Here is a 71,359-nt window from a genome sequence, read left to right as displayed (position 1 = left end):
TTTAATTAAAATGCCAACTAACTTGGACATAGTTTTAAAAAGACTGTCAATTTTCAGGGCTTCCCTGGTGGCACAGTGGTTGAGAGTCAGCCTGCCGATGCAGAGGACATGGGTTCATGCCCCGGTCCGGGAAGATCCCACATGCTGCGGAGCGGCTGGGCCCGTGAGCCATGGCTGCTGAGCCTGCACGTCCGGAGCCTGTGCTCCGCAACGGGAGAGGCCACAACAGTGAGAAGCCCGTGTGCCGCAAAAAAAAAAAAAGAAGAAAAAAACCCTTTCATTTTCAGAAAATCTTGGCAGAGTGATTTTTGTTAAACAATTACCTTTGCTATCACTGTCAATTTTTTATTATTGTGAGATTAATATTATTAGGAACACTAATTACTTATGAATAACGTGAACATTATACTTCTGGAAAACAGTAGAGTATATTAGACTCTTTGGAATTGCTAGATAAGACTTAAACTCAAAATGAGCCATTAGGAAATTATGTGTTGATTAACAAATAAAATGAAAATTCCTTAACCATTGATATAGTGAAAATTGCAGCAAAAATTTTAAATAACAACCTGTTGACTGGAATGAAATTCAGGTTTACACACAAAAATCTGATGAGCCTGTTCATCACTATTACAATCAACTTCAGATTATTTTTAAAGAAAATTCTGGTCTTCCTTCAGATGTTAATTCCACTTGGGCAGCTTTAACTCTATGTTTATTTACGGGACCTTTCTCTTCTAGTAAAAAGGACCAGGATGGAATGAGAAACTATGTCCACCCCAGATTTAGTTAATCGGGCAAACCAGCCCTCTCATACACTAGATGAGTCACCTAAGAGAAAGACCACCATAATTTTTAACCTTCAACTCTAGTAAATGAACCCAAACCCTCCTAGTTTCTGTTATTGTAAAGAGCCAGGACATTGGAAAAAATATTGTTATAAATCTAAGTACTTTCAGCTCTCTAACAAATCTTTCCAGCATCCTCCCAATTCTCCATGATGAGGCTCCAAGGAACTACAGGGGCTCTTCTCAACCCTCCCTCTTAATTGGCTTGGAGAAACAATTCTCCAGATTGGAGATGAATCTCTTCCAGTCCTAAATGACACCAGAGCCACATTCTTGGTGCTCAACTCTGCTATTATAAAACAGCCCCTGCCTTGGAGTCCTAAAACAGTTCAAATAGTGGGGATCTCTAATGAACCTCAAGAGGTTCCTGTCTCTGAACCTATCCCTTATTGTTTAAGTCCTTTGTGAGATACACACCCTCTTTTCCTTAGTTCCTCCACCCCACCCGTTTATTAGGCTGAGAGTTCTTAGAGAAGGATCATGCTTGAATTTCTTTCTCCCAAAAGGGGGAAATAATCCTAGAATTTGACAGTAGTCATCAAACTAACCAACCAGGTAAATTAAATGACACTTTGACATCTGAGGTACACAAGAAGATGACAGAAGAGTAAGATGCGGAGATCACCTTCCTCCCCACAGATACACCAGAAATACAGCTACATGTGGAACAACTCCTACAGAACACCTACTGAACGCTGGCAGAAGACCTCAGACCTCCCAAAAGGCAGGAAACTCCCCACGTACCTGGGTAGGGCAAAGCGGAGAGATTCCCGCACAGAGGATCGGTGCCAACCGGCACTCACCAGCCCGAGAGGCTTGTCTGCTCGCCCGCCAGGGTGGGCGGTGCTGAGAGCTGAGGCTCGGGCTTCAGTCGGAGCGCAGGGAGAGGACTGGGGCTGGCGGCATGAACACAGCCTGAAGGGGCTAATGCACCACAGCTAGCCGGGAGAGAGTCCAGGAAAAAGTCTGGAGCTGCCAAAGAGGCAAGGGACTTTTTCTTCCCTCTTTGTTTCCTGGTGCGCGAGGAGAGGGGATTCAGAGCGCTGCTTAAAGGGGCTCCAGAGACAGGCGCGAGCCGCAGCTGAAAGCGCGGACCCCAGACGGGCGTGGGACGCTGGGGCTGCTGCCGCCGCCACGACGCCTGTGTGCAAGTGCAGGTCACTGTCCACGCCCCGCTTCCAGGGAGTCTGTGCAGCCCGTCACTGCCAGGGTCCCGGGATCCAGGGACGGCTTCCCTGGAAGAACGCACGGTGCGCCTCGGGCTGGTGCAATGTCACGCCGGCCTCTGCCGCTGCAGGCTCGCCCCGCACTCCGTGCCCCTCCCTCCTCCCCGGCCTGAGTGAGCCAGAGTCCCCAAAGCGGCTGCTCCTTTAACCCTGTCCTGTCTGACCGAAGAACAGACGCCCTCCGGCGACCTACACGGAGAGGTGGGGCCAAATCCAAAGCTGAGACCCGGGAGCTGTGAGAACAAAGAAGAGAAAGGGAAATCTCTCCCAGCAGCCTCAGAAGCAGCGGATTAAAGCTCCACAATCAACTTGATGTACCCTGCATCTGTGGAATACATGAATAGACAACGAATCATCCCAAATTGAGGAGCCAGGAGTCAGTGCTGTGCCTCTGAGGCAGGAGAGCCAACTTCAGGACACTGGTCCATAAGAGACTTCCCAGCTCCACATAATATCAAACGGCGAAAATCTTCCAGAGATCTCCATCTCAACACCAGCACCCAGCTTCACTCAACGACCAGCACGCTACAGTGCTGGACACCCTATGCCAAACAACTAGCAAGACAGTAACACAATGCCACCCATTAGCAGAGAGGCTGCCTAAAATCATAAAAGTCCACAGACACCCCAAAACACACCACCAGACGTGGACCTGCCCACCAGAAAGACAAGATCCAGCCTCATCCACCAGAACACAGGCACTAGCCCCCTCCACCAGGAAGCCTACCCAACCCACTGAACCAACCTTAGACACTGGGGACAGACACCAAAAACAATGGGAACTATGAACCTGCAGCCTGCAAAAAGGAGACCCCAAACACAGTAAGAAGCAAAATGAGAAGATAGGAAAACACACAGCAGGAGAAGGAGCAAGATAAAAACCCACCAGACCTAACAAATAAAGAGGAAATAGGCAGTCTACCTGAAAAAGAATTCAGAATAATGATAGTAAAGATGATCCAAAATCTTGGAAATAGAATAGAGAAAATGCAAGAAACATTTAACAAGGACCTAGAAGAACTAAAGATGAATCAAGCAACGATTCAAAACACAATAAATGAAATGAAAAATACTCTAGATGGGATCAATAGCAGAATAACTGAGGCAGAAAAACGGATAAGTGACGTGGAAGATAAAATAGTGGAAATAACTACTGCAGATCAGAAGAAAGAAAAAAGAATGAAAAGAACTGAGGACAGTCTCAGAGACCTCTGGGACAACATTAAATGCACCAACATTCGAATTATAGGGGTTCCAGAAGAAGAAGAGAAAAAGAAAGGGACTGAGAAAATATTTGAAGAGATTATAGTTGAAAACTTCCCTAATATGGGAAAGGAAATAGTCAGTCAAGTCCAGGAGGCACAGGGAGTCCCATACAGGATAAATCCAAGGAGAAATACACCAAGACACATATTAATCAAACTGTCAAAAATTAAATACAAAGAAAACATATTAAAAGCAGCAAGGGAAAAGCAACAAATAACACACAAGGGAATCCCCATCAGGTTAACAGCTGATCTTTCAGCAGAAACTCTGCAAGCCAGAAGGGAGTGGCAGGACATATTTAAAGTGATGGAGAAAAACCTGCAACCAAGATTACTCTACCCAGCAAGGATCTCATTCAGATTTGATGGAGAAATTAAAACGTTTACAGACAAGCAAAAGCTGAGAGAGTTCAGCACCACCAAACCAGCTTTACAACAAATGCTAAAGGAACTTCTCTAGGCAAGAAACACAACAGAAGGAAAAGACCTACAATAACGAACCCAAAACAATTAAGAAAATGGGAATAGGAACATACATATCGATAATTACCTTAAATGTAAATGGACTAAATGCTCCCACCAAAAGACACAGATTGGCTGAATGGATACAAAAACAAGACCCATATATATGCTGTCTACAAGAGACCCACTTCAGACCTAGAGACACATACAGACTGAAAGTAAGGGGATGGAAAAAGATATTCCATGCAAATGGAAACGAAAAGAAAGCTGGAGTAGCAATTCTCATATCGGACAAAATAGACTTTAAAATAAAGACTACTAGAAGAGACAAAGAAGGACACTACATAATGATCAAGGGATCAATCCAAGAAGAAGACATAACAATTGTAAATATTTATGCACCCAACATAGGAGCACCTCAATACATAAGGCAAATACTAACAGCCATAAAAGGGGAAATCGACAGTAACACATTCATAGTAGGAGACTTTAACACCCCACTTTCACCAATGGACAGATCATCCAAAATGAAAATAAATAAGGAAACACAAGCTTTAAATGATACATTAAACAAGATGGACTTAATTGATATTTATAGGACATTCCATCCAAAAACAACAGAAGACACATTTTTCTCAAGTGCTCATGGAACATTCTCCAGGATAGATCATATCTTGGGTCACAAATCAAGCCTTGGTAAATTTAAGAAAATTGAAATTGTATCAAGTATCTTTTCTGACCACAATGCTATGAGACTAGATATCAATTACAGGAAAAGATCTGTAAAAAATACAGACACATGGAGGCTAAACAATACACTACTTAATAGTGAAGTGATCACTGAAGAAATCAAAGAGGAAATTTAAAAATACCTAGAAACAAATGACAATGGAGACACGACAACCCAAAACCTATGGGATGCAGCAAAAGCAGTTCTAAGAGGGAAGTTTATAGCAATACAATCCCACCTTAAGAAACAGGCAACATCTCGAAAAAACAACCTAACCTTGTACCTAAAGCAATTAGAGAAAGAAGAACAAAAACACCCCAAAGTTAGCAGAAGGAAAGAAATCATAAAAATCAGATCAGAAATAAATGAAAAAGAAATGAAAGAAATGATAGCAAAGATCAATAAAACTAAAAGCTGGTTCTTTGAGAAGATAAACAAAATTGATAAACCATTAGCCAGACTCATCAAGAAAAAAAGGGAGGGGCTTCCCTGGTGGCGCAGTGGTTGAGAGTCCGCCTGCCGATGCAGGGGATGCGGGTTCGTGCCCCGGTCCGGGAAGATCCCACATGCTGCGGAGCAGCTGGGCCCGTGAGCCATGGCTGCTGAGCCTGAGCGTCCGGAGCCTGTGCTCTGCAGCCGGAGAGGCCGCAACGGTGAGAGGCCCACGTACCACAAAAAAAAAAAAAAAGAAAAAAAGGGAGAAGACTCAAATCAATAGAATTAGAAATGAAAAAGGAGAAGTAACAACTGACACTGCAGAAATACAAAAGATCATGAGAGATTACTACAAGCAATTCTATGCCAATAAAATGGACAACCTGGAAGAAATGGACAAATTCTTAGAAATGCACAACCTGCCAAGACTGAATCAGGAAGAAATAGAAAATATGAACAGACCAATCACAAGCACTGAAATTGAAACTGTGATAAAAAATTTTCCAACAAACAAAAGCCCGGGACCAGATATTGGCATATAATTTGCTTTTTTTTTTTTTTTTTTTTTGCGGTACACGGGCCTCTCACTGCTGTGGCCTCTCCCATTGTGGAGCACAGGCTCCGGACGCGCAGGCTCAGCAGCCATGGCTCACGGGCCCAGCTGCTCCACGGCACATGGGATCTTCCCGGACTGGGACACGAACCCACGTCCCCTGCATCAGCAGGCGGACTCTCAACTACTGCACCACCAGGGAAGCCCTGAAGTTCACGTTCTTTATGTCTCAGCGGAGAAAGAATTCAGTGAGAGGCAAAGTGATAGGTAAGAAGTGGATTTACTTAGAGAAATATACACTCCATAGACAGAGTGTGGGCCGTCTCAGAAGGCGAGAGGACCCAAATATGTGGTCGCTAGTTTTTATGGACTGGGTAACGTTTTTTTCTTTCTTTCTTTCTTTCTTTTTTTTTTTTTTGGCCTTGGCATGCAGGATCTTAGTTCCCTGACCAGCGATCAAACCCATGCCCCCTGCAGAGGAGGCATGGAATCCTAATCACTGGACCACCAGGGAGTTCTTTGGCTGAGTAATTTCATAGGCTAATGAGTGGGAGGATTTTTCTAACTGTTTTGGGGAAGGGGCAGGGACTTCCAGGAACTGGGCCACCGCCCACTTTTTGGCCTTTCACGGTTGGCCTCAGAACTGTCAGGGTGCCTGTGGGCATGTCATTTAGATGCTAATGTATTACAATGAGCATATAATGAGGCTCAAGGTCCACTGGAAGTCAAATCTCTAAATCCATTCCCAGTATTATCTCACTAGGGATTAATTTCAGGTGGTCTACTGGCACAGCCAAAGGCACCAGGTGTCATCCCAGAGTGGAAGAGAGGTAGGACAGGAAAGCTGCACTGGGTGCATGTGAGGGAGGTAAATCCAAGTCCGGGGTGTAAAGGTAGCCCAGAGACCCAGGTACAGAAGGGTGGAACACTTCAGCAAGGTGGCAGGGGCAACACAAGGCAGATGCTATTGACAAAATTCACATTTGCTCATGTCTGATCCTGGACTCATGGATGCTTTACTAAAGTTGGAAGATCTTTTAAAAATCTACATTTGCTTCTTTGGGGTGGTTGTTACTTCCTACCTAGAATTAAAATCATTCACCACACTTTTGACTTCAGCCTTGAATTTTGTACCTAATTACCCATGTAACAAAAACATCAAAAACAATTCAAGCTTCCCTTGGAACCAAAGAACACAGAATCATATTCTGCCATAACTAGTATGTTCCTTTATCAACAGTAGCAGCTACTTTCTTCCTTGTGAATCATTTTTTATTACCAAAAAACAAAACCAAAAAACTTCCCTTCCACGTACCTTTTTTAGCATTTAGTCTTTACTTTCTAGAGGCAAATAGTGAATTGAGGATTCACAAGAGACTAGTTCCAGGAAAAAAAAAAATACACACACACATGTATACACACTTTTTACTTTGAGACTATCTCAGGATACACACACATACACACACACGCACACACACTCACACACACTTACTTTTAAGAGACAATTAATTGATTACTGGGTTCCTAAAAGACCACAGTGGTTTGGAGAGAAGCAGTATACATTAAAATCTATTTCCCATGAAAATGTGTTCCTTCTCCTTCCATGTAATGAGAACGTGTTGCTTGACAACAATCTTTTAACATATGGATTCTAACACAGGGTATTTGCGTTTTGGCTAAATCGTTCAACATCTCCCACCTTGGGAGATGTTGGGAAGCTGTATTTCTAAAGAACCTCTTACATTTAGGAGCAGTGTCTACAGAGCAAAATGTTTCATAATGTCTTCTCACCACTAGAGGGACCTATTCCTTTTCCATGATTCTCCCTTTGGCAGACGTTTAAGAATTTAACTGAGATTTTTATTTCCAAAGACGAAGCCTCAAAACCTATATGTCGAATGAAAAAAAAAAAAAGAAAAGAAAAAAACACAACCTAAAAGTGGAGAATTATGTTTTATTCAGTGGACTTACCGAGGACTTAAGCCTGAGATACAGCCTCTCAGATAGCTCAGAGGGACTGTTCTGAAGAGGTAAGAGAGAGCCATGATATATTGGAGTTTTTGCAAAAAAACAAAACAAAAACAAAAAAACATAGTCAAACATCAAAAGAGTACTGGTGATTAAAGAAATAGACATCTCAAGTTAATGAATTTAGCACCTTTCTATGTATGAGAAAATGCAAGAGTCTGGGCTTACTGAAATCATTCCTTTGATCTGCACCTTAATTGTCTGGGGCCAGTGTGTGACCCTGGGCCATTATGTAACTTCTCTGTGCTTCCTCTTAGTCGTTTGTAAAATGGGTTAGATAATAATGACTATTCAAGATTTCCGCTATTATTGTTCTACATAGTGATCCACCCCAAAACCAGTGACCAAGGAATTCCACTACGGTATCGGTCTGTAAGACTGAATACAATTTAATCGCTCATCAAAAAGCACAGACTAAAGAATTAGGATATATCCAAACACCGGAAGTGAAAAGATGAGTGAAGGCTTAAGAAGGAAATAGAAAGATTTCTAGAATATTGTTGGGGTGGAGCAGTACCTCTGGCAACGCTACCTTTGTACACTAAACATAAGTGATTTATAAAGAAAATGTACAGTTATACTGCTGATTCGGGGCCCCAGATTCAGCTGTTGGCTGGAACAAACAGTAAATGGGGCTGGGGCGTCGGCAGCATTCAGTTTTCTCAGGCTGACACTTTCACTGAAACTAGAGTCACTTGAGGGATGCAGCCTTGAGCTGCTAAAAACGCTATTAGTGTCAACTGTTTTTTTCAAGTCTTATAGGCCGCCTAGTTGAGAGGAGGGCTCAGAGGAGCCCAGCTAGAGTTTAGTCAAAGAGAAATTCTTTGCTAGAGGGAAACAGCACCGTAAAACACGTGGGGCTGCTTGAATTCTCCACCATGAGCATATAATTTTTCAAAAAGTTTTTTTAATTTAAATAAAAGTACGAGGTCAGTGGACTTGGAAGTAATCAACAAAGGAGAGAGGTGACCTTCGGGATAACCCCTGAGTGGTGGCAGCAACACTGAAAGATGGCAAAGCAGGGTTTAGAAGGAGCGGGATCCGGATTCCTACCCAGGCACCTGGAGGCGGAACTGCGGGGGGTGGGGGTGGGGTAGTCGGGAGCGCGCAGGCGCAGAGACGCGCGATGACCTGAGCAGGGCGGAGCCGCTTGCACCTCCCTAGTGGCGCCACGAGGGGGCAGCCTTGGTGGCCGATGTGCACGGGCACCTCTGGAGCCTAGCCTGCGCTTCGGGGAGCAGCGCGGAGCCCGGTTGGAACCGGCAGCGTCTCCCACTTCCTGGAGTAAAACTCAAGTTCCGGCTGGCAAAAAGAAACGTTAAAATATCCCTGAAAAAGGATAAATGTGTATCGTGGTTCCACTGGGGCTCGAACCCAGGACCTTCTGCGTGTAAAGCAGACGTGATAACCGCTACACTATGGAACCTCCCGCTGCAAATTTTTGCCAGGATACAGTAAAGACTTTTTATTCACACAAAGACTTTTTCCTCCTGATGTGTAATGAGGTTGAAAGTTGATGCCTGGCGATCGCTCGCGAGAAGAAACTTTCAAACAGATTTCAGACTTTCAAGCGCAATGCCCATCCACGCTTCTCCTTGGCGACGCGGGCTCCCCAGTTTGTCCGAGAAAGAAAGCGTGGCCCGACGTGCCGGCGACCGTCCCCCAGACAGACGCCACTCCTGCCTTGATGTAAGCAACGCGGAAGACCTTTGGTTGCCGGGCTCTGTGGCGCAATGGATAGCGCATTGGACTTCTAGATTAGATGGAGGCATTCAAAGGTTGTGGGTTCGAGTCCCACCAGAGTCGCTTTTGTTTTGATAAGGAAAGAGCTAGGAGGAAGACAAACACATTACCTACAATTTCCGATGAGACTCGACCACTTTGAAAAGGAGCCCATTCCAGTTCCCTGTGGTGTCCTCAGACGTGACTGTTAGGAATCCTGCTACTTGAGTCTTCATCGCTTTCGTGTGGCTCCAGTTTCTGGTGACTGGACATGAGGAAATCACAGGATGTGATGAAAGTTACTGAGTTTCCCATCCCCCCATCCCCGTATTCTTTTACATAAGGCATAAAATTTTTAAATTGTGCAACTTTTCGTAGCTCAGTATTCTCAGGTTATGTAAAAACAAGCTTAAAACTAGCGGATACCAGAATGGCCGAGTGGTTAAGGCGTTGGACTTAAGATCCAATGGATTTATATCCTCGTGGGTTCGAACCCCACTTCTGGTACAAGTGAGCTTGCTTTTCTGAACATAACATAAGTCATTTTTTCCGAATTCCTGAGGATTTAACGATTGTGAGCTGTTCGTTTCGCAGTCTGAGGCGTCCAGCCTGAGTGGTTAAGTGGCAGTGACCTTTTAATTTGAAAGTTTATAGCAGACGTAGAAAGTGTAGCAATAGCTTCAGAACCGATGGTTTGGAAGGTAAAAAGTAAACGTCTGTGTGAAACTATACAAAGTATACTTTGTAGGGGAGGGGGCGAGAGGTACATTGCGCAGTAAAAACGTTCACTTTTTGAAACAGCGATTATCTAAGATCATGCTATGTGCCAAATACCGTTCTAAACGCTGAGGTTGTGGGAATGCAAAGATTTAAAAGAAAAGACAGTAAACCAAACAGAAAATAACATTAAGAAAAGAAAAAAAATTAGAAGGTCCTTAACCGACAAGGTTTTTGTCCAGAAGCACTTACAGGACAGAGGGAAGAGGTGGTTCATAAACAAGCAAATAAATAGGAGGATTTCAGATGGCGATAAGCTCTTATAAAGAATTAAGTGGGGTGGCACGATAGAGTGGCATAGAACTTTTTCAGGACAAACTTCTTCCATTTGATTATGGAAATCATTCACCTTGACAGGAATGTTCTCCCCTCTCCCTACCAAACAAAAACTTCCAAGGACCAGTTCTGACCCCTCCTCCTCCACGAAAAGCCTTCCCTGACCCCTGGCCCTCAGTCAACTGTCCATTCATTCATTCAGCAGTTTTTGAGAGCTTGCTTGGATAACAGTGGAGATGTACAGAGAGGTCCTGTCCTCACAGCAGAAACATTCTAGGAGGAAAGACAGACCATTAAACAGGTGTTGAAGGCAGGTTGTGGGGGGAGCAGCAATACGGACCATCTCAGAGTCCTCGGGACACAACCCCCTCTGGAGAGGATCAAGCAGAGATCTCTGCGGCGAGTTCTGATCCCTGTCTTTAAGGATCAGAGGGAACTTCCCAAACCAAAGAACTTAGAAAGTGGGAAGAGGGAGCATTTCAAGATGGCGGACGGAGGGATGGAGGGGTGGTGCGTAAGAAAGAAAACAGGATAGTTTGTTAAGTGAAATTACACACAGCTCCAGTTAACTGTCTCTACACTAAGCAGCCCAGTTCCACACCATTAACACTTGATTATACACAGTTTGAGACTTTTGTTCTCAGCGTTCAATGCCTGTCAATCTAGTCTGCCTTAGGGGAACAGGAAACAAATCTTCACGCTCTCCTGCGTTACATTCAAAGCTGAGTACAGAACTGTTGTAGGAAGCTGAGGTTAGACCAAAGGCTCACTAACTCCCCCAGAGGATTGGCTTCATCTTACAGGCAATTTTTTTTTGGCGGGGGGGGGGGGGGGGGGCTCTTTTTATTTTTCTTGGCTAAATCCAGCCATGTCATATGATTCTTAAGGATCCTACATCTTCATCTGTGAAAAGCGCACCCAATTCACTGGTGATTTTTCAATACCAGTGTAGCTGAGCAAACTTTACCACCTCAAAATGTCTCTCTGGCATGCGGATTGTTTAGAGCTGAAAACAATCAAGGCCCAAAAGACTCAGGAAGAAAGTTTGACTTTTGACCTTCTCCCTAACTGCCTAAAGAATGTAGATGAAGGATCTGCTCCAGGAAAGGAGTTACCACCATAGATTACCATAGTACGAACCAGGTGGGTAGACAGGGAGAAACCTAGCAAAGTCTAAAAGTGTTAAAATTCCTCTCTGTGTCCCATGGTCTCTGCATGGCCCAGCAAACCGTGGTTTACCAAACATTTGCTTTTCCATCTTCATGCCAATTGCCTTCTTCCCCTTTGAGGTTCCAAATCACTATCCCCAACATCCTCTTTTGGCTTTAGCTGAAGATAATATTTAAGGTGTGGTTTTCAGACATTTCGGCGAGTGACTTAATTTTCCTGGGTCTCTTCCATGTACACATATTAATAAACTTTTGTTTAATTTTCTTCTGTTAATCTGTCTTGTCAATTTAATTCTTAGACCAGCCAGAACTAAGAAGGATAGAGGGAAAAAGTCCTTGCTCCCCAACACCGGATACTCCCCTCCAAAACCCTGAAGCATGGAGGGAGCCTCTACTGGGAAGGAAATTTGCTTTGCACCTTCCTCTGCTGGGATCTGTAGAAAGCACAGGATCAGGGATGCTTTGATCTAAAGGGCTGCCTACGTGATCTCAGAAGGATGGAATAATCTAACTGTCAATTTTTTTCTTCTTCATTTATTTTATTATGAAAACAATACATGCTTTTTTAAAATAAATTTATTTATTTTTTTATTTTTGGCTGTGTTGGGTCTTCGTTGCTGTGCGCGGGCTTTCTCTAGTTGTGGCAAGCAGGGGCTACTCTTTGTTGTGGTGCGCGGGCTTCTCATTGCAGTGGCTTCTCTTGTTGCGGAGCACGGGCTCTAGGCACACGGGCTTCAGTAGTTGTGGCACGGGGGCTCAGTAGTTGTGGCTCGAGGGCTCTAGAGCACAGGCTCAGTAGTGGCACACGGGCTTAGTTGCTCTGTAGCATGTGGGATCTTCCCGGACCAGGGCTCGAACCCGTGTTCCCTGCATTGGCAGGTGGATTCTTAACCACCGCACCAACAGGGGAGCCCAATACATGCTTTTTTAATGCAATAATACAGATGTACGTAAAGGAAACAGTGAGAGACTCTTCTCACACACTTCATTGCCGTTCCTCAAAAGGTGGTCATTTTCATCAGATTGTTTTCTACCCTTAAACATCTCTTATGTATATGCAAACAACAAATATACAAATATATATAATTAATTATATATGTAATTAAATGATATATATTCACATACACATCGTTTGACTTTTCCACAAATATTATATACATATGGTTCAGCACCTTCTGTCATTTTTGTTTAATATAACATGACTATCTTTCCCTAGTGGATTACTTTTTAAACTTTGTTCAGAGTTCCTGAGGTTACCAACCGGAGCCGGAACCGAGCTCAGTTTCAGCTGATCTCACTCAAAAGTCAGTGTTCAAGAGACACAAGGGTTGGTGCTTTATTCAGGAAGCCGGCAACTTGGGAAGATAGCAAACTAGTGTCCCCCAAACCATCTCCAAGCTTCCAGTTAGAGGGAAAAGGGTTTTATAGGGAAAAACCAGGAAGTTTCAGGGGTGTGCAGGTGCGGGCTATGTGCAGAACAGCACAGACAGCTCCGATAATCATCTCAAAATGATTCATGCGGTGGTCTGGTCGGAATCACCTTGTTTTAAGCACAATCTTCAACTCCAGGGTCGGTTTGGTTCCACTTCCTGAGGCGAATTTCTGGACGTATGCAAGTCATAGATTCAGTACTGCCCAAGATGGAGCAGCTTGTGTCAAGGCTACGGTCTGGTCATCATGCAGTTAGCTTTTTCCCTCTGGTGGTGGTTTTAGTATCTGCAAAACAACTTGGGAATGTGCATCAGACACTGTTGTCTATGTCCTTCAGGGAAGAACTAAAGATTCTGTGACTCCTATCTGTTTACATTGTTACCAGTTCTCCTGGCCCAACTGCTAGCTTTTGTTACTATATGTTCACATTCTTCCAAGCCTTACCTCTTGAGCTAGCTTTTTCTGACTCTTGGGAGGCCTGGGAGACTAAAGCTTTTCTACAAACAAGAGGCAGGTGGAGCACACCAGGTGGAGTTCAGGGTCTCTGTCCCAGGAAGGCCCCCTAGGGTCCTGCTCAGTTACACGGATACATTTCTCCATAAAAGACTGCAGACGTCATCCTTCCCCAACAGAGTTCAGAGTGTCTCTGAAATCCGAGGACAGCTGAAATGGTTATGAGGCTCTACCCCATAAGATTCCTTTCCCTTCCCTTTCAAGGGATCTTATCCAGTGCCTCAATGAATAACATGGCAATGAAGAAACAGGAGTAATGAAAAAATACGCCTATTAGTGACAACTGAAAAAACACACAACCTAAAACTTGAGAGTTCCGTTTTATTCAGGGACCTTACTGAAGACCATAGCCAGGGAATCGGCCTCTCAGCTCTGAGGAACTGTTCCAGGAAGGTAAGGGAGGGGCCAGGATATATAGGATTTTTTGCTGGGAAAAAAAAAAAACATGTAGTTGAACATCAAATGATTACTGCCAAACACACACACACAAAACAGACATCTCAAGTTAATTATTTTAGTGATTTTCTAAGTATGGGAAGACGCAAGGGTCTGGGTTCATTGAAATTATTCCTTTGACATGCATCTTAACTATCTAGGGCCAGTATCCTGTTTTTCTCCATCCTGAATTCCCCTCTGGGCGCACCAACAGGGAAGGTGCAGTGGCTGGTGGCTTGATGGCTGCAACATTCGTTGTTTAGTGGAATGGTAGGCAACATGGGTTGTTTACTGAAATGGCAGGAAACTTTTTGTTTTCTGTGTGTCTACATTAGTTATATTCAGGACACAGCTGCCAGGGTAATGGGACTTCCCAAAAATATAAACTCCAGCCTGATCCAAACCTTTCAATGGGAGCTTCAAGGAAAATGTTCAGATTCCCTGGCAAAGGTCCTTTTCCTTTTGCTGTTCCCTCTGCTCAAAATTCTCTTCCCAAGCCTTCAGGGCCCCAGTCACCATTGGTAGCTCATCTGGGCATCACCTCCTGCTAGAATACTTGGCAGGACGCTTACTTCTGGTGTTGACCTGCTTCCCACCATCAAAACGCTTGACTTCTGTTTTGCGTGCCTTCCCACCCCACTGAGGACCAGGACCGGGTCTTGGTCCTGGATGGGTTCTGAATAATAAAGATTGGAGACCTAATCAGTTACTCATAAGATTCAACCCGCAAGACCCTCCGGGACTCTTCACAGACCAAGATTGGATTTAGAAATCCAGACGTCCTAAATCTGGAGAATTCCTCCTGGGATGTTCCCTTCAGGATGCGAGGGTGGGGGGGGGGGCGCTGCTGGCGTGGAAGCATGGTCTGGCAGGCAGTTATTTTCTTTATAGTCTTTCTGTAATGGGATCAGAAAAGATTCTTTCGCCAAACGTCTTCCCGACCTTGATTCTGCAGTTTCACCACTCACGTAATCAACAAAAAGACTCAGGATTTTAATCCAATAGGAAAAGAATAGGGCCACGTGGTCTATTTTCTGCGGATAGACTGGGAGCCACGTTGCTTTTCAGAGCCCGGGTAGCTCAGTCGGTAGAGCATCAGACTTTTAATCTGAGGGTCCAGGGTTCAAGTCCCTGTGCGGGCGGTTATTTTAAACTCCTAAAACTAATTTGAGTGTGTGTCCACACCACTCTCGCTGAGCAGGTGTGAAGTTATGCAGAACACACTTGATTCAGCCCTCCTGGAGTTTACAACCCAGGCCAGACCAACGGTGGATTTTGCAGAAAAAGTGAAAGGTGAGGAAAACAACTGATAACTTTCTCTTCCAACCTGTCTTTTCCCTTCCAACCTTGAATGACAGATACTTTGTCTTCAGATATTTTTTCCTTAAAATTAACATGTATTATTTTATATAGAAAACATCAATAAACATCGTCAGAGTCACGGATGGTAAATTAGCTCCTGGCAGTAAATGTGCAAATTTTGGCACTAAGTGATAATAGTTCACGCACTGTTTATTAAAAGCGCGGTGAGAAAACTGGGGTTCCAAGAAATATTTCAGGTCAACACACGTGCTTATAAATCACATCTTCAGCCGAGAACCATTCTTCACCAAATTTCTAACACGCTGATAGGACCCTGACTTGCGTGTATAGACAAACGTTTTTGAAGTCTTCATGTCTGTCGTCAATGAGAAACACTTGCAAGCCCAGCGTAACTATACTTGGCATCAAACTCAAGACCTTCTACGTGCAGACCAGAAGTGGTGGCCATCACACTATGAAACATCTGACACATAGCCTAAGTGGACTGGGTCCAGGTCATTCCATGATTTGTGATATCTTTAAGAGGTTTAAGCTCTTAGGATCCTCGCAGTGTGTGGGAGCGGGGAGGAAGGTGAGCCTTCAGGGGAGACACTGTAAGAAAAGGTAGGTATTCCAGACTCCAGTCCCGTTCAATGATGAGCCAGCAAAAGCCCTGCCGAAACCCGGGATCGAACCAGGGACCTTTAGATCTTCAGTCTAACGCTCTCCCAACTGAGCTATTTCGGCGAGCGTAGCAGGCATCTCGACCCTGTTAAGGAAACTTAAAAGAAAAATATTTAAAAACTAAGAAAGACTTTCTTTCATCTCTACCTTTCCAATTCCCAATTTCACCTTCCAAATTGCATCTTATTTTAGCTCTGAGATTTCGAGGGCAGTGAGTGAGAAAAAGAATTTCTGTCATGTGGGGAAATTGTCCCAGGCTACATATTGTCTTCCTAAGGCTTTTTCTACGTCTCCCCAGGACCCTAATAAGAGGAAAGACAGCCACCTACTAAGTGCCTACTGTGTGCCCAGCACGTCCTCTACGTGGTGTCCGTTCAGTCCCCACCCCCCCCACCCCTGCCTTAAGGTTGATATAATATGATAATTTTTAAATGAAATAACTCATTTGCCCTCTAATCATCCAGAACCGAAGCAGAGCTATTCAGCTCCAAAGCTCGAAAGGTCTTGGTAGAGAGAGACTCTGATTTGTCTTTTCCTTTTAATTTTTGGTGTTTTGTTTTGTTTTGCTTTTGCTCCGTTTTCACCCCTTGGTGAAAGGGAGAGGGGGTGAACTTGAGGACAGGAAGGAGGAAAGAAGAGCCAGGAGGTCTCAGCGCTCTCCTCCCCTTGTCCTCTCCTTTCCCCCACCTGGTGTGTTCTTGTTCAGTCAGGAAATAATCGGAGCAAAGAGACTCCACTTTTCAAGGTTGCCAGAAATGGACTTGATCACTTTCCAGGGGACTTCCTCAGGAAGAAGAAGCAGAATCCGAGTGTTTGCCTCAGCTCCCTTACTTTGTTCCCCTGGAACGCCACCTGAGCGCCATGACTCACTTCCTTCCAGAAAGAATCCCACTCTTCCTTGGGTCGGTGACCACTGCTGTTGCCTCAGCACATACCAACAAACACAAGTCACATGAATACGGGTTCATGATCTTCACGTATTGGGAACGTATGTCTTTGAAATGGTTTCTTACCTGTTTCAGGGTGTCTTTTGTTCCCTCCCTAGACTGAAAGCTCTTGAATAATAATAGCTGCAATGCACTGCATGCTCACTTTGGGGCAAAGAATCTACTAAGCACTATTGCATGCATTGTTACCTCATTTAATCAGCCCAGGTTTATGAGTGGGATGCTATTACTATTATTCCCTTTCTCCTGATGAGGAAGCTGTGCTTTGGAGAGAAGAAAACTGTGGGTCTGTGCAGGCACAGGGTAAGGCATCCAGCTTGGAGGGTGAAGGGGTGAAGGCCCTGCCTCCCACTTGAGTTCTATGTCCGCCTTCGCCCTGCCCCACCAGTCAGCGTTCTTTGGGTACGTTAGGTACCATCGTCCATCACCTAAGAGGGCAGCTGACTCAATCAGCCCACATCCCCTTCCTGTTAATGAGTTCAAGATCGACTTTCTTCCGTTGCCTGGCAGAAGCAAGGAAGGCTCAGTCTCCAGGTAAGCAAGGATATAACTGGTCCCTTCACCTCACAGGGAAGATTACTTTAGTCTTGGTGAATCCATGCCTGAGCTCTTGTGTCCACAACCCGACTTCCTCAAAACTTCTCAGGAGCCAAATGCTTACTAATTTGTAGTCAGTGGGAGCTAACATTTTTGTTTTTCGAACTCCAGGACACTTCGCATTCCAGCCCCTCAAACACACTCTTTCCCAGCAGGCACCCTCCTTCTCCCACCAGCAGAAGCCGCCATCTCAACCTCAACTTCTCTCTGGATTCAACGTCACCCTTTGTGGGTTAGCGGAGAGACTGGACCTCGGTAGAGAAGGGGAGCTGCCCTGCTTGGTGCTTCAGTTTCTAGATGGCACCTCTTCCTTTTCAGAGCGCAAAAAATATTCTCTAGAAGGGTAGCAAGGTGGAGTGGAAGGGTGCAGGATCCGTCCCACAATCCTCAGGCACCCAGAGGGAGGGAACCCGAGAGAGAGGGTCTGCAGGGCTCGCTCACGGAGAGCGAAGGGAGGCGGCGACTGCGGGACTTCCTGAAGGCTTCGTCCCCCTTTCTTTAATTGCAGCAGTAGTTGAGACCAAGCAGCCCAGTCGGCGGCTGCCGAGTTAGCCAGCTTATTTAGACCCTACAGCGATGCACTGCAAATCTCCTGGAGGCCTTTGCACAAACGCCCATGGTGTCTGCCTGGCTTTTACCCCCGGGAAGTGGTTGGAAACGCAGAGTACACGCTCCACATTTCACTCCCTTTTCCAAAGGCAACCGGCTAAAAATCAGAGGCCCCTAAAGCTGGTTCTCACTTTTAAAATATCTGTTAAAAAGTCGATCCGCCCGAACAGGGACTTGAACCCTGGACCCTCAGATTAAAAGTCTGATGCTCTACCGACTGAGCTATCCGGGCTCACAAGACAGTCCTGTACTCCAATGAGTGAAAGCTATGTAATCATTTGCGCTGCAGCTAATGGGCGGGATACCGGGTGAGCTTCCGTACTCCTCCTTAGTGTGTGATTCAATCCAATTCCAGTCCAGAGATCTCACGGCGCCGGGCAGGCGAAGTGGGGAGTATGGAAAGAAGGTGATTAAGTCGTTCTGTGGCAGACGAATACAGATTTCTCAAATAAAACAGAACACGTCCTCTTTTATATAGAGACCCCTTGGCAAAAGTGAATCCTGATTTCTGCAAAACCCTGCGGAGGGAGGAGAAGCCGCTTACTCGCTGTCCCCGCCCCTCCGCGATTCCTCGCCCTAAACCCAAAGCGCACAGTGTCGGAGACCACAGTTCAGTGTTAAGGGTACCAAGGTGCTACTTCTCCCGAGAAGCGCAACTTTGCAGTTCCTTGTTCCCATCCTAGGCGCCCACGAAACGGATGAGCTGAAAGAGACGATCTGGGATCCAGCCAGAAGTGGTGGCAGCCACCACCGCCCTGGGCTCTGAGAGCGCGCCCGCGCCCCGCTCGCCAACCTCGCCCGCCCCGCCCCCACGGGCCTGGCCTTTGCGCACGCGCGCTCACCCCACTCTGGGTAGGCTGAACCCATCTCCCTCCACTTCCCGCGCGTACACGCCACTATTTTCGTACTACAGATCCCGCCATACCCTTTCAATCCTCTGGGCCTTGGCTCACGGTGTTCCCTCTAACTGGAATGCAACCTCCCTTTCACTTCTTCCCCCTCGTCCGCCCAAAGCACTTTTGAGGACTCAGCTTAACCGCCATCCCACCGGGGAAGCTCTTGGTGACCCGCACCATCCCTGGTCTCCTCCCCTGCACTGTGGAGCTACTATAGAGCTGGTAGCAGACCTTTGGGACCGTGTAATCAATGCTTTAATAGAGGAATATATACTTTGGTAACACCGAGGAATGAATAGAAGGTGGGTAGAGCAGAACCTGGCAGGAAAAAAAGACATTAGAACTGTGCCTTGAAAGGTGAGTAGGGGTATGCCAGGCTTGCGAGCTTGGTGATGCAGGCAGACACATCTGTCTTCTTCTCGGAGCTTCTTGCTTGTATCCAAATACTTCCCAAAGGGATTCCTCAGGCTGGAAACTGGGAAGGGTTTGCCCTTTCAGGGCAAAGGCGCAATATTTCCTAGGAGTATGGTGCCCACCTTCATGGTCCCGAGGTGGTTGACCTTCGTTCAGAGCACTTTTTCCTCGGGAGCAATAATAAAAATCTCACCCTTCCCTCTTACCTGTGTGTAACAGTTTTAAAGCATGCTGTCTGGGTGGATAGAGATTTATTTATTCATTCATTTATTTATTTATTCGTTTATTGATTGATTGATTGATTGATTGGCTCAGGGCATTGTGGGGCCCGTCAAGTCTAGAATCTGTTGGGTTGGCCAACAAGCTGGAAATTCAGGTAAGAGTTGATGTTGCATCTTGAGTCCAGCTTCAGCAGGGCAGCCAGCTGGAGGCTCAGGCAGGCTTTCTGTGTTACAGTCTTCAGGAGAATTCCTTCTTCATCAGGAAACCCCAGGCTTTGTTCTTAAACCTTCACCTGATTGGACGAGGCACACCCACATTATGGAGGGTAATGTGCTTTACTCAGAGTCTACTGATTTAAATGTTAATCACATCTAAAGAATATCTTCACAGCACCACCTAGACTGGCATTTGGGCACCATAGCTAGCCAAATTGACACATAAAATTCACCATCACACGTGCTGACATACATCATGCAAAGTTTGAACTGCCCGATCTATTCATCCACCATTTTGTTTTCCTTCCTTTTGATGATCATTGAATTTTTCAAAGAGTCCCTTAAGCAAAATACATCCTTCCACCCAAGAACGCAAAGTTTTGGGGGCTGAAGCCCCTCATCAGCAGGCATCTTGGCACAGATTAAAAGAAAGGGAGGACAAATAATAGGTCCAAAAGCAATAGTTCTCCATGTTACCTTTTATGTGAGGACTAGGTCTCATTCCTCTCTCCCCATGTCCCAGCCTGGGAGCTGGCAGAAAAGAAAGCACTCCCTGAGCGTGTGTTCCATTGCACTGCCTTAAATGGAGTGGCTCATCATCTTAACACGACTTTTTTTTTTTTTTTTTTTTTTTTTTTTAAGATTCATTCCAGCTTCCAAATCTCCCTTTCCTCCACCCCTATCCCAGGCCAGAGCGGACAGCTCTGGAAGCCTGGGACCAGGTGAGATGGCTGATTCCTGGGGTGTTTCCTGGTGATCCCCACCAAGGTCTTGTCCGGTGGGGATGAGAACAAATCAGCTGATGGACGCAAATGCATTTTGAAACCCGAGAGATGAGAATAAGAAATTACCCAGTCTCTTCTGAAATCCACTTCGTCCTGACTATAGTTTCTGAGTATCTTTCCGGGGGCGCGGTGTGGGGTGGAGGGGCGCATCCAGAGATGTGTGGGGATATGATGTACAATAGTGGTTTGCGATTTAGCGAATAAAAATACAGTTAAATTTGAATTTCAGAAAAATAACGAATGTGTATTATGTCCCATGCCAATCTTTGGGAGGCTTATACTAGAAATAGTCATTGTTTCTCCGAAATTCAAATTTAATTGGGCGTCCTGTATTTGATTTGGTAACGCTAGTGTAGACATAAACCAGAAAGGAGTTCCAACCCTACCCCACCCCGCCGCCGCCACCATCAGCAAAAGCTGTCCTTGTTATTGTTAAACCCCAAGCTGAAATCGAGGATTTCTTTCTGTGCAACCCCGCGCCCCGCACGTGGTGGCTCCATGACCGCCAAATACCCCTGCGGAGCCCCGGCGCGCCCGTCCCAGCGGAGAGAGAGTCCAACGCCGGCAGCTCCTGGAACGTGGTCGGAAAGAAGCGGGCGGGCTGGGATGAATTAGAAAGCGAACGGCGCACCGTGTGTGGGGAGAGAGCCCGCCGGCCGCACAGAGCAGCCACACAGAGCAGCTTAAAAGCAAAGACATAAATCCCTTTACGGTTTCCTCCTTCCCAAAGAAAAGAAAGAAAACCGGCTCTTCCTTCCGCGTCCACCCAAGCACATTATCATCCATGCGCAAGTGAGACCTGGGTGGCAGCCTGCGATCCCCCCCTTTACAGAGGCGGAGACGAGTACGCACGGTATTGAGAAGACGATAGTCACGGAACCGTTGCCGAAACCCGGGATCGAACCAGGGACCTTTAAATCTTCAGTCTAATGGTTTCCCAACTGAGCTATTTCGGCTTTCTTTGGAAGAGGTTTTCCTCATATATATAATGAAATAATATCTGTTCCATTGCAGCAAAAAAGGATTCGGATATAGGTTCAGCTGGAGGTAGGCACTTAAATATTAGAGGTGATGAGGCAAGGCCTCTGTTTATAAGCTAGATGTGATAAATAATTTTACTTTTCTCTGTTTTTTAACTACACTGCAATTTGCTTTTCTCATTTAAAAATAAATCATGGACTTATTTTTTTTTTCATGTCAGCTATGTAGACCTATTTCATTCTTTTTTAACCCATGCACAATATTGGATTGTATGGATATAACACAATCCATGTAATCAAATTCCTAATGGACATTTTGACTTTTTTCCCCTAGGTTTCATTATTAAAAACAATACTGAAATGACTATCCTTTTGTATTTATTTTTCTTGTGGGAAGGCAGATTTCGCAAGGCCAAAAGACGTGAACATTTTGAATTTTTCAGATATTGTCAAAGTGGTCTCAAGAAATGTATGCAAGAGGACAAACAGGAAGGCCATTTGTAAAGATTCCAAATGTTGGGCTTCCCTGGTGGTGCAGTGGTTGAGAGTCCGCCTGCCGATGCAGGGGACACGGGTTTGTGCCCTGGTCTGGGAGGATCCCACGTGCCGTGGAGCGGCTGGGCCCGTGGGCCATGGCCACTGGGCCTGCGCGTCCGGAGCCTGCGCTCCGCAACGGGAGAGGCCACAACAGTGAGAGGCCCACATACCGCAAAAAAAAAAAAAAAAAAAAAAGATTTCAAATGTCAATTTTCAATGTTACCTCCTCATGAAGTATACATAGAGTCCTTGTATCTGTATGTTAAAAGCATTGATTTGCTAAACCTAACTACTTAAAGTATACCTCAATTTTTGTAATCTCATCTTGGCGTTTAAAAAATTTGAAACATATAGACATTGTCAAAATGTGGAATTGGCTCAGACCTCTCAAACTCTGAGAAGCGAGCTGTGGTTTAATAATATCCCCTAATATGCTGATTTATCCCATCTCCTCCTCCCATTTCATAATTTTGTGACCCTTGCGTTTATATATGTATATATATAAAATTACGCTAGCCCTAACTCTAATTGAATCAGAATCTCTGCAGATGGGGCTCAGGATTATATATTTTTTTAACTTGCAGGTGATTTTAATGTGCAGCCTCTCTCAGCATCTCATTCTCAGTTCTCACGAAAATGTAGCCATTACATTTGGACCTATGTTTTAAATCGCTTACTCAACCTCCACAGGCTCCTCCAGCTCAGAATGCCCCAAAATGAACCCATCTTTCCCTCTAGACTTGTTTAGCTTGCTACCACCTTCCTTTTAAGTTTCCTGAGCCAGAAAAATACAAGTTCCTCCCTCCCTCCCTCTGCTCTCCACCAATAATCATAGTCAAGTGCTGTTCATTCCAGTCGATACTGGAATCCCTGCACTTCTCTTCATTCTCACTTCTCCAATCTCTTAATTGATCTGACTACCTGTCAATCATTTTCCACACTGGAACCCATCACCCTGCTTACAAATCTTTCACTGGCTCCCTTGCTGAAAACGAAAACCAAGGATTCTTTATATGGTATATAAAGACTTCCATGACTTGGGCCTTACCTCTCTCCATCACTGTATCAGTGCCCTCTCCTTGACCTTAAACTCCAGCCATTCATGCAGCCATCCAAAAGCAGGATGCTTTCCTCGACTTTGCTCTCCATCTTTATCCATGCAGCATCTTATACGGTGCCCTTCCCCTAACCCCTATTAAACCTGCAACTCTCAACTCAGATACATTCTCCTAGTTGTATTGAATAGAAGGCTTCCCTGACATGTCTTTATCCCCTCCCTCCCCACTCTCTATAGGCTTGTTGCCCCTCTACAGTGCTTTCATGCCATTTATCAAACTAGATTGTAATTGCCCGTTTATCTGAGCTCTTTCTTGCCATTTGTATCGCTAATGTTATTTACCAAGCTGGAAGTCAATGTTGAATGAATGAATGAACGAATGGAGACATTCCTAGCCATACCTATCTCAGGGCCAACTGGTTCTTTACTAACTTCTTAAATCACCTGGTCAAACTCAGGTGTGACCTCTGCAAGGCTACTTACAGAAGATTCCGAGCTCTTTAGTTCTTGCTTTTAAAGATGCCTCATCTGACCAGCTTGCTTCCTTCCCCTGGGGGATCATTGTGAACCCCAAAAGGAGCGCTCTACTTGAAAAGACAGTAGGGAGGAAAGACTAAGGAGAACATAACCACAGATTATTTTATGAGCTTCAGAAGGGAAAGCCAGGGAAGGCTTGAGAGATGCTTCCCACAGGGCAGGGCACAGTACCGGTCAAAAGCTTTATAAACTTTTAGAAGCAAGCTCTAAATTTTGATAATCTTAGGGTTTCACAAGGTATATACCTTATACTGAATAAATTTTAAAGATTTTTCTACACTTCCTTTTAGGACTATACTATAGGTTGATTTTCACTTATCTTGCAGAAAGTAGAGCAGAAATTTATAGGTTTAACGTTTTTGTGGGACTTCAGAGGTCCCTGACAGGTGTAATTTTGAATCATGAGTAAGCCACACTCCTCGGGATCCACATCCCAACCCATCATGTCACAGTAGCCCATTAAAGGACTAAAGGAGGGATTATTCAAATGTTTCAGGTACATTGGACTGACCCTATTGGAGGAAATTACATACCATACGGTATTCAAAATTGCAGGATGCAGCTCTCACAAGCGTCAAGAGTCGACTACCATGGTTTTTAGCTTGCCAGAAAAAAAAACGTTGCCGATACTTAACATCAAGGCTAAGTGGCCTTCCCAAGAACCAGGCTAGAAAAGACGACCCCTGACAACATAGCTGATTTTGTGAGCATGAGAGCCTTGAGAAACCAAGGAGCCAGGAGGCTGAACTTCAAGAATGCTCCTTCCGGGACATCTCTGGCGGTCCAGTGGTTAAGACTTCATGCTCCCAGTGCAGGGGGCGTGGGTTCAATCCCTGGTCGGGGAACGAAGTTCCCGCATGCCACATAGCATGGCCAAAAAAAAAAAAAAAAGAATGCTTCCTTCACGTGGGACTCCCAAAATTGTATTATCCACATTAAGAAGCTTCTGGAGACAGAGATATGCATTTCTGCACGATGTATAATCCAGGAGGAAATGACTTAACTACCAGCCGCCTTCCAACCCAGTTTCTCACAGAGCACAAGTTTGTAAAGGTCACAAACTCTGGGGTTAAACCAACCCAGCTTTGAATTCCAGTACTATGACTAATCAATCAGCTATGTGACCTTAGGTAAATTTATTTAGTTTATTTTTTGAGCGCCTTTCCTCATATTCAACATGACAATTATAAAATATACTTCTTGAAATTGTCTTAAGTGGAAGCCTGGCAATGCTGAGAGCTCCAGTCTCAGCACTCTGGACGCAGAAGCAGATGCTCAGTGACGTGCGGGCCCCCCCTCCGGGCAGGAATTGGTGCTCACCCTCATCGGAGGCTTCTCCATGCCCCTTCGATCACTTTGCCCACCTTCTCCCCTCCCTGAACTGTGCAGAGAACTGAACAAGCATTTTCACTGTCCTTTACTTCTCTCCAAGGTCTTCAAATCAATACTCAGTTGCTTATGTTTCAAAATAGAGAATTTGAATCCTTACACGGAACAGCTAACTAAGATCCTGAAAATCTAAATGGGCAAGAGAAATTAAACTGAAGAAAACTTTTATTTTTTGAGGTGAAACAGGCCCAGTATCAAAAACACTAGAAACCATTCCCCTATGGCAAGGTGGGACCCTGACAGTGACATGGCACTGAAGCATCAGGGGCTGTTAAAACTACTCATGTGGTCATTAGGTCCTCCGGAATGTTGCTGAATAGTCGAAACATCTGGAAATCCGCGCCCAGTTTTTCTTTCCATCTCCCATGAAAGTCAAGTTCCCAGACTGCCAAGAACAAATCACCGAGGGGCCACTTCTCCACCTCTTCCCACTGTCTCCTCCTTAAGTAGAAGTGAATCAGACAAACAATATGACTTTTTAAAAATTATTTAATTTAGTAGTTTTCTTGGAAAAAAAACAATAAGGCAAAAAAACCGAAAATATATATAGTTTTGTTTTGTCTTCATGTGACTTTATTTCACCTGAAGGACTCGAAGCCTCTTCCATTAGCAGGAACCTCACTGGGGATCAGGCTGGAAACGTAGTGCAGATGGTGGAGGAAGAATGGGGAGGCGGGGGCGGGAGACAGAGCAGGGAAGTTCCACCTGTTTGGGAAGTTCCCGCTGTCTAAAGCTCCGCCCCCCCCCCACCCCAGTTACATCAACGCTTTTATGGGCCTCCTTGAAAGAAGCAGCCCTGGAATAATCCCTTGCTTATGCTGGGAATGGAGTTCATAGGAGGAACTTCCCCAGGAGGTGTCCCTCTCTCAAGTTCATCACAGCTAGGAAGGAAGGGATGGCGGGGAAGGAATAAGAGTGCTATTTACCCAGTATAAATCCAATTTCCCTGCTGGGATGGCTTCCTCTGGAATGATTCTCCCCCCTAGGACTCACCCTGGCTGAGGCTCGGCAGTTAAGGAACAGAAACAAAAAACACTAACAAAAAAGCATACAAGGAAGGCACCTCGATTTGTGATCCTCAACCAATGGTGGGTGGCACAGGGGGGCTAGATTTCTGAACAAGACAACTTAAACAAATACAGAACAAAAAAATGAAGGAAACCAGGGCCCAGCAGGAGCAGTTCTCTTACCCACCCCACGTGACGGGGCTTTTAGCCCCGATTCCTAGGAAGAAGAAGGCTCTTTTGGGGATCAGCTCTGTGTGCTGAGATTTGGACAGAGGCAGGCTGAAACTGGAAATTACCCTCCTGACTTTCTACCCATACTCTTCCTAGTAAGAGAAGGAAAAAAGGTAGGAAAGAGGTTAGGATTTCATTTTCAAGAGTCAGGTAATTAGAAGAGCAGAGTTTAGACAGCAGTGGGCACCTCATGATACAAACCATGGACAAAGTCCCTGCTCAGTAACGGCTGGGTGGGATCCTGCTCAGGTTTGGAATCTGTCTGCCCCTGAAAGCGGGAAAGCAGAGGGGGCTCCAATCCACATCAGTGTGTCCAAGAGAGAGTCCCAGGGAGACAAGTGATATCAAAAATCAAGATTCTTAATGGGAAGAAGGAAAATCAAACCAAAAAAGAATTAGATTTTTCTCTACATATATATACTATACAGATACTTAATGCATTATTCCAGAGGTGGCTCCAGTCCATGGGGCTTGAGAGATGGTGAAAACTTATTCCAGATAAACTCCTTCTCTCAGATTCTGAAGTATATCAGAACGGGACAGGTAATGCTTTGCTCCACAGGGCACAAACCCGAGTCAGTATTGCGCGAGGGAGAAGAGAGGAAAGGCAATGAAGGACGGGCGAGAGGAGGAACGGGGAGAGCAAGAGTGGCCAGCAGTCTTCTTCCATCCTGCCTCGTGTTCTCAGAAGTTCTCCGCCTGAGCAAGTCCGTAAAACCCCTTTGTGAGGATAAGGCAACCCTCCTACCGACCACCCAAGTGGCCCCGGTTGCTGTCAAAGAAGATGGAGAACAGCAGCAGGGTGTTTTACGCGAGTGAAGATCGAAACTTCCAAGAATTTAACTCTGAACGCCCCGGCCTTGCAAAACAGTCCCTCTCGCAAGTGTTCCAGTGCCACGGTTTTCTCCGCACAGACACCCCGTTAAATTGACCCCATCTGTGAACACTTCACAACGTCACGCCTAAGCTCCACCACGAGCATTCACGATGCCTCTGTTGGTAAGTCTTACGTGTTTCTTTTTAAAGGGAACCTCTAAAATCAGCTCTCGCCCTGAACAGCACCGGAACGCCCCCGCGTCATCCTCTTCCGCAGGTCTTGGCTGGGCAGGCTCTGTAAGGGGAGGGTGAGGGACAGCATCTCAAGCCGGGGCAGAGGGAGAGGAAAGCGTCGAGAGCACGTGACTCTGCAGAAGTGGGGTGACACTACACTCAGCCACGACGCCTCTCCCTCACACACACACAGTATCCAGAAAGTCGATTTCAGTTTCAATCAGCTAAGGCAACCAGCCAATCACCACCAACGGTGTCTGCTTCTGGTGATTGATTTGGAAAAAATGATTGGTTACGACAGACAAACGTGAGGAAAGCTCTCCGTAAGAGCGTCACAGCCGCCAGCTTCCCCGCGCATCCTCTGTCCTCTTCTCCTTTGGATCCTCCTCCTTTTGTCACGGCCGGTTCAGAAAATGTCCGGGCACGAGCTCCAGTCCTGTTTCTCTTTAGACTCCCAGTATCCTCCCCTATAAATATGGGTTAACTCCTTGGTAACGGGGTCCTTCTTCCGCTCGAACCACAGTGCCTTGTAGGGATCGTAGGGCGTGCCTAAAAGGGAAAGAGGGTCAAGAAAAACAGAATTAGAGCCGAAAACACATGGGCACTTGCCACGCATCGGGATTGGGAAACAGAGTAGAAGGCGTCCACTACCATCCTCCGTGGCCTTCATAGCTTCGGCTTCTCTCTTCTTTCTGGAAAGTCTCTGTTTTTCCTCCAGGCGCTGCTTCTCAGCATTTGCTTCATCCCAGCGCCCATTCTCCATCAGTCTCTGGTCGGGCCGTAATCGGCTGTCCGTGGGGGCAGTGCCAGCTTCCCAGGCATTGAGAGTTAGAGCCAGCTCTGAGAAGTAGTACATGTTTTCTGCATTCTTCCTAAAAGTAAAGGGTGAGAAAGAGGAAGGGTAATGCCAGAGCTGAGACCCTTGTTAAAGAGCACCAACTAGGCTCACTACAAGGGCTACGTCACCCAGGCTGTTCTACAGATGGAAAGACTCTAGGACCACATCAGGTTCACCTAATTAAGAGACCCGACTGGACCATCCCCCATCCCCTCCCCAGGATCACTCAACTGGATAGTTTTCTGGGCCTGTGCTATGCTCAGGTGAAATTAGGAAGGATGAAGCATTCTACTAAATAAAACTTCTTTCTTCCTGTTTCCTTTGCTTTCTTTTTAACCTCTTTCTGGGATAATCTTGGCTATTACTGAGGACTGAACATATTAAATAATGACAGGAGACAAATGGCCTCCATCTTAATTTATTTCCAAAGTCCTGCACATTATCTCAGGGACCTTTATACTGCTGCTAGGCCTTTGGGCCACAGGTGGTAGGCATCTTTCTCCTCTAGCCACTTCTGAATAGTTTTACTCTAAATTATAGAAAAACATCCTTCTGAATCACAATTCAAAGGACCTTTAGGAAACACCAAATGTTTTTGGCAGACGTGGTTTGAGTAGTTTGAACTTTCCTGGGACAAGGCATGCTACAACCCAACCACACAGGGACAACCTTCTGGTCATCTCTCCAGATTCCGATGTCCCGCGCTCAGTCCCTCACAGAATTAAGCAGGAAGGAAGGCAGAAATGCCACAACACTGCTCCACGGCTGAGGTGAGAGCAGGTCCCGGGCAGGACCCACACTGATACTCACGGTAAAGGATTCCGCTTCCACAGCATGACCCTGCTTTCCTCTGCTTCGTGGCCTCGCTGCCGAGCATCACCCCCATTTTCCCCGATGACTGGCTGTACTTTGAAACACTCCATTTTCTCATCCCACGTCCCCAGAAGGGCAAAGTGAACTTTTCCTGATGGATCTGTCACTTCCCCTGTCACCTACAAAGAGGGAGAGCAGGGCTCTGGAGTACGGCATTCGCTGTGTTAGCTTACCTGACTACTCTGGAAACCGAAGTCCTAGGGTAAATACTGGTTAAATCCTGTTATGACAAACTCCATGGAGCCATTCAAATTATTTTGTTATGTTTTCTTGAGCTGCTTAAAATAACTGATTCATGAGTTGGAGGATTCATTACCATTTTGTTGTACAGATTTTTGTTGTAATGATATATGTAGGAAAAGGATCTGACTGTACTCAGAATTATGCTATATTCTTCTCTCCAGAAATCAGAGAGGGCCACAAACAGATTTCTTCACTCTCCCATCAAAACTCACGGCACAATTCCACTGCGGTGGTACCAGAACTCTCACTCAGACTTCAAAGTACCCATGCCTTCTTCCAGTAACCCTTTCCTTCGTCCTTCCTTGGTGTTTCCCATTTTCAAGTCTCATTGCTCTTTTTTTTTCTGGCCATGCCTGCACAGCTTGCAGGATCTTAGTTCCTCGAAAAGGGATAGAACCCGGGCCCACGGCAGTGAAAGCACCCTAACCACTGGACCGCCAGGAAATGCCAATCCCTCATTGCTCTTGACTTTTACCCTCTAACTTGTTGTCTTTTGCTGACTTTCTCCTTTACCTCTCCTTTTTTTTGAACACACACAATCCATCCACCTACACCAGTTCCAAAGGAGCAGATTTTCTATGGGATACACACTAAGTGAAAAACATTTTAATTTCAACTTCTCTTACCTTTCTTGCTACATCCCGAGAGAAGTAGCTATAAGGAACAAATTTAAGATTGCACTTGTCTCCTGTCTTGTGATTCACAATATCAATTTCACCAGACTATAAAAAGAAAAGAATCATGGATTGGTTTTATTAAGACTGGATGACTTGAATATATGCTAAGCCCCATGCCTCATAATTCTTTTCAATCTTACATTCTAGCTTTCCTGTACTTAAGGTTCAGGTCTTAGCCAACCCTGAGATGCTGTGGAATCCCTTTGTAATCTTGGTATGCCAGGTTGGAATCAAGGCCAAATGACCTTTTTTAAAAAAACTGTCTCACGTGTTTAGTGGCATAATTCGACCTTCAGCACACACATTGATATTCACATAATTTACCTTCCCAAACCAATCCTCCACTCGTACCCTTCATGAACTCTGTGCTTAAAGTATTCTACTCACGGTTTCAAGCCTACATATGGTGGGCCTTTCTACACTTTATTCATTGCATTTTCTCCTCCTTTCTATCTTGCAAATCCCAAAAAGCTCTTTAAGACTCAGCTTCATTCCCACATCTACCGTGAAGCCTCTCCTGACTGCTCACACAGTAGTCCCTCATTTTTCTGAATTTACTGCAACCATTGTCTTAAGAGCAAATTGACAATGAATTAGACAGTTTGACTGTTTGTTTGTTTATTTATGGCTGCCTTGGGTCTTCGTTGCTAAATGCGGGCTTTTTCTAGTTGTGGCGAGCGGGGGCTACTCTTCGTTGTGGTGAGCGGGCTTCTCATTGCGGTGGCATCTCTTGTTGCAGAGCACGGGCTCTAGGCACACGGGCTTCGGTAATTGTGGCACACGGGCTCAGTAGTTGTGGCTCGAGGGCTCTAGGCTCAGTAGTTATGGCGCATGGGCTTAGCTAATCTGCGGCACGTGGGATCTTCCTGGACCAGGGCTCGAACCCGTGTCCCCTGCATCAGCAGGTGGATTCTTAACCACTGTGCCACCAGGGAAGCCCCTAGATAGTATTTTAGTACAGCTCTTACACTAGTCTATCTTGGCAAATACTTTTCATTCTACAGACGTCTGTCATATATCTCCAGTGATAAAATAACTCTTGGCAGGACAATGCCTCATATGACTTTGTATTCCCAAGACCTAGCACTCAGCCCGGCAACAAGTGTTTGATGAATAATGAAAGGATGAAGGATGGCAGCCATGTTTATTATTTTCTTGTATTCTTCATAGTACCTAACCCAGCCCTAGGAGAGTAGTCCCTGAATGAATGTTGTAACTTGGTCATTTATAGGTAATAGTTTGTGGTATAGAAACTCGGGGAGTTTGGGGGTGGGATTACTGCCTGAGAGAAATTCCTTAGGCAAAACTGATAAACCAGTAACAGCAGTCTGGGGCCAGTTCACATGTCCTAAATACTACAAAGATGGATGTAGGGAGGTATTCTTCTGAACTTCAGAAGCATGTTGAGTACCTTTACTCACCTGATCGATCCATAATTTGCCCACGATAATGTTGTGCACTGTCGTGGTGACTTTCTTCCAAGTGTAGTGGTGCCCAGTTCCGTGGAAGATACAGTGGATGCTACCTAGAAGCAGAGAGTGGCACACAAATGAAGCCAAATATTAGACAAATAGCACCGTGCTGGCTAGAAATAATGATGGATTGATTTTATCAATATTTCTTACTTTTAAAAAGAAAACAATAAGTCAAAAAGGACTTATAACCTTTATAAATGTTGGAAGCACTGACTGAATTTTTCATCGTGATTTTAAAATTTATGAATAAAATATAACTAATGAGGACAAACATTGACAGCTGATACAGCTTAGCTGGGAAGTAATATTCTGCAAATGTAGAAATAAAAATGAAAGCAAAAACCCCAATCTTTTCACTAACTGCACCTGCCATACTAGCTGCAAAATTTACAGGAACAGGTCACATCTGCCCCAACATGAAAAAATAAAGCGGCATTATGGAAAAGAGCACATATTGGTAGTCAGTATTGGGGACAAGCCCTATTGTGAGTAACTAGCTGTGTGACTTTAAGCAAACCACTTGTCTACCTATGGGCCTTAATAGTAAAAAAAAAAAAAAAAAGGGAGTAGTGGATAGAGCAGGGGCACTGGCTGCAGCACTCATTAGATGTGTGAGCATGTGTTGTACAATAAAGAATTTGTCTGGTCTTTGTCCAACCTCTAAACCCTTGCAATTTCCCAAGTGACAGTAGTGTCTTTGTTACTCATGAGGGTCCTGGTGATATATGCCAATGAGGTGCCTCAGGTGGGCCCCTAGATAGCTTATGCCAACAAGGTGACTTAGGATGAGGGTGGGCCAGAAAGACCCACCACGTCATGAGAGAGCAGCGGCTGCGGGTCACCAGATCTGGGCTAGACCTGGCCTCCTGACCTCCTGGGAATGATATTTCCTTCCTTCCAGGGAGGGAAGGAGGCCGGGAGTTTGAGTTCAGTCACGTGGCCAAGGATTTGATCAACTGTGCCCACACGATGAAACCCTAATAAAAGCTCTGGACAAGGAAGCCTGGTGGAGCTTCTAGGATGTTAAAACACATCAATGTGCCAGGAAGGTGCTGGGCCCTGATGTCCTGGGGAGAGGGCATGGAAACTCATGTCCAGGATCCTCCCACACCCTCTGCTGTGTGTCTCTCCATGGGGCTGGTCCTGATTTGTATCCTTTATAGCACTCACTACGTAAGGTCTTCTCCTGTTCCTATCATCTCAGATGAAAACCAAGCCAAAATCAGTGGCTTCAACAGAGCTGAGTGGAGATTCAAAATAATCAAACAATTTCAGAAGATATATACATTAAATAATACAGTTAATTCCAGTAACGGTATTACTCTAAGCTCCCTCTGTAACCACTAATGAAACGAACACTAAACGTAGCTGAGGCGTGCGTGTCTTTCTTGTACAAAAAGGTTAAAGTAGCCCTGGTGGCTGCAGCAGCAGTCATGCTGATGAGGGTCACAATGGTGACAGTGACACGGACAGAAGCAATGGCAACTCTGCTGAGAACACCTGCTGTGTGCCAGACGCTGTGCTAGGGTCTCCTCACTCATGTACTCCTCACAGCCATCTTCAAAGACATTTGCTCTGCCGAATTATGGCCTAAATCACTTGTTCTTCACCACTGCAGTCTAAGCCACCAGCAGCTCTTGCCTGAACCTCTTTTCGGCCTCCCGGCTTCCACTCTGGCCCCCTTCGAGTCTCTAGTCAAAAGGATCTGTTTAAAACATGTCATATCAACTTTCCACACCATAAAATCTCTCTATTGCTCCCCACTGTAGTTAGAATAAAACTCAACTCCTTTCATGGCGTACAAGACGCTACAAGAGCAGGCCCCCGCCTACCCTCTGGTCTCATCCACCGCATCCCCCTCCTCACTCTGAACCAGCTGCTGTGGCCTTGCTGTTTCTCATGCGTGCTATGCTTGCTCCATCCCCAGGGCCCTTATCTTTGGGGTTCTCTCTGCCAGTCATCTTTTGGTTTTGTTTGTTTTTGTTCTCAGGTCTCTGCTCAAACGTAACCTTTTCAGAGAAGTTCCTGACTCGCTACAAGGGAACACACCACACTCTCCTTCCTCCATCATTAACCCCATCTCCCCTTACTCTATTTTCTTCACTGAACCACCACTATATAAAATCAAAGTACTTGTTTTATTTACTTTTGTGTCTACTTAAGAATGCAAGCTAAATGAGGGCAAAGTAGCTTCTGTTCACCATTATGTACCCAACTAGAATAGTTACCGGAATAAAGTGGGCACTCAAATATTTGTTGATACCTTAGCTGCAGGCTACATTTGTATCCTACTGCTGCTGAAACCAGCTATGACAAACTTCGTAGCTTAAAATAACACAACTTGGGACTTCCCTGGTGGAGCAGTGGTTAAGAATCCGCCTGCCAATGCAGGGGACACGGGTTCGAGCCCTGGTCCAGGAAGATCCCACACGCCGTGGAGCAACTAAGGCCATGTGCCACAACTACTGAGCCTGCGCTCTAGAGCCCGCGAGCCACAACTACTGAGCCCACGTGCCACAAATACTGAACCCCGTGTGCTTAGAGCCCGTGCTCCACAGCAAGAGAAGCCACCGCAATGAGAAGCCCTCGCACTGCAACAAAGAGTAGCCCCCACTCGCCGCAAATACAGAAAGCCCGCGTGCAGGAATGAGGACCCAATGCAGCCCCAAACAAACAAATAATAAATAAATTAAAAAAAATAACACAACTTATTCTCTTACAGTTCTAGAAGTCAGAAGTCTAAAATCATGCTGTCAGCAGGTGTGGGTTCCTTCTGAAGGCTCAAGGGGAGAATCCATTTTCTTGCTTTTTCCAGCTACTACAAGCCACCTGCATTCTTTGGTTTGTGGACCCTTCCTAGCATCACTCAAACCTCTTGCTTCTGTTGTCACTGACTCTGAACCTCCAGCCTCCCTCTTCTAAATACCCTTGTTGATTACATTAGGCCCATAGAATAATCCAGGATTATCTCCCCATCTCCAGATCCTTAACCACATGTCCAAAGTTCCTCTCACTGTGTAAAGTGATAAATTCATAGGTCCCAGAGATTAGGATGTGGATATATTTGGGGGCAGGCGGGCATTATTCAACCTACCACATTTTACCAAATGAAGACTCTGAGCTTAGAGAGGTCAAATAATTTTCCCAAGGTCACAGAGCTAGTGACAGCTAGAGCTGAAGTCCAAAATAAGAGCAGAACATGTGTACAGTCCAATACCATAACCCTATATCCCACCCTGATGATGTACCTCTTGTTCTGCAGAGTGTCCCTTCACTGGGATGGTGCAAAAATAAAGAACACCCTATGACTACCTTCATTTATATATTATTTTTGTGTTGAAAACTTGACAATAAGTTAAAGGTCCCAAAACTGAGCCATTTAAAATGTATGAAGGGGAAGACAGCCACTTGCAGAATGGTAGAGCAAGAACTTCCATGTAACAGCTCCCCAGTAAAATCAACAAGAACACACTAACAAAAGTGATCAGAATCAACTTTTTCATAACTCTGGAAATTAACCAAAGGCTTACAATACTCCAAGGAACATTTATTCAAGAAAAATGGCTGAATCTCAGAAAGCAAAATGAGCTTTGTGGCATTTTAACTTGCCCCATTCCTATCCTTCTCTCCCCAGCTCAGCAGTAGCCTTGAAAACTGGTAGCCTCACAGTCATGGTAGCTGTGAAAACCAGCAAGCAGGCTAGCAAACACTGGAGGGAATAGAACAGTGTGAAGCTCCCAAAGCCCAGCTCCAAAGTACTGTCATTATCTGACCTATCTGGTGGCTCCCTGTAAACTCCCACTGGCTGGGCTTATCTTTATTTGATCTGATTCAGCACCCACTCACCTCAGCCTTTTTCCTGGGGCAATTATCAAAACAATACGTGGCAATTATTTAACACAACAGCTGCCAGAGGTGGTGATAACAGTTGGAGCACTTGAAGAAATAATGGCCCAAAATTCCCCAGATTTGACGAAAAACACTAATCTCCACTTCCAAGAAGTCCAATGAATGCCAAATAGGATCAACTCAAAGAGCACCACACTGAAACCGATCATAATCAAACTAGACAAAGACAAACAGAGAATCCTGAAAGCAGTAAGAGAGAAGTGATGCATCATACACAAGTGATCCTCAGAAACCATGAAGGCCAGAAGGCAGTCGGATGACGTATTCAAAATGCTGAAAGAAAAAGACCATCAAACCCAGAATTCTATGTCCAGCAAAATTATCCTTCATAAACAAGGAGGACTAAGACATTCCCAGAAAAAGAAAAACTGAAAGAATTCCTAGCTAGCAGATCTGCTCTTCAAGAAATGCTAAAGGAAGTCCTTCAGGCTGCAAGGAAAGGATACTAGGTAGTAACTTAAATCTACCTTAAGAAATTAAGAGACCAGTAAAGGTAACAGCAATTAAACTATATAAAAGACAGCATAAATGTATTTTTTGCTTATAACTTTTTTCTCCTATATGGTGTAAAAGACAACTACATAAAGCAACAGTTATAAAACACTGTTGATGGAATTATAAGGCAGAAAAATGGTTTGTATGAAAATAAAAGCACAAAGGAGGGAAAAGGTAATAGATCCATTTAAGTGCAAAGTTTTTATATCCTGTTGAAATTCAGCTGGTATTAATCTGAACTAGATTATTAGAAGGTGTTAATTTTAATAACTAGGATAACCACCACAAAAATACCTTTAAAAAATATAGTAAAAGAAATAACAAGGGAATTAAAATGGTACACTAAAAAAATATCTATTTAACACAAAAGAAGGAACTAATGGAGGAGGAGAGGAACAACAGAAAGGACATAAGATGTACAGAAACAAAATACCAAAATGGCAGATGTAAATCCTAACTCATCAGTAATTACAATAAATATAAATGGATTAATCACTCTAATCAAAAAGCAGAAATTGGAAAAATGGATAAAATATATAAGGAGGACTTTCTGACTAAAGTGCTGCTGGGGCAAATTCAAGGTGCATGGAGCCCAGCAGTGTCACGGACACAGAGATCAACAGGCTGAGTGGCTGCTTCATTCATAATATCAAATTGTGATTCTTCTTGGGTTAGAGAACTCCAAACGATAAAATAATCCTCTATTTAAATGTACCTCTTTAAACGTGAAGCTACCGCCCGATTCCAAAATGAGTGGATGAGCAAACTCATATGTATCCTCTACCACAGTCTTCATAATTTTGCAAACTTCAATTGTATTTCCTAGAAGCATTCTTTTTTCCAGATTGCAAGAATTCTAACCTTTTCGGTCTATTTTACTGGAAGACTCAGACCACCTTCCACCACCTCAAAAAACCATCCACCTACTCACTCACACCCCTGTCCATCTGTCTTTCTTCAATGACATCTCTTGGCTCAATAATTTACCCTCTGAGAGTTAACACCACTGAAAATGGATCAAACCCATGTCCCCTGCATTAGCAGGCGGATTTCTTAACCACTGCACCACCTGGGAAGTCCCACTATGTCAATTCTTGTTCAATCTCCCTACAAAGGCTGGGACCTTTGTTTTGTTCACTTACATTTCCCGAGCACCTTAGAACCATACCTAGTACGTGGTAGATATACTCAGTATCTAATAGATGGGGTGACTTAAGATAATATATCCTGATGAATCCTTAAACAACCAAAGGAATGAAATCCTACCAAAGATTTGTTTAACTCTAAAAAATTAGATCTACCACTTATATCATGTTCCTGTAGTTATTTACCCCTCAAAGAATTCTAGATTAGTCAAATTACAGAGAAAATGTACAGCACATCGCTGGTAATTTAGGTTTACTGCCGCTTTTAAAATGTATATAACCTTCCTTAGAATTAAATACATATAACCCACCCCTTTAGCAATCCTCAGGGGGCCTCTGAAACTCTTCTGCATGGATGAAAGTTATACTGCAATATGACCACTGACATCCTAGTTCTGCAGATTAGGTGTGAACATCTCAGGTGTTTACTTTTAACCTAACACACTTCGGAAGCTATCAGCTTCAAAGACAGTTAAGCAATTAGAACCCTTTTCAAAGGTTCTCAGTAAAGATCAAGGCCAAAATCACTTAGTTTCCTTTTCATCTAAGGGCCTCTTGCATATTAACCATGAGGCAATAGAGTTAACATTTCAGTTTCTTGTCTTTTAATATGTTACGAACATCCCTGGATTTTTTTCTGGCTAATTTCTAGTTTGCACTGTACCTGCTACATTGTGTGTTTCTGAGAGAAAAGGGGATTTATTAAAGCAGAAGACTGTACTGCAATAACCCAGCACTGCAGCTCTGCCACACGAAAGACCAGAACCAGGAAATGGAAAGCCATCGGGAGCTCAGGCAGTCACTATCAGCTCTGTCTCTAGGGAGCCACTTGCTTTCTCTCTACCTGCTTTGTTTCTTTTTCTGCAGACCAACATTCACTCTTCAGTACACACATGGCCAAATGTGGCTGGCTCTAGTTCAAAAGAGCATCAAGAATCTACCACCCTTTCTGAATAATCTCATTTCCCCTAAAGTACAGACACACAAACACTGCATACTAGGATTCCTATTCCCAGGCCTGATCTTTTTGATCTTGGTGCAAAATTAACTTGTAATCCAATAAGATCTTTTAAAATAAAGTTTCATTTTACCTGGAGTTCAACTGTTACATAAATGATACCTAACCCCTCCGGTGGAGGAAGAGAGAGGGGAGAAAGGAGAGGAGGAGGAGGAGGGGCTACCCAGGAAACCTAACCTTGCAGTCACAGGAGTTCTGATCTATAGAGAGAATCTGATTGCTAGGGTAATGGGGTAAACACCACCAACTAAAAGAATTTTTAAAATGCATGCTAAAATGTGTATTCTAAAATAGTACTTGAAGATGCATTAAACAGAGCTAAGAAGACAAAGAACTTATGACCGGATGGGTCCTTAAAGTCTCACCTCCCCACAACCCGCAACCCAGCAGCTGAGAAGTTAAATGACCTGCATAAAGCTAGCTCATAAGGTTCAGTGCCTGAATCAGACCTCCAGGTTCCTGACTACTGAACCAGTAACCTCCTCCATCCTGCCAGAAAAGCTTTCCTTCCTGGAGCACAAATTCTTACAAAGATGGTGGCCTTACCAAGGGGCATAATGGAGAGGTATTTGCCTCGAAACTTGCTGGTGATTTTGATTTCCTGACGCAACGTCCAGCCATTTTTGGACTCAGCATGGTGTGCAGCCGCAGGGGGATGATGACTCACCTTGAAGAAATCAGTGGTTCAAATTAAAAGGAAGAAAGGAGAAAAAAAAGATACTGCCTATTAACTGGTGATAAACACCCCAAATTCACACTTGACATTTTTACACCCATAGCAGTAGATGAATACCAGGGCCTCCAGTGTTGAAGTCCTGAAGGAAAAGAAGGCAGTTTGGGATGACGGGGTCTGGAATTTCTGCAAACGTTAACACCCAGGGTTATCAACCAAAAAAAATCATCCCTTTCTTCAAAAAGGAAACATGTCACAGTCCTGAGGCTCCTTTACCTGCTCACAGAGGGATCGGTACCCATTCTCCTCTAATCGGTCTAGCTCAAAGGTCTCCCCAAGAAGTGGGTTGAATGGCTTGCTGGTACGGAAGACAGTAGTGGAGTAGGAGGACACGGTGAAAGCTGCAACATAACAGAGCTGTTCTAGAGAGTTCTCACACTTTGCAGCTCGGTCTAACAGCTCATGGTATTCCAGATCTTCAGTGAGGCGCTGAAGCATGGATAAGGGCTCATTAAAGTTTACCTGTCAGGAAAAGAGCAGATATAAAAACTTTGTCCACACATCCAAATGAGACAATTTCCTTCTTTCTTTTTTTTTTTCCTTTTTGCAGTCGGAGGGAGACACATATCGAGATGTCAAGATGATAAAACAAATCACTGGGAAAAGAAGAGGCCTTTGCTCAGTGGAGCAACTCCAAAGATCTAGCCTGAAAGCAGCCCATTCTCCTTGGTCAACTGTTCATGTCAGTGAGTGGTGGAAATCTCCATTTTCATTTATTTCACTAGCTGGAAGCACTGTGAGATGGGAACCGTGCCTCTTCTGCTTACCACTGCATATCCAGGAGCCACTGATGCCTGGCCCATGAGAAACTGTCATCAAATAGGTATTGAATGAATGAATAAAAGGGGAAATGGACTTCAGCACAAGTATACGCAGAGAAGAAGTTCGGTATTTAAAACTTGTGAGGGAGGAAAGAAAGGGTAGTAAATTCTAAGTGCAGTTGTGTTCTGACTAGTGGAAAAAACATTACAGTCGTTAGCTTCCACTCCCAGACTAGACCATCACTGAGTTTCAGTTCAGTTCTACATCAGGCCAGGATTCTGCTTTCTTCTCTGAGGCTGGACAGTTGTGTTTCTGCACCTGGAGTATGCATGCTGGGGGCTAAGAGAGGGCTCTGAGTGCTTCTACCTTTCAAGTTTTAGAGCCAACTTAGGGCACTCAGCCACAGGATGAAGCAAGTGTGTGTCTGTGGACCTCTGTCGGGCAGAAGATGTCCATTCATGCCACAAATATTTATTGAGCCCTCATGGGTGCCAGACCCTATACAACTCAGCGGGTATAGAGAAGTGAACAAAAGAGACATTGTCCCCTCATCCCGCAAAGAATTAGCTTCCAAGTTGACTGTCTGGAATTTATGATGACTTTACTACTTTAAAAAATTACTGTAAAAAGAGGTTAGGTTCCCAGGCTAGTCCATAAAGCTTATTTAACCAGCAATACAGCTAAATAAGCCTGAATATCAGTAGCCTGAGTTGAGTCCAAAGAAGAGAGGAAGGAAGAAAAAAATGTCCTTTGTATTGAATGAAGCTGACCTAAAGCAAAATTTCAGTTAATAAAACAAACAAAAACAACACTTTTCTTTCCTACAGTCCTATCTCTTTTTCTTTTTCTGCATTTTTATCCAACCTCCTACCCCCAATCTGAGTCACATACTACCTTAATGCTTACTGTCCTCCCAATTATGAAACATCTTGTAATTTCCACTATAACAAACTTTGGAAACAAAGTATAAAGGAAAACATCTACTTGAAATACCATCACCCAAAGATAACCACTATTAATAGTTTCATATTTGTTTCTATGCATTTATACATTAAAAAAATAATAATATACTAGAGCCTGCTTTTTCTGAGAAATATACTAAGCATTTCTCTGTGAAAATTTCCCAACGGGGAAGTAGGATCTACCCTGCCTCAACTAAAACCAGTGTACCACACTCCAAAGCCATGCTGTCCACACAGAGAACAGCACTATGATAAGAAAAATGCACACTGAGGGGAAACGGCTGGACAGAACTCAAATCCTCAAGTGTCTTTTTATTTTTTTTAGCTAATTGGGCCTCTCACTGTTGTGGCCTCTCCCGTTGTGGAGCACAGGCTCCGGACGCGCAGGCTCAGCGGCCATGGCTCACGGGCCCAGCCGCTCCACAGCATGTGGGATCTTCCCTTACCGGGGTACGAACCCGTGTCCCCTGCATCGGCAGGCGGACTCTCTACCACTGCGCCACCAGGGAAGCCCCTCAAGTGTCTTTTTAAAAGACGGTACTTATTAACTATGCCAACAAAATCTCTCCGTGGCAGAACTGCAGGCAACATGCAGTTAACATTTCCATACATTTCAAGGAAAACGGGACAGGTGATGTGCTCCGCCGGTGGCTACAGGGCAGATGAGCACCACCTGGGCCTAGAATCAGTATATCCTTACTTAGCCCATCACCGCATATCACACACACACAGCCCTGCCCCGCAACAGCTGTTCCAGGAACCACAGTTTCTCTGAAAGTGCCAAGCTTTTTATACTGGTCATTTTATCCCTCAGAGGGCTAACGGGGAAACAAACAAATCTGAGAAATTACAGTGGAAAGAAACAGGGCGTTAGTTATATGGCTGATGGAGAGCTGGGCAGCATAACATGACAGCCTGGAGGTCAGCAGCGGCAGGAAGCCGTAACTGCTGACAGGCAGGAGGAACAAAGAGCAGCGGTGGTATTACCGCAGCGCAGAGGCCGGAGGCGTGCACAGAAGCTGAAGCCTCAGGGGGGCCTGTCCAGTGGAAACTAGAGCCACACAGCTGCTGCCAGAGCACTGCCCGAGAGAATGTAGCCGGGGCGGGAGTACCCTGGGGTTTCTCCCTTCCTCCCGCTCCAAACTCCTCCTGGTGCCTTGCACTGGTGGAGCCCAGCCAGAGCCAGCAGACACAGAAGCCTGAGAAACACAGCCTGGAGGGATCAGCTTTCCTGTGACACAGCACAGAGCAGGGCGAGGGTGAGGACGAGATCCACAGGCCAACAGGTACAGGACTGCACATTCCTTGTAACAAGTCAACAAGGAACTAATGGTAAAGTGGGACAGAGAGGTCATCTGGACTCAGAACCTGTCTCTAAGCAGGAACGTCATTGCTGAGGCTGCAATGACTTGCCTTTCCAGCCTACCTCTCCACCACTTCCTTCAACGCACTAGGCAAAGAAGCAGGGCTTCTTTTCAGGCCCCTAGTCAACCACTTATTTTATGCTTCTCCAGTGTGCTTACTCATGGCCTTTTCCTGTCTGGAGGTCAACATTTTTCTAACAGAAATCCTATGCACTTATATACAAATCTATTTGTTTTCCAAGACTCAGTTAACTAATTACTTTAACATTTGCTGAATGATATGTATGTGCCAGGCACTGGCTAAGCATCAAGGATATAAAAACCAGTCTCTGCCCATTAAGAACAGTCTATGGAGAGGCAGAAACCACTCACTGGTCCGTCAACCCCAAGAGGCTAGGAGAATGCTGTCTGTATGCCGTGCAACTGGCTATGGGCAGAGCCTGCAGCTATCCCCCACTCTCCATTCTTCCCTTCTTCTACAAGCAGTTGAATCCCCAATTTTTAACTAGGTCATGCCACCAAGAATAGAAGTCTTCGTTTCTAGTCTCCTCTCCAGCTAGCTGAGGCCATATAACTAAGTTCTGGCCAAAGAGATTGAAGGGAAAATGGTTCATGAAATTTCCAGGAAGCACCCTTAAAGGCAGGACATGCCCTTCTCCTCTTTCCCTCTTCCTGCTGAGTGGAATGCGATCCTGATGGCCCGAGTTGGAGCAGCCACTTAACACCTGCTGCTAGGAATTGAGGCCACAGGCAGCAGAACAACAGGACAGAAAGGAGCCTGGTCATGACAGTGTGGAGTATCATACCAGCCCTGGACCACCTACTTCTGGACTTTAACGTGATAATGAGTTAAGCTAATATTTGTTGGCCAGCTTTTTCTGTGAAAGGTTAGATAGTAAATATTTAGGCTTCACGGGCCATATGGCCTCTGTCACACCTACTCAACACTGCTGTTCTAGGATGAAAGCAGCCACAGACAGTCTGTAAATGAATGAGCATGTACTGTGTTCCAATAAACTTCATGGACACTAACATCTAAATTGTATATAATTTTCACATCACAAAATATTATCCTCCTTTTGATATTTTTCAACCATTTAAAAACATAAAAACTATGCTTAGCTTGTAGGCTGTACAGATGGCAGCGAGATTTGGCCCCAGGGCCACAGTTTGCTGACCCCTGGTCTAAACCAACATATTTTGGATTCTTTAAACTGCACCTATACCTGATACACTGATACAACCCCAGGCAGCTAGGCAGTCATTAAACTCTTGGGGAGTGAACCAGCAAGTTAAACCCACTGCCCAGAAATAAACAGTGGCACTTGTTGGAACACAGGGAAGAGACGGCTCACCCTGACCAGATGCACGGGTGAAGGTCTGTTGAAAGAGACGACACAACAGTCGAATCCTGAAAAAAAGGGTATCAGCCAGGACAAAAGAAAAGTGGCATAGGTGGGTGGGAAGCTGATGAAAGTTTGGGCAGAAAGAGCAGTGTGTGCAAATGTCCTGAGGGGGGAAAAAAAAAGATGCTGGTGAGTCCCTGGAGGTAACTCCCAAAGACCAGAACGCGGCATGTGTATGGGTGGAGCCTTGTCCTTGGGGAGGAAGTATCAAGCCCACTAAGGGATCTGGACTACTCTCAAAGAAGTAAGGAGCTAGTAAGGGATTTTAAGCTAAGGAATGACATGACTACATTTGCAATATTAAAAAGATCCCTTTTTAAAACAGTGTGGACAGATTGGAGGAGGGCATGACAGGAGGCAGGGACGTCAGTCCAAACACCTCCTTCACCAGGGAGATGGTCCACAGCTTCCTGGTTGGAATGAATTGGTTTTGCTTTTGTCTCCCCAAACCTTTGTATGCACAGTACTTCCCATCATAGAAAGGAATATTTTCTACCTGTTTTCATGTCTGTTTCTTGAACTACATGCTTCTTGAAAACAGAAACGATGTTGAATTTATCTTTGCAGGTCCTCAGCACACCTGGCATAGGAATTTGCTCATAAATAACTGTCACTGAACAAATGCATCTGATTCTAGGTGATTTGGAAACATATCAGATCCCTAGCGAAAATTAAAGCAGCTAGTTTTACGAGATCGTTGATGACTATAAGGGTAACAAGGACCATGCCACAAACTGCCACCGGAGTGGGTGGAGGCTGTCCCGGCAGCACTCTTCTGACCGGGGCCTGAGAGGCCTTCCGGGCAGAGCCTGGTCGTGCAAGACCCTCACCGGCATGGGGATCTTGGACAGTTCTTTTCCGATGCAGTTCTTCATGATGCTCCACAAATTGAGGCTATAGTTTGGCTTGTATGGTATCCTCGTTCTCTTTTCCTTCTTGGTCTCTTCCAGCTGATGCTTGTACTAAGCGCAAAAACAAAGCCATTCAATCACCCACAAAGAACAGAAAACCCAGTATTTATAAGCTTCCCTTCCCCCATGCTAAAAAAAAAAAAAGAAAGAAAGAAAATCAGTACTTTCTATTTCTCTTAGTACTTTATAAGCAAATCCTTGGGAATGACACCTTAGTCCCTCAGTCTTGGTAATTTCCAAATAAGAGTTACCTGTTCATCAAGGCTGATGTCACTGCTGGCTCCGCTGATGTTGCTGCCAGTACGTCTACACAGACGGGAAGCGTATGAGAATTAGCACAAAGATCAGAACTAGAGTTTGGTCCTCACCATGTCTTTACAAAGCAGAATGCTAAGGACACGGCACAAACTTATTGATGAGTGATCAAACGACGACACTTAGAAAACAGTACGTATGGGGCTTCCCTGGTGGTGCAGTGGTTGGGAGTCCGCCTGCCGATGCAGGGGACACGGGTTCGAGCCCTGGTCTGGGAAGATCCCACATGCTGTGGAGCAGTTAGGCCCATGAGCCATGGCCGCTGAGTCTGCGCGTCCGGAGCCTGTGCTCCGCAACGGGAGAGGCCACAACAGTGAGAGGCCACGTACCGCAAAAAAAAAAAAAAGAAAACAGTACGTATGAATAGACATCTCTGGAGAACTTGTTCATGTAAAAAAGCTGACAGTCTTCCACTTATGTAAGGAAAAGAGTCCATATCTTAGTAAACAACTATGACACTCCCACTGAAACATTTCTAACCTTTCCATGGCCAGATATGCTCATTTTGCGGGGGGTGGGAATCAAGAATGACTCACTTGTGGCCCAAATTTTCAGGCATGGTGATGATCTCAGGAGCGTCAAAGAACTCATTCTCGTCATCCTCATCACTCACGTCTCCTTTGCCTGAGCAGCACTGACCTACAAGGAGGAAAGCTGCATTTGTTCCCTTTGGCTGCATTTATCAAAACCTGGCACAGCTGGAGCTTTCAAATATTAACCACAAACATAGTAACAAACGGTAGAAAGCAATGGGGAAGTCAGAGGAATAAAGGGCTCGAATTCCATCTCACATGAGTCGCTGATTCTGGAGAATCTGAGGCTCTCTCTATCAGCTGCAGAAAAGCATGTGGCTGGGATCAGAACAGGCCGTCCAAGCGCCAAGCCAGCAGCTCACCTTTGCCAGAAGCAGTGCCGCCAGGAGCGTTTGCCGGCAGCACCGTGGCTCCTCGGAAGGCTCTCTCCAGGTGATTGTGCTGCTTTGCCAGCTGCTCCAGGGTCTCTTCCAGGCGGATACGCTGGTCCCTTTCGTACTGCAGGGACTTCTGCCACTTTTTACTGTGGGTCTGGGCTAACACAAGAAAATCTCTGCAGGCCTGTGTGGAGAAAGAGTCGATATAGGTCACCTCAACTCAGCTAGTCAGAGATTCCCCTCAGGCCTCCGTAAGCCCAGTAAGTAACCTTATTCTGGGAACTTGAACTAGCAAATGACAATGAAAGGCCCCCCCTGTTATTCCACAGTATCAGGGACAGCCAGTTCCATGACACAATCAAGGTCAACTCCAGAAAAAAAAAATTGAATGTGGTTGTCACAGTTCCTTCATATTTTCCTGGTCATGAGGACCAAACAAATGCCAAGTGAGCAACAGACCTAGACAAAGTATTTGTGCAACATCACAAAGGGCAGCTATGTGAACTGCTCCAAAGAAGAAACCTATTGACTAAAAGGTGAGGAAAAGCATGGGATAAGCATCTATTGCTTTCAATACATTCTCAACTAAACTCAAGTCACCTAAAACTGAGGAATTCAGACACTGAGAACAGAGAGTCTGCAGTGAATTAAACCAAATATAGGGAAATTTAATTGGTTTTTATTTTGGTCACTAAGATAAAAACTGATCTTAAAAATCAGAAGCCTACCTGAGGAATCGAAGAAGAGTCTAGAGACAAAACACAAACCTGACCATATTAGTCCCTTCACTGGCTCCCCATCGACATTAGGACCAAGTCCTAACTACTGGTTATGGACATAAATGGCCCTTGTATCCTCCTGTCCAGGCAGCTGGACCCACCCCTGCACCCTGCCATGGAGCCACCCCGAACTGCTCGCCCTTTCTCAGACATGCAGATTTCTTTCAGGCCTGCCCACCGGAGCACGTGCTATTTGCTTGGCCTAGAATGCCTTCCTACCCCCTTTCTCTGCTTGGCCAAGTCCTCTTCATTCTTTAAGATCTATGGCAAATGTTACCTCTTCTGTGACACTCCCCGCCCAACCCCCATCTCATAAGTAGCCAGTCTCTCCTCTACTTTCCACAGCACTTTGCACATATTTCTATTTTACACCATCCACAGCAGTATCGTGACTTTCTCTCCAGATGGATTATGAGCCACTTGAAGACACCATTTACAGCTTATTCATATATTTATCTCCAGCTCCTCACTTAGCTGCTTTGTACATAGTGGGAACCTGATACAGTTTGCTTAATAAATAAAGGAAGGAAGGGAGCCATGTAAGCTTAAAAGTCTATACCCTGTTAAAGAGAAACTAAAAGGTAAATAGAACATCTACTCCCATGGTTTCAACCTTTGCCTGTGGGCTGATGCCTACTAAATCAGTAATTCTAGCTCTACGCTCAGGGAGCCGCAGACCAGACTATCCAGTTGCCCACTCAATGGCTCAAAGTAATCTCAGAATCAGTGGGTCCCATATTGAACTCACCATGTTCCCTTTCTGACTCTGCATCTCCATCCCAAGAACAGTTCCAGGGCCCTTCCACCTGCCCAAGCCAGAAAACTAAGAGGCATCCTTGATTCTTAGTTTTCTTCCCTCCCCACATCCAATGATCAAATCCTACTGATTTTCCTTCGATATTTCTGGACTCTGTACATTTCTTTCGTTCCTCCACACTCAGAAGCAGTACAGAGGACATACTCTGGACTTGTCACAGCTCCGTCCTACTATCTAACTACGGAATTTTTAGCAAGTTACTTAACCTCCTGGTGCCTCAACTTTCTCATCTGTAAACAAAGAATGACAACAGCAGCTATCTTAAAAGTTGTTGCTTAACATGTAAAGCACTCAGACCAGGCTCACAGTAATCATTCAACAAGGTGTTATCTGTTAAGAGTTACGCCTGCATCAAAGTCGGTCTTAGCCTCTTCTAATCCACCACTACCAAGCCCATTTAGTAGGATCTGCACACAGCCCCCGACCCCCCATACTTAACTCCTCTTCGGCCTGATCTCTAGCTACTTCCTTGCTTGTCTAACAGTCAACTGCAAGTGGTTCCCAGACTTTGGGAGAGAGGGAGGGATCCACACACACCACACCTGGATCAACTCTCTTCCTTCCCTTCCTTTGAAGAACAGGGGCCATAACTCAAAGTGAGTGAGAGAAGATTATACGCCAGGCACTTTACTGAACACTCGACATCCATTATCTAATAAAAGCCTCTCCACACCCTGAGAGCAGCTACTAGGATCATCACCATTTACAGAAAAGGAACTGGGGTCACCGAGGGACTAGGGGGCCCCAGGTTACAGAGATGGTTAACTGGGGCAGTTGGGCTTCAGGACCCCAAACTCTCTGTTGCCTGTTTTTCGTAAGAAGACTCTCTCGGGTCTTTCAGAATTTATCTGAGGGGTTACCTTCTCAGATCCTCCTGGTCTGAGCTAGACACTCGCACGGTACTACAGCACAGCAGCCTGTGCTCACATCTCTCCTGGCACGCAGCACACTCCATAATGATCTGTTCCCTTCTCTGGCCCCTCACTGGACAGTGATCTCCCTGAGGGCAGGGACCACAGCCACATTAGTTTTATATCCCCAGCACAGTGCCTAGTACACAGAAGGTGCTCAATAGGTGTTCACTGCATTAGCAAATGCATACACTAACAGTGTCAAATGCACTCCCCTGCTTAGACTCACTCTGATAATAAGAAAAGCTATATCCTAAGCAAGCAAGCAACTGAGTGAAATGAGTGCATTCCTCCTTTGCTATAACACTGCCTGTTTAGAGATGTGATGTGTTAGCAGGTCAGTTTTAAGGCCTTGCCATCATCCCCTAAAAGGTACAAAGGCAACAACACAGGGCTAATAAAAAATGCATTTCCTGCAGTAACTGGCTATAAAAGGGGCAAAGACGGTGCACCCAGGGAGAACAGAATGAGAACGGATACAAACTCTGGATACCTAGAACTCAGGGAAAAAGAACTGTCACCAGGAACAAAGATAAGCATATTTTCAAGAGAAAAGTCCAAAATAAAGTTCCAGTTTTATGAGACATTTTTAAATCAAGAGGTGTTTTATTTAGCAAATTTTTCCTATCAGAGTAGGAAAAAAATTGTCATGGAGCAGGGTGTTCACCTGACATGGATAAAAGGTAACAGATGGTTGTGTCCTGAGCTGTTCTATTTCAAAAGTATGTTTATTTACTATTGATTAAATGACCTGTATGATTTATGAGGTTTTCCTGATCACAGGAGGACCAGAAAAACAGGCACACAGGCACCAAGAAGTACGAGAGTTTGGAAAGAGAGCACACGACCAAACATCAGAAACACAAGCGCCAGGGCTGGTCTGCAGAATGGTGCTGGGAGACACCGATCTGCCTGCAGTCCTTAAGGGGACAAAATAATTTCTCTCCTCTACTTTGTGAGAGTCGGAGCACTGAAGAGAGTGTTCAATGCTTCAGAAAATGACACGAAAGTAAAAGTTACTACAACTTTCTATTAAGAAACAAAGGGGTTTTAAATGCGAAAAACCAAATTTTCCCTTGGTCATAGGAAAAGACCTTCGACCTCTAAAAGCCACGTGAACACAACTAGCTCTAAGCAGATGCCTTGTTATCACTCCTCAAACAAGGAAAAATCTGACCCTAGTGAAGTAAGTTCATCCCATTTAATTAGCTAGGAAAACAAAAATAAAAACAAAACAACCACCTGCATAAGCCCTTTCTCACAGAGCAGTGTTCTCACGTGCCTTATGAAGTATCCTCTCGTGTTCCTATGTGGAAGCTGACTAAAATAACCTGCCGGGTGAGGATCAGTCACCAGCAGAGGAAAAAGAGCGCTGTTTATAAACAGTGCACTCATTCCATACCTATCACCCAGTATCGTACACACATCACCAAAGTCAGTGGCACGTTGGGTTTACCTGGAGCCCTGCACCCAAGCAGCCAAAGTACTCCCTAAACCAACGACAGCACCCGAGCCAGGAGTCATAAGGAGGCAGAAGCACTGGCCCCTTCTTTTGAAAAGAAAAGTACCCAAGGTTGAATATTTTGTTTTATCACCCAGAATTACCCCTCAAATCCAAGACTAAAGATGGGACTAACCAGGACTACAAGGTTCTCACTAGTACTCAATCCAGCCCCCACTTACCACACTGTAGGCCAGGGTGCGTTAGCAAAGCAGGGGTCAGACTCCAACCAAAATCTCAAAGAACATGGAAGTGGAAAGGGCCCATGAAGACCTTTTAGTTCCAATAGATAAAGTTAGAGAAAAATAGATAGAGAGAGAGAGAGACAGATAGATAGATAGATAGAACCACAACCCAGAGAAGTGAAGGGACTCAGCTAACATCACCATCAGATGCCCTGCTGGAGGCAGACGCAGGGCTGGAGCAGTGTCCTCCTGACCATTCAAGCAGAGCAGGCAAGTCATTCCATCTGTGCACCCTGTTCCATTTCATGCAACAAAAAAAATGTAACTCAAATCCCTTGACCGATTAAGCAGGACCTAACGTCCTATGCTCTACCAACTACAATTTTCCAGCATCTGGGGAGAATTACATTTCAAAGAGGGAAAGAAGCAAAAAGTCAAGGCAGACGTGTGCGCGCTTACGTTGATCATGGCGTTGGACGTTATCCTGAAGAGCGTGGCCCGCTCGTTGACCTGTTTGATCTTCTCGTTGCTCTCGGCCGGCAGCCGCAGGGACTCCAGCTCGCTGAGCGAGCGCTGCAGTGCCGTGCCGTGCTTGGCGATCAGGTCGTTGCACGTGCTCAGGTCCTCCACTTTGCTGGACAGGGTCCGCAGGGTGTTCTGCAGCTCGGTCTTGTCGGTTTGTGAGACGGACTCTTCATCTCCTGACTCATCTGTACGGGCGGAAAGGTGAGTGATAGGACTCCAAGCCCAGGGCTGAGAGTCGGAACCCTACCCACTCTGCCCACAACCAAACCGACACTCCTCAGGCTGTGCGTTCTGACCGACTGAGAGCTCACCATTGCCAGATGATTCGCCTACAGGTGGTCCACAGCCCACCTGTGTCACAAACACCTGGGGTACTACTACTTTTTTTTTCCTGGGGCAGACAACAATAAGCATTTTTTATGCTCATGCTTTTTTTTTTCCTTCTAGTTTTATTGACATATAATTGACAAATAGCACTGCTACAAGTTTAAGGTGTACAGCATATACACCTTACATATATTGTGAAATGGTTAAAATAAGTTAACCTCCATCATCTCATATAGATACAAAAAGAAGGTTATTTTCCCCTCGTGATGAGACTTTTAGGATCTACTCTCTTAACAACTTTCAAATACACCGAACGGCAGTGTTAACTACAGTCATCATGTTGTATTAACATCCCCAGGACTTATTTATCTTATAACTGGAAGCTTGTACCTTTCTTTTTTAATCTGTTTTTTTTTAATCTGGTTTTTTTTTTTTTTTTTTTTGGCTGTGTTGGGTCTTCGTTGCTGCACACGGGCTTTCTCTAGTTGCGGCAAGTGAAGGCTACTCTTCGTTGCGGTGCGTGGGCTTCTCATTGCGGTGGCTTCCCTTGTTGCAGAGCACAGGCTCTAGGCGCGCGGGCTTCAGGAGTTGCAGCACATGGGCTCAGTAGTTGTGGAGCACAGGCTTAGTTGCTCTGCGGCATGTGGGATCTTCCCGGACCAGGGATTGAACCCATGTCTTCTTCATTGGCAGGCGGATTCTTAACCACTGCGCCACCAGAGAAGTCCCGGGAAGCTTGTACTTTTTGACCACCCTCCTCCATCCCTGCATGTCCCAACCCTGGGGCTCTTCTTAAAGGTGCAGTCTCTGGCCCCACCCCCAGAAAAACCTTGATTTGGCTGGTGTGAGACAAGGTCCAGGAATCTGTATTTTGAATAAGCTGTCTGGGTAACTCTGATGCATATTGAGGTTTGCGAACCAGTGACCTAGAGGACAGGATGGAGAAGCTATATGGCTCTTGGGGCTGGGAATGAATTATTGAGCCTTTTAACCCTAGCTTGAGGGTCCCAATCCAGTCACACTGATTATTAGTGCAAATCCACTGTCATCCGTTGGGTGACCAGTGGGCCTATATGACACGGGTTGAGAACCGCAGTCTAGCTGCTCTCTGTAAACCATGTCCACATCATCAAAAGACTCATTAACTTATCTTTTCTAAAGGAGAACTCAGGAACTTCATGATGAGCTCATCTGACACTAAAGCCACCCCTGCACTGAAAGCTATGCAAGGTCTTCTTTTAAATGACTTTCAAACAATAAGTCAAGTAGAGAGCTGTGCTGTGCCTCTTGCTATCAGTTTTGTCCTTAACACTTTGTAAATGCAAAGTTCTTTTCCAGCAATGTCACTTCCTTTGGGGGAGCTAAAATCAGCACTAAAATCAAAACAAAAGAAACAAGGAAGGACCTGCCCTATCTGTTAGGCAAACAGGCAGGGCCAGAGTCAAAATATAACCTGTTACCCGGAAATTTACAAAGCAGTAAACTTTCCTTTCATTGCTTAAGAGATATTAAACACAGCATGGGAAAGAACAAGGGATAAGAAACACAAGAGATGAACAAAAGTTAGCAGGTGGGCATCTTGGTCAGCTCTAAGTGAACAAGCTCAGTGTGACTAAACTATCAACATCTGCGGGGAAATCCTACCATTTTCCTTTAAGAAAAATCAAAACATAATTAGATTGTTCTTTTTAGTGAGACTACGGTAGCAAAATAAAGATTTTTCACAGAAAATATCACATATAATTATTATTTTTTTAATGTGCCTCAAGCATGAAACAGCTCTGGCCACCAACCCAGGCACCAAGCTGGGTTGAACAAAGGGCTGTACACGCCTCTGCCCAGACTGATACAAGAGCAACACCACCCGTCAGGTGCCTCTTTGCCCACTGCCAGGGGGTTTCACATACAATGTTTCTGGCAATCTACGAAGGGTGTTGGTTTCAATTCAACCAGAAAAGAGTTAAGTAAGAAGATGTCAGGAGAAAAAAGTAAGGACAGATCCGAAGTGTGAGTTGTAATAATCCTGACTGATCTATCAATAAAATAATTCTCAAAATTTTCAGGTAGTCAGTGGGCATTGAGAGCCGAAAGGATAACCGATAGGCTCCTAAGACAGAGTTTCCCAATCTGAACAACTCTGACATTTTGGGCCGGCTACCTCTCTGCTGTGGGGCTGCCCTGTGCATTGGCAGGAGGTTTAGCAGCATCCCTGGCCTCCTCTCCCTAGATGCCATCAGCACCGCCACTCCTCAGCCTTCGCCAAATGTCCCCTTGGGGGCAGAAGTGCCCCCAGATGAAAACCAGCACTCCAGGAGAAATTCTGCCTGATGAGCAGAAGGCTGAGACATCCAGGAGGTAGCTGATAATTAAATGACAATGACAGTGAGGGACAAAATAAGATTTGTGCATAAGAGGGGCACACAGAATGTTCCCCAGACACAATATTCTTTGCTCCCTACCTGATTCTGCCAGCATCTTCACAGCCTTGGCCTTGGCCAGTTCCAGGGCTGTGACCCAGCGCTGCCGCTCTACTTCTGAGCTCGCCTTCAGATGGTAGGTCTGAGCACCCCCATTGGAAATGATGAAGTTGCAGGAGTCCTCCACCGTGATGTTGGCTGTGGCGAGGTTGATGGTACCACGGCAGGTATGTCTCATTTCTGCCTTTGACCTGCAATAACGAGCCAAAGACAAGCTAAGTAGAAAGGTGATGCGTGGTTTATCCTTCACCACATTCCATTTCATAACTCTAAGCCTTTCGAAAATACAGCAGTCTTAGGAATTAGCAAGTTCTAATATTTCCCTCAAATGGCTCCCTAAAATTCAAAAAACAATCAGTAGGGATTTCCATTCAGAGCCTGTAAGATTTTATTGCTCTGCTGTCCCTCTCACCCTTAGCTTTTAAAAAATAGGCTTCACTGAAGGGTAACTACATACGGTATTAACCCAACAATTTTAAGAGTACAATTTAGTGAGTTTTGACAAATGTATACAATTGTGCTACCACCTCCACAAGCAAGACGTAGAACACTTCCATCACCCCAGAAAGTTCCCTCATGCCCTTTTGCAGTCAGGAATTACCTTTTACTTAGCAAGATATAATTATGAAATAGTGCTTTATAAACTCATGCAACAAAATTCTGTAAAATCATCGTATTCTCTAAGAGAAAGAATAGCTCTATTTTACATGTATTGAACAACCCATTCCCCCAACTATAACTCAGCCCAAATGAAATTCTCATACTACTCTTAACAACTATCTTGCAGGAGTGTAAGGCACCCTTAGACGTTTAGAGTATTAAATACTGACTACAGCTCAAATGATATGAAATAGGAATAACTAGCCTTCTGTGGGAGTCAAGAAAGAATAATCATTAAAGAATCACCAGGTGGTATAATCTTTCTGGAATATATTCTTTCCTAAGGTCCACTGACCTCTATTGGTGGGAACTCCTAAGCCATCCTATTAATAGCTAGGAGAGATTCAGCAAATCTGTTCTCAGAGGACTGGGTATAAAAATTTTCCCCATTTCTACTGACTGACAGTTCTATTAATAGACTAACTTTTGAACTTTACAGCACTGGTTGGTGACAACAAGCTACAAGAGACCTGGCATAAAAGATCAAGCTGCTAGCACAATTGAGTGTACAGGGCAAACTGTGCTAATTTCCCCCACCCGCTGATTATGCCCAGGGACCTGCATGTTGAGACTGCAGTTTTTCCCTGACCAACTTGGAACATAAAGAGGTCAAAGTCCTTTGCCAACTGCCACAGTGCAAAGCAGAGCCATTTCTCTTTCACGAGTGTCAAGCGGCCAAACATACCTGGCATGTCCAGAATTCCTGCATGCCAGAGATGACACACACTCCATCTCTGGAAACTAAGATTTGGTGGCTTTGAGAAAGTCTGTGTGCTGTGTTTAGGAAGACAGATTTGCTATCGTTCGGTTTGTCCCATGAAACTGGTTTTTCTTCCTCAGATGCACAAATGAGTAGTATGGGATGGCCGGGGCGGGGGGGAGGGGGGGACGGGTCCTCAATAAACCAGGCCATTTCCATCGCGCCCACACCTGCCACACTGTAACGTGAATCCCTGGTTTTTCTATTCTTACCTCCCCTCCCCTGCCCCCAAGCTTCAGTTACATTATGAATAATGCAGGCTGAATTACAGACCCGCAGCTGACAGGCCTGCTCACCCTTGCTTTCTACTCCAAAGGTGTTACTTGGACCGTCTACCACACTCCTCACAACGTGTTGGTATTTTCCACAAGCCACTTCCTAGGAATCTCTTCTACTTGGGTCATCTTCATGAACTAAATAAGTTTCTCAAATCACATAACGTCTGTAGCAGTTTTTAAAATACCAAAGAACTCTGGAAGTAGGGTGGGCTTAACTTCAGAGCTCTTGCGTTCAAGCAGGTACACCTATGCTTATAAATGATGAGTGCAGAAGCGAGAAAGACATGCTTTTCAGAGTGCAAGATAAGTTCTTTAGGCACCTCAGTATTAGGTGGTATTTTCTGGTTAGTAAGGTCTTCCCTGAAAAGGCCAGCTGAAATAGTAACTCAGTCTCTAGAAGCTAGCCAGGAAAACTAATACTATGGGCTTTTCATGATGTGTCTAGGAGAGCTGGGGTTCTACATATGGTTTTAAGTAACTGGACATCTGTGTAACTTTGTGAGGAAGAACAGGATAGGTAAAAAGAAGGCTTGCCAAAGCCTATTAGGACAGTTCATCAGGGCATGGGTCTAGGAAGTACTCAGCAAAAAAGAAAACAGTATTTTGTAAAAGGCATATACAAGATACGATTGGTTTTGGAGGCATGAAAAGCAGGAGGAAAGACGAGTTGGCTAAATAAGGAGATGGGGACCCAAAGAACCTGTTCGAAAGAATAAACCACCAATTCGTTGATAGGAAGTACTTCAATGTGATTTTGAGGGTAGTGCGTAGATTTGATAACTTTGGATCCTGTTGCTTGGTTGGTGTGTGGGTGGAACCACTTTAGCTGGCAAGGACAGGCCCGTGGTATATTTCCCAATATGTGGTTTGATATGTTTTGGAAGTAGTTTTAGCTGTAGTCAGACAGGTACCACTAGCTACTGTAAGAGAGAAGTGAAAAGTGGTTACAAGTACTTAAAAGATAGCAACATATAGGTTATTACTGTCCAACCAAGATCAATACTGATCAAGACTGGTACTGATCAAAGACTCAACTGGGCTAGAAAGTAGATCTGATTAGGAACTTGGATGAGGAAAAATGACCACACATTAAGGCCCTCAGCTGATACACAACTTTTGAAAATGGGGAATCAGTGTTAACAGTGACTTACAAGCCAAGTTAGGACATGAATCAACTGAACATTAGAATGGTAGCCAGTGTAACAGGAAAACATGAACCTGAGTAGGGGAAAAACTTTGGAGCAGACTAAAATTTTAGATTTGTGATTTAACCTTAAACTGATAGTCCTGGATGAGTAATTAGAAAGGGTTAAAATGAAAATCAGGGCTTCCCTGGTGGCGCAGTGGTTGAGAATCTGCCTGCTGATGCAGGGGACACGGGTTCGAGCCCTGGTCTGGGAGGATCCCACATGCGGAGCAACGAGGCCCATGAGCCACAACTACTGAGCCTGCGCGTCTGGAGCCTGTGCCCCACAATAAGAGAGGCCGCGATAGTGAGAGGCCCGCGCACCGCGATGAAGAGTGGCCCCCGCTTGCCACAACTGGAGAAAGCCCTCGCGCAGAAACGAAGACCCAACACAGCCAAAATAAATAAATAAGTTAATAAACCCCTACCCCCAACATCTAAATAAATAAATAAATAAATAAATAAATAATGAATCCAGCTTCTTTAAAAAAAAAAAAAAATGAAAATCAACTCTGAATACAATAATACAAACGATATACATAAGCCAAAGCAATCCTGAGAAAGAAAAACGGACCTGGAGGAATCAGGCTCCCTGACTTCAGACTATACTATGGAGCTACAGTGATAAAGACAGTATGGTACTGGCACAAAAACAGAAATACAGATCAATGGAACAGGATCGAAAGCCCAGAGATAAATCCACACACATATGGTAACCTATCTTTGATAAAGGAGACAAGAATATACAATGGAGAAAGGACAGCCTCTTCAATAAGTGGTGCTGGGAAAACTGGACAGCTACATGTAAAAGAATGAAATTAGAACACTTCCTAACACCATACACAAAAATAAACTCAAAATGGATTAAAGACCTAAATGTAAGGCCAGACACTATAAAACTCTGACAGGAAAACACAGGCAGAACACTCTATGACATACATCACAACAAGATCCTTTTTGACCCACCTCTTAGAGAAATGGAAATAAAAACAAAAATAAACAAATGGGACCTAATGAAACTTAAAAGCTTTTGCACAGCAAAGGAAACCATAAACAAGGCGAAAAAACAACCCTCAGAATGGGAGAAAATATTTGCAAATGAAGCAACTGACGAAGGATTAATCTCCAAAATATACAAGCAACTCATGCAGCTCAATATCAAATAAACAAACAATGCAATCCAAAAATGGGCAGAAGACCTAAACAGACATTTCTCCAAAGAAGACATACAGATGGCCAACAAACACATGAAAGGATGCTCAACATCACTAATCATTAGAGAAATGCAAATCAAAACCACAATGAGGGGGCTTCCCTGGTGGTGCAGTGGTTGAGAGTCCGCCTGCCGATGCAGGGGACATGGGTTCATGCCCTGTTCCGGGAAGATCCCACATGCCACGGAGCGGCTGGGCCTGTGAGCCATGGCCGCTGAGCCTGAGCATCCCGCAACGGGAGAGGCCACAACAGTGAGAGGCCCGCGTACTGCAAAAAAAAAAAAAAAAAAAAACCCACAATGAGGTATCACCTCATACCGGTCGGAATGGCCATCATCAAAAAATCTACAAACAATAAATGCTGGAGGGGGTGTGGAGAAAAGGGAACCCTCTTGCACTGTTGGTGGGAATGTAAATTGATACAGCCACTATGGAGAACGGTATGGTGGTTCCTTAAAACACTAATAATAGAACTACCATACGACCCAGCAATCCCACTACTGCGCATATACCCTGAGAAAACCATAACTCAAAAAGAGTCATGTACCACAATGTTCACTGCAGCACTATTTACAATAGCCAGGACATGGAAGCAACCTAAGTGTCCATCGACAGATAAATGGATAAAGAAGATGTGGCACATATATACAATGGAATATTAGCTATAAAAAGAAACGAAATTGAATTATTTGTAGTGAGGTGGATGGACCTAGAGACTGTCATACAGAGTGAAGTAAGAAAGGGAAAAACAAATACCCTGTGCCAACACATATATATGGAATCTTAAAAAAAATTGTTCTGATGAACTTAGGGGGAGGACAGGAGTAAAGACGCAGACATGGAGAATGGACTTGACACGCGGAGGGGGAAGGGTAAGCTGGGACGAAGTGAGAGAGTGGCATGGACATATATACACTACCAAGTGTAAAACAGATAGCTAGTGAGAAGCAGCTGCATAGCCCAGGGAGATCAGCTCGGTGCTTTGTGACCACCTAGAGGGGTGGGAGGGAGATGCAAGAGGGAGGGGATATGGGGATATATGTATACGTATAGCTGATTCACTTTGTTATACAGCAGAAACTAACACAACACTGTAAAGCAATTATACTCCAATAAAGATGGTAAAAAAAAAAAAAAAGAAAGAAACGAAATACACAAGTGTTCACAATTAAGGTGGCTTCAGCAGTGAGGATGTGCTAAGGTATTTTCCACTGTGTTAGAGACCAGATAAGCATGTGTTCCTACTTCAACAACCTCCACTCCCATCTTCAATTTGCTCTCAAAATTCTTTAAGAGCCAATACAGTGGAGTTGTTGGAAAAGTCGTTCACCCAAACCCTCCTGGTGGCAAAGTGACTACTGGCAGAGGAAAAGAAATAGAGAGTGAGCCGTTCTTAACAACACTGTTTTGGGGCCCAAATAGAATGGTCTTTATAAAAAGATTTCACTTAGAAATGCCATTATATTAAGCAAAATCTCCCTTAAAGGGAACTTCTATACATTTCGTATAAAATATACATAGTATCATGATCTATAAATGTACTAGCTATGGATAAGTAGTTATCTCTATATCTGACTGATCCATGTAACACTAACCTGGCTTTTAGGTTGTGTTCGTGTTAAAAGAATTAGTTTCAAATCCTGACTAAAGACCTTGGGAAACTTGCCCAAGCTAAGTCTCCGTTTCCTCATTGGTAAGATGGGAATATCTCCTACCTTCCAGATTGTTTTGGGGAGTCAAAGAATACTGTATGTTAAACACCTATCCAAACTGTCCAGCACTCAGGAAATGTTTATGTCCTGTCTCCAAATCCAGTGTCCTAACCTCTCTATCTATAGTAACATGAGTAGCCAAAAGCATGTTATGTTGTGGGAAGATTGTGGGTCACCGTAAACGTGTATTAAACATCCCAAAACAAGCATTTTTGAACAGAAGTAGTCATACAAAAGACATGGACTCTTCTCTTAATGAAACTTAAACCTCACTGACCAGAGAGATCCCAGAAATACTGGATGGAACACTTAATGATTCCCATGGGAGGAGGTGGGGCAGGCAAAAAGAAACACTGGAGTGCACTTCTCCATTCTGGTCTGTCCAGAAGGCGAAAGCCTAGGCAAATCTTGGAGAGATAAAGAGAGGGGACAGATACCGGGGCCACCCTACGCGTGGAGTCCTTGTGCCTGAATGTGGAGAGAGCAAAGGCGGGTACATCAAGGGCTGCTAATAACCTTGAATTCTGGAGACTCGGCACAGAGAGCTAAGCCTTGGGACTTTTTACAGTAAGTTCCTTGGGAGCGGTGCCTGGACTTTGCCCTCCCATATGTGTCCCTTAAACACCTCCAACAGCGCCTTTCTTGCAGAATTAATCATTGCACCGATGCGCTGCTGGAAACACAATGGAAGAGTAGATGCTCTCCGAACAACTGGAAGGGCCAGGGACCGAGGGGAAGGTATGGCACCAAGGGTGGGTCACCCAGGTGGAGCGGTAAGTCCTGGGGCGTTCACTTTCGTGATGGTGGACTCGTGTCGCAGGCTGTCAACGCGCGCAAGTGACGAAAAGGGGCCTGGGGCGACCTTGGCTGCTGCGCGGGCTGGAGAGGGTGACGGCACGGGGGCTGTGGGCTGCAGTGGGGGACGGCGCCCCGGAAGCAGTTACCTGTAGTAGCTCAGGAGCCCGTTGCTCAGCACGAACCATCGCCGCTGGTAGCCTTTGATATAATTGGTCCATTTGAAGAGCCAGCCCTCGCGAGCCGAGCCCGAACCCCCAGCGCCCGAGCCCCCCGCAGGCGGCGCAGGAGCCGGGCCCGCCGCCGCCACTCCCCCGGCCCCGGGGCCCGGGCCGCCCGCAGCCACCGCGGCCACCGTGCCCGGGGCGATCCCGGAGCCCGGCCCCGATTCTCCGCGGCCGCCGGCGCCGCCTCCTCCCACCATGGGGGGACCGGCGCCGCCGCCGCCGCCGCCCGGGGCCGCAATGGCTGCCGGGCCCGGGCCCACTACTCCTCTCAGCTCCGTCGCCGCCATGAGCCGCCGCCGCCCGGAGATACAGGACCGGAACGGCCTACGAGAGCCGCCGTCGCCTCTCGGAGGGCCCCACTGGGCTAGCACATCAGCCGCCGCCGCGCAGCGTCCCCGCCCAGCCAGGCCGGCCGCGGGGAGGAGGGCTCTGCCGCCGGGAAGGACGAAGTCGATTGGTGACGCTGAGTGTCACTTGCGGAAGACCCCTCGCACATTGGCAGTTCTCTTGGGCCTGTCATTCCACCAGCGCCCAGTGAGAGCCCGTGGTGGGACGCTTCCGCCAGGCACGCCGTTGATTGGTGCAGGTGAAGGCCAATCAGACTCATGAAAAGCTCATTGGTGCTTTCCCGAAGTCTCCGGCGCTCAGGGAGGACTCGAGAATGCAGACTACCCAGCCAGTGTGATTGTCGAATGGCTAGTATTTCTGCCACTCATTTTAGTTTATGCCTCCGTCACCGCCACGTCACCCCCTCCCATCACTTTTCTCCTCGCCCCTCTTCCGCCCTTACGGATTGGTGGTTCGTATCAGCTGCTCAACCTTTTCTACCATTTGCTGAACGAGTTGAGGAGAAAGGGGAAGAGTGTAGTCTTCACAGCCTCACTTTCATTTTTTATTGGTTGGAATGGATGCCACTCACAAGTCGGCGGAGAGACAGAGCGGTGGTTGGAGATGATTGGTTCCGGGAGTTGTCTGTGAAAGCAGGAGCGTAACAATGCTAACCAATGAAAGAAACAGATTGAGAAAGGGGCAGGCCAGGGCAGCCAATAAAACTAGGGAAGGGCACTTGCGGGGCGTGCTCGCCTGCTTCCACCTTTGTGGAAGTTTGCGAGAGGCGAAAGCGAGTCAGCTTCTTAAAAGCGGTTTTTGATGTACGCGCAGTGTTGGGAATCCCTCTCTCTGAGTTAAGATTTCCATAGTTTCTTGTTGAGAAGAGTGATTCTCAGTAGTCAGCCCCTGCCTATGTCTCTCCCTTCTAGGGCCCCCTTCTAGCAGCTGGCTCCAAGCTGGAGGCCTGAATTCCTGGGGAGCCCAGAAATGTCTTCCCCAGTTTCCTGCTGAATCCACCACCCTAATTCCTTTGCCTGGTTTGCTCATCGTCGCACCACACCCCTTATCTCTTGATTGTAGACTGTCATAAGCTTCTCCTAATTCTGTTCCACGAGTTGCTGACCCAGCTGTGAGGAGAAAATAGACTGGAGAAGACCTGACTTTACGTGTGCTTCCGACCGGCGTCTCTAACAGTTCTAAAGGCCCTTGTTGGTTGTAGCATCATAAGCGCACATGTGTATGCTTAACTTTGCACAGAAAATAGTTATTTTAGATAAATTGACTGTTCACACATTTATGAAAGTCATAAATTCAGTAACTCATTTAACATTTAGACGTTGTGAACTGTTGTTACAAATGGAGCTTTGGGGGGAACCTGGTATCTGTTACATTTTGCTAGTTTTGCTGGACAAGAGAAATAGCTCCTAGACGTTGTAAAACAAATTGCTTTTTCTTGGCAATGTGCTTCACGGTATCAGGAAAATAAAATATTTCTTAAAAGGTCCTTTTTCTGAAAACGTTTTTAAAAGAAAAATATCTGTTGAATTCTGGAGAGAGAATGCACTTTGAAAATCTACAGTTAGATGTAGGCTATTTGGGATTAATTGTTGTTGTTTTAACTCAACTAAAATGAATCCCTTTATGCTTGAGTCCTGCCTTTGCTACTTACTGGCTCTCTGGCTTTGGAAAAGTCATTTAAGCACTCCAAGCCTCAGTATTCGTTTCTGTTAAATAGGAATAAAGCCTTATAGCGATACTGTTGTGATTAAATGCATATAAACGTGTTTGATAAACTAAACAGCTACAAAAATGTAAGGTGTTACAGGGTCTGGAGGAACCAGATAAAAAACACCCCCAAGGAGACAATCAAGTAAATAAAAAATGTGAGACATTCTATAAGACAACTGGTTTTACAGAAGATAAGATATAAAGATTAAGGAAAAGTGATATCATAACAAAGAGTCACATGGTGATTGTTGTAATTTTTTTTAATTTAAAGAAGAAATCCACACAATCAAATGCTTGACTGGATTCTGGTTCTGAAAAAACAAACAAAAACCCCCAAAAAACTGCTTTTCAGACATTTGGGGGATAACTGGGGAAATTTGAAAATGGACTGGTATTAGATGATCTAATACCAGTAAAAAAGCAGTTATTACATTTGTTCAATGTATTTGTTCAATGTACGTATGTTTAATGTAGGTATGATGGATATAAATGAAAGCATCTTTAGAATCTGGAGAAATAGCCTCTTCAATAAGTGGTGTTGGGGAAACTGGACAGCTACCTGCAAAAGAATCAAACTGGACTACCCTCTCACACCATATTGAAAAATAAATTCAAAATGGATTAAAGACTTAAATGTAAGGCCTGAAGCCATAAAACTTCTAGAAGGAAACATCGGCAGTATGCTCTTTGACATAAGTCTTAGAAATATTTTTTGGGATATGTCTCCTCAGGAAAGAGAAACAAAGAAAAAATAAACAAATGGGACCTAATCAAACTTAAAAGCTTTTGCACAAGGAAGGAAATTATCAACAAAATGAAAAGGCAGCCTACTGAATGGGAGAAAGTATTTGCAAACAATATATTTGATAAGAGGTTAATATCTAAAACATACAAAGAACTCGTACAACTCAACATCAAAAAGCCAAACAACCCGATTAAAAAATGGGCAGAGGGGCTTCCCTGGTGGCGCAGTGGTTGAGAGTCCGCCTGCCGATGCAGGGGACACGGGTTCGTGCCCCGGTCTGGGAAGATCCCACATGCCACGGAGCGGCTGGGCCCGTGAGCCATGGCCACTGAGCCTGCGCGTCCGGAGCCTGTGTTCCGCAACAGGAGAGGCCACAACAGTGAGAGGCCCGCGAACCAGAAAAAAAAAAAATGGGCAGAGGATCTGAATAGACATTTTTCCAAAAAAGACATACAGATGGCCAAGAGACACATGAAAAGATGATCAAAATCACTAATCATCAGAGAAATGCAAATCAAAACCACAATGTTATGTCACCTCACACCTGTCAGAATGGCTGTTATCAAAAAAAAAAAAAAAACAAATAACGAGTGTTGACGAGGATGTGGAGAAAAGGGAACCTTTGTGCAGTGTTAGTGGGAATGTAAATTGGTGTAGCCACTATGGAAAACAGTACGGAGGTTTCTCAAAAAATTAAAAATAGAACTGCCATATGATCCAGCAATCCCACTTCTGGGTCATTATCTGAAGAAAATGAAAACACTAATTCAAAAAGATGTCTGCACCCCCGTGTTCACTGCAGCATTGTTTACAATAGCTAAGACATGGAAACAGCCTGTCTACTGATGGATGAATGGCTAAAGAAAATATGGTATACACACACAATGGAATAGTACTCAGCCTTAAAAAATGGATGAAAATTTGAATTTGCAACAAAATGGTTGGACCTGGAGGGTACTGTGCTTAGTGAAATAAGTCAGACAGAGAAAGGCAGGAAAGAAAGTATGTTATCACTTATACGTGGAATCTAAAAAAAAAAAAAAAAGAACAAACATAACTAAACATAAGCAGAGTCATAGATATAGAAAACAAACAGGCAGTTGCCAGAGGGGAGGGGGCTGGGGGAAGGAGAGAAATAGATGAGGGATGTTAAGAGGTACAAGCTTCCAGTTGCAAAATCAATTAGTCATGGGTATGAAATGTACAGTGTGGGGAATAAATAATTATGTAATATCTTTGTATGGTGACAAATGGTAACTAGACTTACTGTGGTGAACATTTTGAAATATATAGAAATATCGAATCACTATCTTGTGTAACAGGAACTAACATAGTGTTGTAGGTCAGTTATACTTCAAAAACAAATAAATGAATAAACAAATTTGTAGAAAAAGAGATCAGGTTTGAGGTCACCAGAGGCAGGGGTGGGGGAGGAGCATTCGGGTGAAGGCAGCCAAAAGTTACAAACGTTCAGCTATAAGATAGATAAGGACTAGAAACTGTAATGCACAACATAATCGATATAATTAATACTGTATTATACACGAAAGTTAAGAGAGTAATTCCTAAGAGTTCTCATCACAGGAAAGAAAATATTTTTGTTCTATTTCTTTCCTTTTGTATCTATATGAGATGACAGATGGGTTATAAACTTATGGTGGTCATCATTTCATGATGTATGTAAGTCGAATCATTATGCTGTACACCTTAAACTAACACAGTGCTGTATGTCAATTATATCTCAATAAAACTGGAAGAAAATAAATAAATAAAAACAAAGAAAAAAATTTGAAGAAATGTTAGGAGTCTGTTGATTTCTTTTGCAATGTTCAGAAAATGAAAGAAGGAAGGAAGGGAGGGAGAAAGGGAGGGAGGGAGGGAGGAAAGAGGAAAGACGGGAAGAAAGAGAAAAGTAATAAACTTTGAAAAGCTCCCACACACATATCTATATATCTACATCTGCATAACTGTATATCTATATATAAAGCAAATAGGCAAAATGTTAGTTGCTGAATGTTGGTGAGAAGCATGCAGGTATTTATTGTACTAGTATCTCTACTTTTACTGTATACCTGAAAACATTTTTAAAAGGTTTTCAAAGGGTGAGCTGAGTTAATGTTGTCGCCCACCGCTGCCTCCAGAATACAGTCCAGATTTCTTAGCCTGGCAAGTGAGCCCTTTGACAATCTGGTGTCACTTCTTTCCCAGCTTCTCTGACTCTTTTGTCTTGATATACTCCACACACCAATTAACTTGATCCCTATGTCTTACCCACATTTGCCCTCCACTTTCCCTCCTTTCTGGCCCAACATAGTACTCTCCCTCCGCAGAGTCTGCTCTGAATTCCCTGCCTAGAATAATGCCCCTTCCTCGGGACTCATAGAATTTCCTGTGAGGTTCATTGTCTCACTCTACAGTTATTTATGTTCCTGCCGTATCACCCCTACTCGAGGGTGAGTTCCTCCAGTGTTTCATCTTTGGTTCCCTCGTGACAGCACACAGCCTAGCATATTCATTCATTTCACGAATATGAATTGAGCATCTCCTGTACAATCTCCAGTCTTTTGCCAAGTGTTGGGGGGCAGAGTGGTGAATGTACAGATAGGCTCTATTTTCTCATGGAACGTAAAGGATCTTGGGGACAGGCAGGTATTAAACTAGAAGCATACAAACGAATATATACAGTATTTGCATAGAGAAAATATGTACAGTAATGATACCTGAGGTAACATGGAGAACAACCAAGGTGCCATGAAAGAGAATAACGGTGTAACCTGTTTCAAACAGGGATTAAACTCACTTTAAGCAACTGGGGAGGAGTTAGAACAAAAAGGAAAGGATGGAGATAGTCTTTCTTGTGTGAAGACCTGAGGGGGAAAAGTAGCTGAGGTAGAGGATTTAGAGGTGGAGAGTGTAGATGTGAAAGGCCTACAAGTCCTCCTGAGGAGTGTGGGTTCTGTTACAGGAAGCAATTGAAGGGATTAGGAGAATGAGCCCGTTTTTTTTTGGACCCACCATGCAGCACGTGGGACCTTAGTTCCCTGACCAGGGATCCAACCTGCGCCCCCTGCAGTGGAAGCGTGGAGTCTTAACCACTGGACAGCCAGGGAAGTCCGTGAATTTGGGTTTTTAAGATTCTCCATATAAGTAAGGGGCTTCCCTGGTGGCACAGTGGTTGAGAATCCGCCTGCCAATGCAGGGGACACGGGTTCGAGCCCTGGTCCGGGAAGATCCCACATGCCGTGGAGCAACTAACCCCGTGCACCACAACTACTAAGCCTGCGCTCTAGAGCCCGTGAGCCACAACTACGGAGCCCGTGTGCCACAACTACTGAAACCCATGTGCCTAGAGCCCATGCTCCGCAACAAGAGAAGCCACCGCAATAAGCCCACGCACCACAACCTTGCCGCAACTAGAGAAAGCCCCTGCACAGCAACAAAGACCCAACGCAGCCAAAAAAAAAAAAAAAAAAAAAAGATTCTATGTATAAGTAAGACCATACAGTATTTGTCTTTCTCTATCTGACTTATTTCACTTAGTCCATCCATATTGTTACAAATGGCAGGATTTCCTTCTTTCTCATGGCTGAATAATATTCATATGTATATATAACATTTTCTTCATTCATTCATCCGTTGACACACAGTTTAGGTTGTTTCCATGTCTTGGCCATTGTGAATAACGTTGCAGTGAGGGGTGCAGATCTCTTCGATGTATTGATTTCCTTTCCTTGGGGTACATATCCAGAAGTGGGATTGCTGGATCACATGATAGTTCAATTTTTAATTTTTTAGGAACCTCTATACTGTTTTCTATAGTGGCTGCACCAATTTACATTCCCACCAACAACTATGCACTCCTTTCTTTACAGGGCTACTTGTGCTTTTTTTTTTTTTAATATCATTTGGAATTCTACCCTATGGTCTGTTGTTTTATTTTATTTTACTTATTTATTTTAATATTTATTTATTCATTTACTTGGTTGTGCAAGGTCTTCGTTGCAGCTTGCAGGCTCCTTAGTTGTGGCTCACAGCCTCCTTAGTTGTGGCATGCAAACCCTTAGTTGTGGCATGCATGTGGGATCCAGTTCCCTAACCAGGGATCAAACCCGGGCCCCCTGCATTGGGAGGACAGAGTCTTATCCACTGCACCACCACGGAAATCCCCTCACTTGTGCCTTTTACCTATTTGCCTCCAATCTATCTTCCCGAATTCTCCTCACACAATAGCAGCCAGAGGTTTATTCCTACAAGTCTGTTCTTTAACTGAGTTCCCTGCTCAGTAGTCCTCAACAACCCCCATTGACTTACAGGCTAAAGTCCCAATTACCCACTTGACTGTCTAAGGCCCTTCACTACTGGGTTCAAACTTTCCTTTCCTATCCCATTGTTTTACTCCTCTGTTCAGTCCAGACTGTTTCACCGGCCAATCACCAATGTTTTGGATATTTTCATGCTTTTTTAAGAGCAGTTTTAGGTACACAGAAAAATTGAGCCAAAAGTACAGAGAATTCTAATATCCCCCATCCCCGCACACGCACAGCCTCCCCTACCATCAATATCCAGAGTAGTACATTTGTTATAAATGATTATCACCCAAAGTCTATAGTTTACATTGGGGTTCACCCTTGGTGTTGTACATTCTGTGAGTTTTACAAATGTATAATGACATGTATCCACTATTACAGTATCATGTAGAATCGTTTCCCTGCCCTAAAAATCCTTTGTGCTCCATCTATGCATCTCTCCCTCCTTCTCCCTGAACCCCTGGCAACCAGTTATCTTTTTACTGTCTCCATGGTTCAAATCCTGCTTGTGCTAAGTGAATGCAATCTTGGACTGTTGGGAATTCCCTGGCTGTCCAGTGGTTAGGGCTCCGAGTTCTCTGCCGAAGGCCTGGGTTCGATCCCTGGTTGGGGAACTAAAACCCCACAAGTCGTGCCGTATGGCCAAAAAAAAACACAAAAAAACTTGGACTGTTTACTTGACCTCTCCTAGTTTCCTTATGACCATATTAATAGCATCTATTTCTCAAGGTTTTGGGGAAGGATTAAATAAAAACGCATGAAATGTGCCTGGTCTATAGTAAATAATCAATAAACACTAACTGCAATTATTAATTATTTAAGATTATATTTGCAGCACAACATAACTCATCCAGGTGGGACCCACGGGTCTTCCTTGGGGGTATGACAAGCCTAGAAATACTGGAACTTTATATGAGGTACAAATGGATTAAAAAAGTGAGGGAAGGGCTTCCCTGGTGGCGCAGTGGTTGAGAGTCTGCCTGCCGATGCAGGGGACACGGGATCATGCCCCGATCCCGGAAGATCCCACATGCCGCGGAGCGGCTGGGCCCGCGAGCCATGGCCGCGGAGCCTGTGTGTCCGGAGCCTGTGCTCCGCAACGGGAGAGGCCACAGCAGTGAGAGGCCCGCGTACAGCAAAAAAAAAAAAAAAAAAAAAAAAAAAAAAAAAAAAAAAGTGAGGGAATAACTTTTACTGAGTGTTAAGCACTTTTACAAATGTAATTTCATTTATTCTTTGTCACAATCCCAGTTGTTTTGCCATCCCTTTTACAGATGGGGAAGTTGAGACTCAAACAAGTAAAATAACTTATAAAAGCAAAGCCAGCATTCAAACACAGATATGAATAGGCCTTCAGCCTTGGCAGGCTTCATACTGCTGGTGGCTTGGAATCTTTTTTTTTCTTAATAACAGAAACTATTCAAATAGTTAAGTCATGTGTCATCCACACAATGAACTGATGTTTAGTTAAAATTGATAACAGAAAATAGAATTAGTTTCTTTTATTTTTAGAAAGTATCACTAGCCCTGCCGCTGTTCTTGTTCCTCCCAGGAACTTGTACCAACTTTTTTTTTTTTGCGGTATGCAGGCCTCTCACTGCTGTGGCCTCTCCCGTTGCGGAGCACAGGCTCCGGACACGCAGGCTCAACGGCCATGGCTCACGGGCCCAGCCGCTCCGCGGCATGTGGGATCTTCCCGGACCGGGGCACGAACCCGTGTCCCCTGCGTTGGCAGGCGGACTCTCAACCACTGCGCCACCAGGGAAGCCCCAGTACCAACTTTTTAAGCACACTCTTTAGGCTACACAAACCCTCCTGTTTCACGTCAGATAATCATGCATTGCACTTCAGAGAAAATGGAGGTTGTGAGTGGAGAATTCCCTCAAATTTGTAATAATTTTTTAAAAAGATTATTCAAAAAAACTTTTCCCCAATAGCACTTAATGAGCTCTAATACCAAATGACTAAAAAAATCCTTTGTAATAATTAGGATTAGGTTTATTTGCAAGTAACAGAGGTCCAATTTATGTTGGTTTAAACACATAAGAGTTTATTCTCACATCGAAAAGAAATGCAGAGGTAGGCAGCTCAGGGTTGGTATGGTAGCTCACTGAAGTCTTCAGAGACACAGCCTCCACCTTTCTCCTCCACTGTGCATTGTTACTATTGTTGAGATTATCTTTTGCCCCAAGATGGCTGCTGGAGCTCCAGTCATTACAGCTTCATTCTAGGCAGCAAGAAGAGGGAAGGAACGAGGACAAAAGGGAATTTCCTTTCTTTTAAGGAACAGTTTTGGAAGTCCATACAACATGTCTGCTTCTCTGTTAGATGGAGAAATGCTGGAAAATGATTGTAAATGTAATCCAGTTTTTCTTTTTCTGCCACTCACTCACTACAATATTGGACAAATCATGTCCATGCTCTCTCTCCCTTTTCTTCCTTCCTTTAAATACAAACCAAAATATACTCATTATAAAAGATATAAAGGGTTCAGAAATGTAAATAGAGAAAATCAGAATTCCCCATAATCACACCTTCCAGAAATGACCATTGTTAACAGTTTGATACATATTTTTCTACTATCCTATGGATTTTTAAAAATTAAAAAAAAATTAATGATGAAATATTTGACACCTAAACTTATTAGTTTTCCAGGACTGTCATAACAAAGTACCAAAGATGGGGTAGCTTAAACAATGGAAATTTATTTTCTCACAATTCTGGAGGCTAGAAATCTGAGATCAAAGTGTTGGCAGGGCTGGTTTCTTCTGAGGTGTTGACTTATTTATTTTTAATTTTTTTTGGCTGTGCGGCATTCAGAATCCTTGTTCACCTACAGGGGGTCAAAGCTGCGCCCCTTGCAGTGGAAGTGCAGAGTCTTAACCACTGGACCACCAGGGAAGTCTTGAGGTGTTGACTTTTAGATGGCTGTCTTCTCCCTGTATCTTCACATGGTCTCCTGTCTGTGCCTGTGTCCTCACCACCACTTCTTGTAAGGACACCAGTCATATTGGATTAGAACTCACCCTAATGACCTCATTTTTTTTTGGCCATGCCATGCAGGATCTTACTTCCCCGACCAGGGATTGAACACGCACCCTCGGCAGTGAAAGCTCAGAGTCCTAACCACTGGACTGCCAGGGAATTCCCCTAATGACCTCACTTTAACTTAATACATCTTCAAATGTGCTGTCTCTAAACATGGTCACATGCTGAGGTACTGAGGGTTAGGACTTCAACTTGAGTTTTGTTTTTTTTAAAAATTTTTATTGTAGTCGATTTACAACATTGTGTTAGTTTCTGTTGTACAGCAAAGTGAATCAGTTTTACATATACAAATATCTGCCCTTTTTTAGATTCTTTTCCCATATAGGCCATTACAGAGTATTGAGTAGAGTCCCCTGTGCTATACAGTAGGTCCTTATTAGTTATCTATCTTATATATAGTAGTGTATGTATGTCAATCCCAATCTCCCAATTTATCCCTCCCCACTTCCCCCCTGGTAACCATAAGTTTGCTTTCTACATCTGTGACTCTATTTGTGTTTTGTAAATAAGTTCATTTGTATCATTTTTTTAGATTCCACATATAAGGGATATCATATGATATTTGTCTTCCTCTGACTTACTTAGTATGATAATCTCTAGGTCCATCCATGTTGCTGCAAATGGCATTTCAACTTGAGTTATGAGGGACAAAATTCAGCCCATAACATTCACAGAACACATGATATATAAAAGTGACGAAGCACAAAAATAAAATGAATACCTGTCAACCCACAACTCAACGTAAGAAATATAAAGGACCTATTTCCTACATCTTTATACCAATCCCATTCTCTTAACCACAGCCCCCCACACACCCCAAGGTAACATCCGTCCTAAATCTACTTTAAAAAAATTAGCCCCTCGATCACTTTGCCTTTTAAAGGCTCCCTCTCCTCATCTTGTAGAGCAGGAACAGTGTTGTGAGGCCTTCTCATAAGTGGCCCCTTCTTTTGCCTATTTCCTTTTCCATACAACAAACTGATTTTATTTTTTATTTATTTTAAATTTATTTTATTTTTGGCCGTGCAGCGCGACTTGCGGGATCTTAGTTCCTCGACCAGGGATTGAGCCCCGAGTCCTAATCACTGGACAGCCAGGGAATTTCCAGCAAAGTGATTTTTAAGAAGTTGATGTATAGGGCTTCCCTGGTGGCGCAGTGGTTGGGAGTCCGCCCACCGATGCAGGGGACGCGGGTTCGCGCCCCGGTCTGGGAGGATCCCCCATGCCGTGGAGCGGCTGGGCCCGTGAGCCATGGCCGCTGAGCCTGCGCGTCCGGAGCCTGTGCTCCGCGACGGGAGAGGCCACGGCGGTGGGAGGCCCGCGTACCGCAAAGAAAAAAAATAAAATAAAATTGAAGTATAGTTGATTTACAATGTTGTGTTAGTTTCAGGCGAAGAGCAAAGCGATTCAGTTATACATCTATCTATCTTACCTATCTATCTATCTAATCGTTCTCAGGTTATTTCCCTTATAATTACAAGA

The 71,359-nt window shown here is 44.6% G+C and overlaps 1 protein-coding gene and 8 non-coding genes across 9 annotated transcripts; 3 read left to right on the top strand and 6 right to left on the bottom strand.

Annotated features, from left to right (window-relative positions):
- Positions 1–8,900: 8,900 nt before the first annotated feature.
- TRNAV-UAC (transfer RNA valine (anticodon UAC)) lies at positions 8,901–8,973 on the bottom strand. Its single transcript has one exon. It is a non-coding gene; the product is annotated as a tRNA-Val (tRNA).
- A 293-nt stretch (positions 8,974–9,266) lies between these two features.
- Positions 9,267–9,353, top strand: TRNAR-UCU (transfer RNA arginine (anticodon UCU)). Its single transcript is given in 2 exon segments — positions 9,267–9,303; positions 9,318–9,353. It is a non-coding gene; the product is annotated as a tRNA-Arg (tRNA).
- A 340-nt stretch (positions 9,354–9,693) lies between these two features.
- Positions 9,694–9,776, top strand: TRNAL-UAA (transfer RNA leucine (anticodon UAA)). Its single transcript has one exon. It is a non-coding gene; the product is annotated as a tRNA-Leu (tRNA).
- Positions 9,777–14,939: 5,163 nt separating this feature from the next.
- Positions 14,940–15,012, top strand: TRNAK-UUU (transfer RNA lysine (anticodon UUU)). Its single transcript has one exon. It is a non-coding gene; the product is annotated as a tRNA-Lys (tRNA).
- An 834-nt stretch (positions 15,013–15,846) lies between these two features.
- On the bottom strand, positions 15,847–15,919 carry TRNAF-GAA (transfer RNA phenylalanine (anticodon GAA)). Its single transcript has one exon. It is a non-coding gene; the product is annotated as a tRNA-Phe (tRNA).
- A 2,249-nt stretch (positions 15,920–18,168) lies between these two features.
- On the bottom strand, positions 18,169–18,241 carry TRNAK-UUU (transfer RNA lysine (anticodon UUU)). Its single transcript has one exon. It is a non-coding gene; the product is annotated as a tRNA-Lys (tRNA).
- A 3,183-nt stretch (positions 18,242–21,424) lies between these two features.
- TRNAF-GAA (transfer RNA phenylalanine (anticodon GAA)) lies at positions 21,425–21,497 on the bottom strand. The gene has a single exon. It is a non-coding gene; the product is annotated as a tRNA-Phe (tRNA).
- Positions 21,498–25,512: 4,015 nt separating this feature from the next.
- On the bottom strand, positions 25,513–60,145 carry OSBP (oxysterol binding protein). Its single transcript, XM_060104242.1, has 14 exons — positions 59,642–60,145; positions 52,870–53,078; positions 50,018–50,268; positions 45,351–45,549; positions 44,992–45,094; positions 44,392–44,446; positions 44,060–44,191; positions 38,952–39,197; positions 38,549–38,669; positions 31,382–31,485; positions 29,910–30,005; positions 28,978–29,159; positions 27,981–28,201; positions 25,513–27,878 (listed from the first exon to the last, which is right to left on the bottom strand). Exons 1-14 carry the CDS (start codon positions 60,004–60,006, stop codon positions 27,736–27,738), a joined length of 2,427 nt encoding a protein of 808 aa, XP_059960225.1. The 5' UTR covers positions 60,007–60,145; the 3' UTR covers positions 25,513–27,735.
- On the bottom strand, positions 52,166–52,307 carry LOC132494521 (small nucleolar RNA SNORA48). The gene has a single exon (XR_009533098.1). It is a non-coding gene; the product is annotated as a small nucleolar RNA SNORA48 (small nucleolar RNA).
- Positions 60,146–71,359: the final 11,214 nt, after the last annotated feature.

Source organism: Mesoplodon densirostris, chromosome 7 (assembly GCF_025265405.1).
Source record: "Mesoplodon densirostris isolate mMesDen1 chromosome 7, mMesDen1 primary haplotype, whole genome shotgun sequence".
Classification (NCBI taxonomy): domain Eukaryota; kingdom Metazoa; phylum Chordata; class Mammalia; order Artiodactyla; family Ziphiidae; genus Mesoplodon; species Mesoplodon densirostris.
Note: the sequence above shows the minus strand (reverse complement) of the source record. Positions and strands in the feature narration are given on the sequence as shown.

Coding starts and splice junctions, on each gene's coding strand:
- OSBP (XM_060104242.1), bottom strand. CDS start 60,006: ATGGCGGCGACGGAGCTGAGAGGAGTAGTGGGCCCGGGCCCGGCAGCC. Junction 50,269..52,869: donor GAAGATGCTGGCAGAATCAG/GTAGGGAGCAAA, acceptor CCGCCCGTACAG/ATGAGTCAGGAGATGAAGAG. Junction 44,192..44,391: donor ACATCAGCCTTGATGAACAG/GTAACTCTTATT, acceptor TTTTGCGCTTAG/TACAAGCATCAGCTGGAAGA.